Here is a 72,089-nt window from a genome sequence, read left to right as displayed (position 1 = left end):
CTCCTAACAGATGTGGCTATTAAGATTGCTAGGTGCGTCACTGTGGCTGCAGTGGATCCCATGGAAGATCTTGGCAGCCCACAGGCAACCTGTTCGTAGATGTGTAGGGTGTGCGGCGAAGCCATATTGGGACGGAGCATAGCACTGCGGCAGATGCTGTTGCGTGGGATCCAACATGGGACCTGGAACCGGTTCTACGACCATGAGTACCATGCCAAGCTCATTGCTAGGCTTTCTAACATCGGCAACCCAGAGGCCTGCTTCTACGCTGGGATGCATGCCGTCTTCGTGGAAGACCACAGCACGCTCATGCCGCGGCTTGACATGCTTGAGCACTCCACCATGGCAGGCCATGATGTTGCTACATTTGTTCTCTCCCTTGTACTCCACAGGTCCAATAGCGGTGCCGGCAATGACAACATTGCCCTGCGGTGGTTGAGGAAGTTCGAAGGTGATGAAGCGGGCCCGAAGGCGAATGTGACATGAAAGAATGAGAAATGTACATGGTGCCTCCAATAGGTCATGTTCATGTTATAGGACTTGGCTAGGACGAACATTTGTGCTCTGCCTCCTCTGGCCATGCTGGTGTGTCGCCAGGATGGACATCAGTGCGGAGGTGGAGGCTACGACAACCACGCAGGATGGGAAGGTTGGGAGAAGTGGGCTATGTTCTGCAGCGAGGAGTGTAGGATCCGCAATGAGTGTGATAGGTTCTTCACAAGTATGTGGTGGATTCTAGGTAGATCAATGTTGTTGTGTATATATCTGGATGACGGGGATTTGTATGATAAACTCTTCATTCTCCTCAATACAATGATAGGCAAGTACGATTCCTTTCTAAACTTGTTACAGTTACCTTCTCGTATGATGCAGTTCAAATTCCCTTGCACATGTTTCTAATTTCGTAATACAAGTTATTTAAGTCATCTCCACTAATAAACACGAGCGGAGAAGGCAACAGTCAAGGTCCATGACATCCACAGCTACCCACACGAGTCGCGGGCGGTGGAGCAGGAAAGACAATGCGGACCATTTGATTCCCTGCACTTTATGATCTAACACTAACGCTAAATCAACGTATGAAACAGCGACGAGAGCTGCAATAGTGACAATTTACAAACATAACAAACCAATTTGCAAATAAACCAAGGCAAATACTTCCACCCCAACACCATCTCAACGAGGTGCTTTATCTCACGTCTGTGTAGCCAAGGCAAATACTACGACACTTCAAAAAACATAGCCATTCAGTTATTAATTGTTTTTAAGGCAAAAACTATATATAAACAACACAGTAACAATCATCACAACAATATTATTGATAACTTCAGTTACATTCCATAGTTGTACAATAACAAAGACCTATCGAAGACTACTGGGTGTACAATAACAAAGACCTATCAAGTACAGGTACATTCTATAGTCGAGTCTGGAGACAGGCAGTGCAAGCTAAGGATGAGGCAGCACCTCGCAAAACTTCCACCAGCATCTCAATGAAGGAAACCATTTTTTGTCCACCTTTCATGTGTAGTAACTTCCTTGTCGATTAGGATATGGTGGTGCTCACGTTTTGATTCCTCAGACTGAACAGCAGGCTTGGAAATGGGAACACAGAGCTATTCAAGAAAGTGAAAGAAAAGGTGAGGTGAAACTTTCACTAGCATCTGGACCTCTCATGATCGAGAGAGGGAGAGAGCAAGAAGAAACTTGCGAGAGGGATAATATATGGGTGGGTTGAGAGAATGATGCAAAGATACTTACAGCTGGTCTCTAAGTGAACCCCCTTAATTGCAAAACTTCCACTAGCACCTAGATCGAGGAGCCCCCGCTGCGCTAGATGCCGGTAGTACCCAATCTTGAATGCTTTCTTCCAACGCAGCTGCTGCCGCCGGAAGAGTTGGAGAAGGAGCGCCATGGCGATGAGGAAAATATAGATGGTTGGCTCAAGAGCTTTTTCTGTATCTATCTATATCTAAGGAGGAAGGAGTGTGTGCATTGCCAAGAAGCGCATCCAGCCCCAGCTTAAATAGGCTAACCTTGAAGAAGAAGCGGAGAGAAGCAGTTAATGGTGATGCAACTGTATTGTGGGTAGTTGGAAAATGGAGAAATAACTCACGCTGAATTTACTACCGCCGGTGCACCAAATGGTCGTGTAGGGCCGGCGGCCATAACGCCTATCCCAGTTGGCTCGGCTTTTCAAGCGACAGAGAAAATACCACTGATGCATCTATTGTTAACCCATCGGTGGTAGAAGTTTGAACTATTGGTTTCCTTCGTAGGAGGTCTAGCTATCGGTCCAACCGGCGGTGGAAGTATAACACCGTCGCTTCTATCGCTACGGCAGTGAAAGTGGTGACAGTGATAAGTCAATCTGTAGTAGTGAGTGCCCTAATTGATCATGAAACCTGTGGCGCGTCACACAACTTGCATCACAGCCAGGACCATCGATCTGCACAATGTTCTAGGTTTATTATGTTTTCCTTAATTGTATCTCGCAATGAGATAAGACCGATGCACTCAAGTGACTGGGTGTCATCACTATGTAATTAAGCAATGGGTGGCATCACGATGTAATTAACCAACTGACAAGGAATTTATTATGTTTCGTTACATTGGTTTTGTTACATTAGCTATGGCTGTGCAATCATTTTCTTCACAATATTATCAGACGGCTATCAGAGACAATCTCGGCCTGACCTATCCAACTACCGTGAGTCGATGCTTAGAGTATCCCCAATGGTTCCCAGATAGCTAGTCTAAGAAGAATTCTATTAGTTATCAAGGAGAGAGGCGAAATAGCTAGCGACTATCAAATAGCTAATATAGCACGATCTCCTAGAAACCCTCCACTACAATGTTCATTTTTTATTATTTTCAAGCCTCATCTATCTAGCTGTTTGCAAATTGCCATTAAGGGTGTCCTAGTTCAAGCCTTCAAGGATTGTTTTGCTACTAATACGGCTTGCATTGTACTAATTAATTAACCTTGGGAGTCGTCTTTCTTATCGAGATTGCCAGGCACACATTTATAGGAGTAGTTCTTAAGCGCCCATGCCTGATTTTGTCAAAGTCGTTGCGAAAACCTCGAGGTCACCTCTGCGATGTCAACCACACACTGCGAGAACAGAATCGTTTGGGTGATCAGGGAATGACTGTGTTGATCTTCAAACATGCATGCGTGCAGTCCATTAAGACTTCATGCATGTAAGTCGTCGTTTACTAATACTGTTAGTATAATGCTAGAGCCTGATACAAAAGATATATAAACCCTGGGTTACATTACTATGGGTGATCTCGTTATCTTTCGGCTGTCGTGTCACCAGCTGTGCATGTTTCACAGTGCTGGAGAGAATGGTCAAATGCATAGTCATAAGGATCATGCATATTTGAGTTTATTGTAGTATGAATGTTTTTTGCAGGTTTTTTTTGGACCGTAACGATTCATCCCAAGCAAAAGCCAAGAAAAAGCAAAAAAAAAAAAAAAATCCTTGTCATTGTTAAAAAAAAATCACTCGGTCTTTTGTTTGTTCTCAGGTAGGGTGAAATGGAGTGTACTCCCTCCGTTCCATTTTAGCTGTCATTGTCGCTTTTCGACAAATCACATATACTCAACCTTAACCAAATATATATGAGAAAAGAGCTTTGCTATGGTACACCCATTACATTATAAGAGATAAGATCTTGAATGAATCTGAGCCCTTGATTTTGAAAATGCATACAACATTTAAATAAATAATAATTAACTAAAATATTTAGAAAAAAGAAAAAGAAAAGGCAGGAAATCTCAGCCCGTCCTTCAGCATTATTGGCCTCCTTCCTTATCCCTGTGTTGACTAGTGAGGAAACAAGAAAATCTATATACATGCTGCTAGTAGTCGATATCACATACGACGCAACTAGCGCGGCGCAAGCACGCGTCCGGACGCCCCTCGGGACCATCCGATTGAGATAATAGGAGTCGCCCAAATCTCATCGAATAAAACAACGACGGAAATAAAACGGACATATCCGATGCAATAGAACGAGCGCGCCCCCGCGTGCGGCCTGTACCCCGCTGCGCCGCCGTGCCTCGTCGCGTCGCCATCCCCCGCTGTGCCACCATCCCCTGCGCGCCTGTTGCCCCCCACGCCCCATCCCCACCATGCTCCATCACCCGAATGTCCGATGAGAAATTTTCCATCGGAATATTTGTTGCAACACGGAGCAATGCGAGATGCAACATCAGAAGTATTACTTGTTTGCAACATCAGAAAAAGTCTCTTGCAACATCAGAACTAGGCTACTGCAACAATAGAACAAAGCTACGGCAATGCGAGATGCAAGATCAGAAAAAAGAGACTAATGCAACAAAGAAATATTACTTGTTGCAATATCACAACAAGGCTACTGCAATAACAGAACAAAGCTACTACAATGCGAGATGCAAGATCAGAAAAAAGAGACTAATGCAACAAAGAAATATTCCTTGTTGCAACAATACAATAAGGCTACTAAAACAACAGAACAAAGCGCAATGCGAGAAGCAACATCAGGAAAAAATAGATGCAACAAAGAAATATTACTTGTTGCAATATCAGAACAAGGCTACTGCAACAACAGAACAAAGCGCAATGCGAGAAGCAACATCAGAAAAAAGAGACTAATGCAACAAAATAAAATTGCTTGTTGCAACATCAGAACAAACTCCACCTATGGTGGGGCGCCTTTGGCGTCTCAGCATAGCAGGTCCCAAGCCCTGGTAAAGGAGGAGGGTTGTGTTAGGCGTGGCGAGCCAATGTAAAAACTTAGCCACTTTAATGGAGACGAAACCCGAAAGAAAATCGTTGGGGCGTAACCCTCTTAGCGACGCGCCATATCGGAACCCGGGTATGGTGTTAAATGGGCAAGGGCCGGGTCGTCACCCCCGTGATGCGCTGTGTCGTGATCTGGGCATGGTGTCAAGTGACCAAAGATCGGGTTGTCGCTTCCTTAGTGGCGCGCTACATCGGCGCCCGGGTGTAGTGAAAAATGAGCAAGGGTCTTCGCATCTGAGTCGACGGGTGCGAAGGGTAAGGAAGCTAGTCGAACCAACTAGGATCCGTTTAGGTAGTTGGAATGTAGGGTCACTTACAGGTAAGTTAAGAGAATTAGTTGATACCGTGACTAGGAGGCGTGTAAATATATTATGCGTTCAAGAGACTAAATAGAAGGGTCAGAAGGCGAAGGAGGTGGACAATACAGGTTTCAAGCTTTGGTACACAGGGACAGTCGCGAATAGAAATGGAGTAGGAGTTTTGATTGATAAAAGCCTCAAGAATGGTGTGGTGGGAGTGAGAAGGCAAGGAGATAGGATTATCTTAGTCAAGCTTGTCGTTGGTGATATGGTCTTGAACGTAATTAGTGCGTATGCCCCCCAAGTAGGCCTCGACGAGAGTGCTAAGAGACAGTTCTGGGAAGACTTAGATGGCCTGGTTAGAGTTATACCTAGTAGTGAGAAGCTTTTTATAGGAGGAGATCTTAATGGGCATGTAGGTACTACAAGCGCAGGTTTCGAGGCAGTTCATGGAGGTTTTGGGTATGGTAGTAGGAATCAGGAGGGGGAGGAAGTTCTGGACTTCGCGGTAGCTTTTGACCTGATGATAGCCAACACTTTCTTTAGAAAGAGAGAATCTCATCTAGTGACCTTCAGTAGCGGACAACACTGTAGCCAAATTGACTTTGTCCTCGCAAGAAGAAAGGACAAACGAGCATGCTTGGATTGCAAGGTGATACCAGGAGAGTGTGTTGTTTCTCAACATAAGCTTTTGGTGGCAGATTTTCGTTCTCAGGTGCGTGCCCGTAGGGATAAACAAGCTAAGATTGAAAGAACAAAGTGGTGGAAACTAAAAGGGGAGACGTCAGAGGTATTTAGGGAAATGGTTATCAAAGAGGGCTCTTGGAAGGAAGAAGACGACATAAACAACATGTGGGACAAGATGGCAACCAACATTCGGAAGGTAGCCTCAGAGGTATGTGGAGTAACCAAAGGAAGAGGACACGAGGCTAAAGATACTTGGTGGTGGAACGAGGAAGTCCAAAGGGCTATTAAGAAGAAGAAAGAATGCTATAGACGCTTGTACCATGACAGGAGTGTGGACAACATAGAGAAGTACAAGGTGGCAAAGAAGACTGCAAAGCAAGCTGTAAGTGTGGCAAAGGGTAGAGCGTACGAGGATCTTTACCAACATTTGAGTACGAAGGAAGGAGAGAAGGACATTTATAGGATGGCTAGGGTTCGTGAGAGAAAGACACGGGACTTCAACCAAGTTAAGTGCATTAAGGATGAAAGGGAGCATCTCTTGGTGAAGGAGGATGAGATCCGACATCGATGGCAAGAGTATTTTGACAAATTGTTCAATGGTGAGAATATGGACACAACCTTTCAGTTGGATGACTCTTTTGATGACACCAATAGGCGCTTTGTGTGGAGAATCCAAGAATCTGAGGTCAGAGAGGCGTTGAAAAGGATGAAAGGAGGTAAGGTGATGGGACCGGATGGTATCCCAATCGAGGTGTGGAGATGCCTCGGGGACATAGCTATAGTATGGCTAACCAAGCTGTTCAACCATATTTTTCGATAGAACAAGATGCCTGATGAGTGGAGGAGAAGTATATTGGTATCGATCTACAAGAATAAAGGGGATATTCAAAGTTGTACGAATTACCGGGGAATTAAGTTGATGAGCCATACTATGAAGCTATGGGAGAGAGTTATCGAGCATCGCTTGAGAGCAATAACGCGGGTCTCTATGAACCAATTTGGTTTTATGCCCGGAAGGTCAACCATGGAAGCCATTTTCTTAGTAAGACAAGTTATGGAGCGATATAGGGAGAAGAAGAAGGACCTACATATGGTTTTTATTGACTTGGAGAAGGCTTATGATAAAATACCAAGGAATGTTATGTGGTGGGCTTTGGACAAACATAAAGTCCCAACGAAGTACGTCGGGCTCATTAAGGACATGTACAACAATGTTGTGACTAGAGTTCGAACAAGTAATGGAGACACGGATGACTTCCCGATTAGGATAGGACTACATCAAGGGTCAGCTTTGAGTCCTTATTTGTTTGCTTTAGTGATGGATGAGGTCACAAGGGACATACAAGGGGACATCCCTTGGTGTATGCTTTTCGCGGACGATGTAGTGCTAGTTGATGAAAGCCGGACAGGAGTGAACCAGAAACTGGAGTTATGGCGGGAGACTTTGGAGTCCAAAGGTTTTAGACTCAGTAGAACTAAAACTGAGTATATGAGATGTGACTTCGGCACTACTACTCGGGAGGAGGAAGATGTTAGTTTGGAAGGTCAAGTAGTGCCTAGGAAGGAGACCTTTCGATATTTAGGATCAATGCTACAGAGGGACGGGGATATTGATGAAGATGTTAGCCATAGAATCAAAGCAGGGTGGATGAAGTGGCGGCAAGCGTCTGGTGTCCTATGTGACAAAAGGGTACCACAGAAGCTAAAAGGCAAGTTTTATAGGACGGCGATTAGACCTGCTATGTTGTATGGTGCAGAATGTTGGCCTACGAAAAGACGACATGTTCAACAGCTAAGTGTCGCGGAAATGCGTATGTTGCGTTGGATTTGCGGTCATACAAGAAGGGATCGAGTTCGGAACGATGATATACGTGAGAGATTAGGGGTAGCGCCAATTGAAGAAAAGCTTGTCCAACACCGGTTGAGATGGTTTGGACATGTGCAACGGAGACCTCCAGATGCACCGGTGCGTAGCAGAATCCTAAGTCAGGATAGTAACGTGAAGAGAGGCAGAGGAAGACCGAAGTTGACTTGGGTAGAGGCAATAAAAGGAGACTTGAAAGGATGGAATATACCCAAAGACTTAGCCTTAGATAGGAGTGCTTGGAAGACAGCTATTCATGTGCCTGAACCTTGATTGCTTCTGATGGGTTTCAACTCTAGCCTACCCCAACTTGTTTGGGACTTAAAGGCTTTGTTGTTGTTGTTGTTGTTGCAACATCAGAACAAGGCTATGCGAGATGCAACATCAGAAACAAAAAAAAAGAGACTAATGCAACAAAGAAATATTACTTGTTGCAACGGCAAAACAAGGCTAGTGCAACAAAGCTTGCCGGAACCCTAGGCATCGCCGTGCCCCTCAGATTCAGAGCAGGAAGAGGAGGAGGAGGAGGAGGGCTTAGATCCAGAGAAGGAGGAGGAGTGCTCAGATCCAGAGGAGGAGGTGGAGGGGGGCCTAGATCCAGAGATGGACCGACCTACCTCGTCGGAGTTGCCGCTGTCTTCCTCGTCTCCGGTTGTGGGAGGGAGGGAGGGAGCGAGGAAGAGAGGGAGGGAGCATGGGTGGCGGGATGGCAGCGAGCTGTGGGGTGCGGCGTCTGTCCCGAGGGCACAAGCTGGCCCGGAGAGCGGCACGGGGGAGAGGACTGGGTCACAGGATGCCGGAGAAGCAACAAGTGGGCGCGCGCAGCGGGGGGTGCGGGGTGGGTCACGGGATGGGATAACGATGCCGATGGGATAAGGAGTGGGGGTCATGGGGCCACGTCCGGACGGAAGTTGGGGGCGGATGCCCGGTTCGTATCACTTTCGTATCACATATATTGCATTCTACCAACGAATTAAAATCTTCAAGCGTACTCTTTAAGAGTTTAAGTACAAAGTACTAATAATGAGATACTATAATGTGATACTCTTTAAGAGTTTAAGTACAAAGTACTGTTAGTCCCAAAAGATATGTAAACCCTGGGTTACATTACTATGGGTGATCTCGGTATCTTTTGATTGTCGTGTCACCAGCTGTGCATGCATCACAGCGCTGGAGAGAATGGTCAAATACATAGTCATGAGGATCATGCATATTTGAGTTTACTGTAGTACGCATGTTTTTTGCAAGTTTTTGGACCGTAACTATTCATCCCAAGCAAAAGCCAAGAAAAGGTAAAATAAATCCTTGCGAAAGTAAAAAAAAAAATCACTCTTCCTTTTGTTCTCAGGCAGGGTCAAATGGAGTGTACTCCCTCCGCCCCTTTTTTAACTGTTGTATCGCTTCCTTATATAAAACACAATTAGTAATAAAACTACTAATGTGTGAAAGGTTTTAGTGCCTGGACAGTTTTGTCTCGTATATATATAGCTGAAAGCTGTGTTTAGTACCAGTGCAAGTCCGAAAATCGGCAAAGAGCTAGTTTAGTTTCAATGGGCCTTCCAAACACCGAAGATGAATGCTAAAACTTAATTTGCGCCATCCACAATCTATGGATGGAGATGAGACGTAGCTGGTCTGCCTGGTCATCTAAAGAGAGCGTAACAAGTACTACTTTGCAACTTGCATATACTTAATGTTCAAGTCAAGAAGCTCCATTAATTCCAGTGGATTTTAAAAGCTTCCACTTGGTCTCCTATTGAAACACTACTACCATTAACGTGTGCAAGCTATGAAAGTAAAGAACCACTGCGTGGTCTCCAGCACGTACTATAAATACCCATGAAGCATTCACTGGGAACTCATGTCAACTCAAACACTCTATAGTGGTGGCTCACAATGGCAGGCACAAAGCTAATATCACTAGGGCTCATTGTCCTCATGAGCATGGGATTTGCCAATGCTGTAAGGGTGGCTAGATACTCTAGTGCTGATGGGACCGGCATAGGAGGGGGAGGGGGCGGCGGATATGCGAATGGCGGGGGATCAGGGTCTGGGTCCGGCACCGGATCGGGTGATAGTGGTCCTTATGGTGCCCATGCAAGTGCTGGAGGGGGTGGTGCAGGTGGTGGAACTAGCCAAGACGGTGGGTCCGGATATGGTTCAGGGTTAGGGTCAGGTTCAGGATCTAGTACATATAGTCAAGGAGTGTCTTCTGAATTTGGTCCTTTTGGAGGAGAATCTTCTAATGCTGGTGGTGCCGGTGGTGGTGGGGGTGGAGGACAAGCTGGAGGTGCTTGGAATTCCAATGCTCAAGGATCCGGTAGTGGCACCGGTTCTGGCTCTAGTTATGCTAACAGGCATTGGTATGGAAGTGATGCGGGTGCAAGTGCTAACGGCAATGGAGGTGGCACAGGAAATAGTGAAAATGGTGGCGGAGCCGGTGGTTCTGGTGCCGGAACTGGATATGGCAATGCCTACCCGTAAATTCTATATAAGCCAATCTAAAGTTGGAGCCCAGCGTCGTCCTTCCTTGTTTGAAGTGGTAGAGTTATTTATTTTCTTTGTCCCTTTGTTACACTTTTGTTAGTATTAAATTAATAAAGGGTCCAACTGTTCTAGCAACAGTAGCAGTCTTGTAATGTCCTTATATGAAGATGTTGTAACCATGTCGGTTTGTGAAAGGAAAAATTAACTTGTCCATCGGATCTGGCCACTATATCTAAAAAAAATCTTACGTTCTCATTGGAGTGATTAAGTTGAGACGCCTACACCGTGCATGTTCACATGGTTATCAAAATAGAATATACCGATGAACTTCCTAGAGTAGTTTATATCACTTACGACGATAACTCCATCTGGGTCAATCCAGCCTAGAACATAATTAGCAAGAACTGCTGCCACAAGCCCATTTATGTCAGTGATAACTTTTTTTAAAAAAAACAGTGATCCTGTGCATAGGGCTTCACAATTTCATCCTCTATCCTGGAACAAAACTTCTACAGCTCTACTTAATCAAACTGTCTTAAGTTTGCGAAAGGGTTGTAGCCTAGTGGTTATAAAATTAAAGCATCAGTAGCACCTTAGATCATGAGTTCCACTCCCCGTGGGAACGAATATTTCGTGATTTAGCGGCGTTGTGCTTTCAGTGGTAGGCGACGTTCCCACTGACAGCGAGGCGCATGCGATGACTTTATCAATCTCGAGGATTTGCCAGACCAATCTTCGAAGATACTCATAAGCATAGGGTTTGCATGTGTGCGTTCATAGGGGTGAGTGTGTGTGCATTGTGAGTTTTTTAGTTGTATTGCGTAATCGGAAAAATCTTTCTTGTGTTTGACTAACTTTATATATAAAAAGAATAATATCATCTCTATGATACCAAACAAGGATATTATGAAAATATATTTCATGGTACGTATTTATAGTAATAATACTAATTTCTGTTACAAATATTAGTGCTCTTTTTAATACATACTATCAATTTCACAATAGTTTTACTTAGAACAATACTAGAAATTGATTTCTTTTAGAGTAGAAATAGTACGCAACATATTCCACTACAGTTAGCTTCTTCCTCTTGTCGACCGTTATGCACTACTCCGATACGCCCTCCCTCCCCAGTGACTGGCCGCCCCCTGTCCAGTTGCATCCATCTCCAATAGCTCACCTGCCTACCACTCTCCTACCACTCCACCCTCCATGTAAAATCCATAACACGGCAAAGCCAGCCTTAAATATCATATCCGTCAACTAAACTATATTGTACATTGAACCTTGAATCAAATAGTAATTTAAAAATTAAGATTTTCTGAATTTTGTAGGAGTCGACGGACCCCAACAAAATTCACGAACCACATGCTAATATAAATACCCTAAGTATATATTACGTAGCAGGCTTTATGTTAATTAAGCATCTGTGTAGCCAAAAAGGCTCAAACAACGTATGTTTTCTGCATTCGTTCATCGTGCTTCTTGGCTCTCGCAAATGGCTAATCAAGGAGACGGATACTTGATGTCCAGTTCTAATCAATTATTCGTCTTCCATCAGTGATCAGTCCATATCATCGTACTTTTTAAACAATACATTATAGTTCCCATTACTACTATTGGTTTATTCATGCATAATTTAGATCTCATTTAGAGTATTGCTCGAGACCTCTATATTCATCAGGACCCATAGCAGATTTCGATCGGGGAGGGCAACGGAATGGACGAGGTGGCTCGATTGCGCCCCATGCGTGGCTGCTCACCGGCTCGACATTCTTGTCCTTCGATTGCATGCCTTGTAGGAGGATCACAGAGAAGGGAGTGAAAGAGGCCATATCTGATATGTTTAGGTCATTGTACTCATCTTGTTATTCACAAATGGATCACGGATGGATGTACTGTTTGGAGCCAATGTCTGCTTGATTCGTAGAAGGCACCGAATCTTTTGGTGGCCACCAAGGCATGCAACACAAATAATGTATGGAATGATGGATACATATACTGCACATGTGTCGGTTGCAAAAGTCAGAAGTAGTTTCAAAACATGGAGCCAATCTGTTGTCATCTACTGCTTAAGGGATTCATGGAAACCATGGTTTGGAATATGGAGAAGATGGTGACAACTTACTTCAAGAAGCCTCTCTCGGGTGTTGGTTTGAGCCAGTAGTGATGCTAAGTTTCTGGATCCTAGGCTTAAACACAACTGGCAGTGATTGTGCATTCTGGCGTAGTGAGACAATGGTTGATATACAATATTGCCCTTAGAACAAATATGGTTGTTGCATGCATCACCCTTAGATGATGGCTTATTTTGAGATTACACGGTACAATGTAGACACTCACAACGCACGCAAACTAACCCCTATGAACTCATAAATGCAAACTATTGGGGCTATGATACCAGGGTATCTCAAGACACCGATTAGTTAGCCACTCGGGCGGCCCACGATACGCTATCTAGTATAAGCCCAAACGATCGAGGCCCAGCTAAGCTACGTGGACTTGGGCCAAACACAAGGGCAAGGGTAGGCCACGACCTCTTCCCTCCGCCTTCACTGCACGCCGCACAACTCCTCATGACCTTTCCCCGTCCCAACCTCTGGGAGGGGCGGGGAGAGATCGAGCCCCGCCAAGCGTACCTGCTCTGACAAGAGCACGCTCGCCGCACCGACCCCGCAAGGAACGAGGGGACATCAGTCCCCTCAGCCCGGTCAGACGCCATCCCTGCGCCACGCAGTGCAGACAAGAGAACACCGCCGAGCGATGACGGCTAGTACGGTGGCTGACCATCCAAATATGGCCTGACAAGGCAGATGTATGACCCCACCCACTATGCGACGGGGGCCACGATGGTGGCCTTCACTTTTGAGGCCAACTAAGACAACGAGGGCAATGACCCCGGAGCACGGGATCGTGGCCTCCAGCATAACGAGTAGCAAGACGATCAATGGCCTGGGGGTGGCCACCAAGTCCTATACGATGTCTTTGGGAGATCAGGAGGCGATGACGAAGGCCACGACAAAACCATGTCGCGCAGGACGGCTAGTGAAACACCACAATGCCACCATGACCGATGCTATAGCACCACGCCACACCATGTCGTGACATGGGCACATGACCATGACGACAACCACGCCCGGACATGCACCACAAGACGGCATTACTTGCAAGCTAAGTTAGCTAGGTTCCCTCCCTTAGGCTCATGACCCCTCGGTCGCGACAACCTCCTTCTTTGTATGTGACCTGGCCCCGGACTCTATATAAGGGAAGCCAGGGCACCTTTCCTATCATCTTTGGACTCTCGAGGCTTTCATTAGAGCAGTCCATCTCCTAGCTCCAGCATTCCTACCTCTTCCACCATTCTTGCACCCCCCCCCATTGTAAGAATTTCAGAGCATTCAAGCGAGGAACACGCACTCGATCACCTCTGAGAAAAGACATAGGGCTCTGGCCTAAACTAGTATAACTCCTCGTGTCTTTTGGATGCTACCATCGTCTTCCTGCAGCAGTGCGACATTCATATAAATTCACTAGTCGGTTTACAAAACACCGAGAGTTGGAGTGCCAGGTAGGGGATAGTCACGCACTCATTGTTGAGAAGGAAGCGATGGCTCCTCGCACCATTGATGGACTCACCCATGGAATGGCCCATGGCGGCCGCATCTATCATGGGAATTCTGAGTTCATTGGCGTCGAAGTGCCAACGCTCATGTCTATCTTTAGCCATAGTCAGGTCCTCCACCCTAGAGACCTAGACCTCATGGCCCACGGTGGACACACTCTCAGAACGGCCCTCAATGGCTGCATCCCAGAGTTCACCTACATAGGGGGGCAGTACCCTCTCTCATCACTCGCCATGGCCAGGTTTCCCACCTAGATAACTAGAGGCCTATGGGTCATGGCGAGCTCACCCACGGAATGGCCCTCGGTAGCCGCATCCTTTGGGAAAACAATGAGATCATCTGCACCAATGGGCTAACACCCGTCATGGGCCTCTACCCCATCTAGGACCATTGTGCAACAAGCCTGGATCTTGTGGTTGAGTCATGTCCTGACCAATGTCACCTCCAGTGGAACATGGCTAATTAGGGCACACATGAGTGAAGAAGCCATCCACCGCCATGCGGCGTCGTCACTAGTGATCAGGTGGCTATCCGACACCAGCCTTGCAAGGCTAAGCCCAGAACCAGGGTCAAATCCCTCATGACGGACTAACAGTCTATCACGCCATTGCGAACTGTCAGCTTTTACATGGAGGCACGTGCATTCAAGGAAGCGGGCCCTCTAAGAGCATGACGTGCCACGCCAGGTGAACCGAGCCACGTCACCCTCAGAACCCACTTTTGGTCGTGCTTGCACCTCATCGAGAGCGGCAACCACACCTAGAAGCGAAGATGCGATGACTGCGATGTCATCGTGCCACGAGGACTCATGCATCAGAACACACAAGCCCTCTTGGCCACGGACTTCAACGAGCCGGACATGAAAATCCATCCCCAGGGGCTCATGAGCCTGCCAAGGACACCGAGCCAGCAAGGATTGACCCAAGGCCACCCGAGAGGTTGACCCACACCAGCTACGACCATTCCAAGTGATAGGGAAGCATCCTCACCAGCTTGAGGTCAAGAAACCATAATGACTCGGCCATGAACATGCACTTGGGGGATCGACGCGCCCCGAGCAACGACGGCCAGATACACGATAGCTTCCGGTACAGTGCTCAATCACGTCAACTCTATCCCTAGCATCTCTACCTAAGCACATTCATATAAACATGCAGGCTCGCTCACAGTTCCAAAAAAACTTAGAGCCATCGACCCCTGGTCAGGGAACGTGATTCAAAGATCCCAACGCCATTCGACAACATCGCCAAAATCATACGATAATCAAAGGACTAGGACTCCAAAAACATAACTCAAATATGTATGAACCCGACCTAGGAGATCGGGCACCTAAGGTGGTTCAAAGAAAAAGCACGACATTTACAAACAATTTTTTCTTTGACAACAAGCGAACAAGTGTGACCAGTGCCACACTAAGAGCCTAACGTAGAAGCGGCCCAAGCTCCAGAAGCTATGATGCTAGAAGGAGGCTTGCGGGACGCTCCCCTCCGCCATTGCAAACAAACGCAATGGAGAGGAGCACCTCGCAAACCTCCTAGCACCATGGCTCCTAGAGCATAAGACGTAGGGGAGAATGGCTATAGCACCGTCGTCTCACAAGAATAGGGATCGCATGAAGGAACCATCCACAACAAGGGCCACCTCACACATCTAAGCTGAAGGGCCCCGAAGAACGAGAAGGTCGCAAAGCTATGGTACCGGTAACCATGCCACCTAATCCTACCCTACTCACAAGTCTCCTTCTAGTACCAGTTGTTGTAAGGGGCACCAGCCACCGACCACCCCAAGCGACCCCCAATAGGAAGCACGTTTAGGATGCTCAATATCCACTTTAAAACACTTCTCTCTCCCTCCCTCCTAACCTCTTAGAAGGTCTAGGAGAAATTATGTAGAAGTAGCTGCAAGTGGTTTAAACAAAAGGAGGGCCCTCATTTATAGGCCTAGGGGTAGACTTAGTAGCATGAGACCCCCACGCCACGTGAACCACGAGATGTCATAGCCAATGTCAGATGCCCGTGTGATGTCGGGAAAATCGAAATCCTCTCAAAGGCAGAGCCAGTACAACGTTGACGAGACCTCACGGCCCCACCTAGATCACGTACCCCGATGCACAGCACACTGACACGGTCGGGTTCAGCAGTCGCATCAAATTTCCAAGCAGCCCGTCGTCTAGTGTGGGCGAATTGCCTTCCCACCACTCCTTCGACAATGGGATGTCTGATTATAGTCCTCCGTGGAGCTCTGAGAAGGAGAACCTAGAGGAGGACGAGGACGATGCCAACACCAACATCAAAGACAATGACGATGACTCCGACTCTGACTCCGACTTTGCCTTGCCTCCTCCCAAGCAAGCGAGGCGAGCAAGATCATATTTAGATTAAGTAGTTTTTAGTTAGTATAAGTAGTTTTAATAGTTTAGGTTAGTTATTATGTTTTCAGACGAGTATAATCATACACTCATCCAAATTGTATTTATCTGTATATGCAATGAATCAATAAAAAAAGTTCTTTGAAATATTATGTTTCCTACTGTTGTTCTTGCTACCTATCTTTGATTTTTGCTATATATATGAATGAAAATAAGAAACTATCATGTACAGTTCCGATTCTAGGAGAATCTAATAGCAGTTCAACTACTGACAATCGCCGTATTATAACGTTGGATTAGGGTGGCAATGGTCGGCTGAATACAGATACTATTTACCTTATCCCATGCCGTTCGTTCTCGCTGCCAATCAATTTGGACCGTTCGTTTGGAAAAGAAACCTAGAACTGCCCGGTCCATTCCCCAACTCCCCTCGGCCCTGTCGGGGCATTGGTGGCTGTTGGAACCACTAAACAACTTTTATGTTAATGAAGTTTATGTGTACTGATGAAACCTTTGGATTAGTATGCATGAGTACTACATAATTGTTGAACTATTACTTTGGTTGAACTGTTAATTGAGTCAGTTGGTCTTGATTGTGGTCCACATGTACACCACTATGTAAGCATAGAGGATCCAAAATAGGCCTTCTTCTACAGGCCAATAGTACCATAAACCGGCGGTGACACAATATTTCATCTTAGCCGGAGTCCGAGGGTTCTAAAGGACATTTTGGTGCCTTGGCGGGAGGAAAAGGCATAGACAAAAGACGTAGGCTGACCTCTTCACTCAGAGTGTGTGCAACACTTTGAACCCTGACTGCTCCATGGTTGCATCTAGCTCCAACTCCTCCTAGTGGTCAGCACCATCCTAGGGCGTCATTGCGAGAAGAAGACCGGCTTCCAGCGAAGGATTCTACAATAGGAGGGGGTCACCCATCCTATGACATGTCGAGAACCACCCCTACGCATACCAGCCACCACTTTTGTGTCACTATGGCTTGAAGATGCCTCAATGGATTTCATGGAGTGATAGAAACCCAGGACAACGGTACCACAGATGCTGCAGGACAAATAATGTCACTCGATTTCTTTCTTGTTCATTCTATTTTCGCAATGCAAATGCTGAAATCTAGCTGTACTTATGGTAATTTGGTTTTTTCGTAGCCTGACTTAGATTGTGGGATCCTTAAGTGGCACGATCCCCAATATAGAAAATTTATGAGGACTTTGAATTTGGATTTACGTAACAAGATTTGGCAGCTAAAGGTGGAGGCCAATGTTACAACAAATGAAGAACATCTACAGGAGGAGGAAGAGATTATGCCACAGATTGAAGAAATGGCTAGGGTTCCAACAAAGATGATGGAAGATTTCGTACCTTTGAGAAAGAAATGTGCTTCATGCATGTTCTTCTTTCACCTATTTTGTACTTACCATAGTTCTTAGCATATTTATTGGCAAGTTGCTTAGTTCACCGCAATAGATTCAACTATCAATTTATGATGTATTGGACTGAAATCTATCACTTTTGTACAACTATTGTTAAACTAAATGCTAGGTGATTATCTAGGTGTTCAATTCGTTGAAATGTAAATGCTAATACATCCAAGTATCAATTGAAGTGTCAGACTGAAATCTATCACTATTGTACAACTATTGTTGAACTAAATACAAGGTGATTAACCAAGTGTTCAATTTATTGAACTGTAAATGATAGTAGATCCAAGTATCAATTGATGTGTTGGAGGCATCCTACTTCCCTAGACACTGGGCACTAGTGTAGGGGCAACCAATTTATTGAACTATATATATTCTCCTATGGTCCTACCACAACTTTCTCCCATCCATTACCCACTCTACTCGGGATGACATGGAGATTGACAACGATCCCATGGAGTTCGACAATGATTTGCAAGATATTATGGAGATTCACAATGATCCTCTGCAGGTCGACTATGATCTGCATGGAGAATGATTAATTATGTAACCAATGATGTACATATAAAGGCCTTTTAACTTTTGCATAGTGTCAGCCTAATTAGTATCTGCATTTTACCTTGGTAGTATTGACCTACTTATTCGGTATGAATGTATGGAACTCAAGTTGGATTCCTTTCAATTCGAGAATACTAGCATTGTGCTTTCCTTATGTTTTCTAAGTGCGCAGTTTGGCTTTCTTTCAATGTAAATCTGTGTGTCTTATTATTCACCATCGAACTCAAGTTGGCTTCCTTTCAATCTAAGTACTCGAATTGTGCTTTTCTTAGTTTTCTAAGTGCGTAGTTTCACTTTGTTTCAACGCCAAACGTTAAGATTGTGTGCCTTAGTGTTCATCATCATATCATATGGTGGTAATAGGACCCAGCCACCGGTGATGGTACTGTGGATTCACCGCCACTTAGCTGCAAAATTTCCAATCCCGCATTTCAAGCCTCCCACGCGAAACAGATGAAAGTTCGATTCCTACATGGCATAAAAGTTATGCAGAGAGCAAGCAACCCCTACCCCAACATCCCCCCTAACCCTTCCCCCCCCCACCGCCGCCCCCTCCCTCCCCCCCACACACACATAGCTTTTCTTGTCCTCATTGCTGCTATTCATCATCGCCGCTCCTGCTCATCACCACTACTTAGCTCTTGCTCCGCGCCGGTGCACATCACCGGCTTGCCCACATAGATCCACCGGTGCATGAACTGCTGCTGTCACCAGCGTTGCCACTCGTGCTCACCACCACCAGATCCAAAGGTAAGTGTAATAAGGCTGTACTTGCATCACCGTCCCTTCTCCTCGAAACTTATCTCCTTACTAATGTTTATTGATGCAATTCCATGGCAGGGTGGCCTCATCTCTTCGGCTACTGGTGTCCTTCTAGATGAAGGAGGCCCGCAACATGAGGAATGCAGTGGATAGCCTCTTAGATGATGTGCTTGCTAACATCTTCAGCTACCTCCCTATCCGGTACCTATGCTATTGTAAGTGTGTCTATCGCTCCTAGAGGCGTGTCATCTCCAACTCCTATCAATGTAAGAAGCTTTCACAGACTGTCGTTGGCTTCTTCTATGGCAGCTGGTGGAAGGGCAATCGCCACTTCACCAGCATCACTGATGAATAGCCCTCCTTGTCCATCTTGCCCTTCCCCTTTAAAAAGTCCTAATCTCATATTGTTACAGTGGCCTCGTCCTTTGCTAGTTGCTAGGCCTGATGGATTACGTCGCTATGTTGTCTATAATCTAGTGACCCACAAATGGCATGTACTGCCACGTAGCATTTGTTCTGTTGGTCAGGCTTACCTAGGTTTTGACCCAACGTCCTCGCACTTCCATGTGATTGAATTTGTTGAGGTGGAGGCTGCATACGTAGGTGTGGAGATCTACTCATCTAAAACTATAGCATGGATATTGAAGGAATCTGAATGGGGCGAGGGTAGTATTGTTCTACATTCATAATTGAGAACTATTTTTCTTAATGGTTTTATGCACATGGTTGAGTACTCTCAATAGTTGTTGTGGATTTGGAGGGAGAGACAAGGAGGATAATTCATAAACTAGGTGGTGCTGAAATGTCCATCCATCAAGCTTAGGGTCACCTGTATGTGTGGTGTGCTGATTTTCGCAATAGGTCTTGGCTTTTAGTGTGGAAACTTTAATACTATGGTGCTAATAACTGGATTTTGAAGCATGTTGTGGACACGGAGGAACTGTTTGGATGCATGAATATTAAAGTTGGTTCTGAGCTTTGTGATGAGGAGTACAGAGTGATTACAGTTCACCCAAAATGGAATTTCATTTTCCTTGTTGGGAAGGATAGAACATTGATTGCATATGACATGGACCGCAGAAACGTTCATGTCATCCATGCCCATGTCATCCGCTTTTGTAGATCAAGAGGGCGTTGCCATATGAATAGGCCTTACTACCATCCTTATGTTCCCTTGTTCATGGAGTCTTTAGTAGAGCAGTAAAGGTGCATTTCCTGCATTTCGTTGTCACGACAGTCTTTGTTCAGGTAGGGAGTTGCTTTCATTCTATCTATGTATAGGCCAATTTTGGCTTGTTAACTAAAGAAATGGTATGTTCAATATTATTAATTCTGCTACTTTGTTCAGGTTGTGGATCAGAGATGAATAAGAGGGGTTCCATGGTGCATTGGCTACAAATCCGAAGGATGCACTAATTATATTCATTTTGCCTTGCAAGCAGGAGTGCCATATAGAAGGAGCACAACTACATCATTTCATTATGTAAGTCTATATAGATCAAAACCTTTAGTATGCTCTATGTACCGCTTGTGTTAGGTCATCAATTGAGAAAGATGTTATGGTAGCATCCATTGTTACTGTAAAAAGTACTCTTGTTTGTGAACATGATTTATGGATGTAATGATTGTATATCTATATTCTTTGTGTTCATGTATTAAGGGCCCAGCTGAATTAGTAACTATTGTGAAACTGGATGAAATTCTATCACCGTTGCTATACATATGATGCAACGGGGATCAAAAGTATATCACTGTCGAATCCTTTAGTAACCAGACACCGACTAAACGATTATCAAAGGTGGATCATGGGGCAAGGTGATGGTGACCATGACCTTTGTACTGGTGGATCACACGCTGAAGCGATGGAGGTGTTAACCTCTACATAGGCGTCTTGACAGTCGAACCGATAGTGAACCCGCACCGCTGACAGTCGGGTCAAAATACAAGGCGACAGTGCTGGTGACCACTACATATGCAGTTGATGTGCCCACATGATGGTTTTGATAGCCTCAACACTGGCGGATCATTTGCCAATGCTGCAGTGTTAGTGTACATCCACTGCCGGGTCATGCTCCAATGCGACTGAAGTAAGGACCTAATCACGGATGGATCATAAGCCAATCAGCGGTGTTAGTGTATGTTGGCATTTCTTAGTGCAATCACTAGGATTGGAATTTCCTAGCAATGGCACCAGAAATGCCATGACGATATTTCTAAACACATGCAGAAATATTCTGCAAGCACATGGATATATCGCTGTAGCATTTCAGCAAGAAGTATTCGGGTATCGTTCATTTATATTTTCCCAAATGAAGGCATGGTGTAAAAGTCCCTAGTAGGGACCTAGTCAAGATAACATGACTGTATAATAGACCAAAGTTCATAGCAGGGGTAAACCATGATAAATGTTGGATAGTGTGACACACACACTCAAGCCAATCTCAAGGATAAAGATAAAAGAAAGAATAAAGAATAAAAGAATAAACCTAAACTGGAGCAGGTTTATCTTGTATAGCTGTGCTAATATTAGCGGATCATACAAATACATGAATTTCTAATGGTAGAGATCCTAAGTTAAGATAGCTTAGGTCAATATAAACTTACTTCGGGCACCGGTGGACACTGGTCTACCAAGCGTTGCCACCTATAGCTCTATGTTGTATCCGAACATGGGGGAGTGCGAGGGACGGATAGGGCTATCACCACTTGCTGCCTACCCGTTAACTGTGGGTTACGAGGCAAACGAAGGTAACTTCTAACATAGACACCACGTCTACGTTATTGGTTACTACTCCAGCGGTGGCCAAGAACATCCATCTTTATCAAGAGTCCTCTTACTAGAGCATCCGCCTCGGGGACGGATGACGAACCCACAAGAATATAATGACCAAAACTAATCATAAAGTAGAACCTACTACCTCAATTTAGGTCTTGGTCTAAACATGTATGTATGAAAGATTAAGAATAAAGTTCTATATGCTAAATGAATAACATAAGAACTTAGCTCTAGTTTCATAACATAGCTATAATGATAATATGAGAGCAAGAATATAAGAGAAATCTTCATATTATTCATACCAAGATTACTCCAAAGTACAACCTCTCCAATGAAGCTTCTTGCTTTGCTCCAACTACTAAAACTAGTAAAAAGAATACAAGTGGAGGGAGAGAGGCTCTTGAGTTGTGGTGTCTTGAATTGGGGCCTCCACACCTCTACTTATACATGCTTGAGGTCAGTTTAGTGAGGGATAAATTAGGAAACCATGCTGAACCGCCTCTGCATGGCATTAATGAACCGCCACAGCGAGGTGGGACCGAGCGAAGCTAGGGTTGGTGCGGTCGCACCCCTGGTGTGGGCGCAACCTACTTGGCCCGTCTCGCCACCACCATCGCCTGGTGGGTCTCTTGGTGGGCCTAGAGCGCAGCCATGGTGGGGTTTGGCCCAAATTTGTCGGTTGAATGGGTCGTCTTCTTATTCCTTGGCATAGGATCTGCTTTACGCTTTGCTTGATTGCGCCTTTTGATTATTTTCCACTTGTATTCAATTGTATGTTCTGCAAAACATGTTTTCTCCAATACAAGTGGAACTATGTTAATAATAAAGGCATATGTGTCAAAAGATTGTTTATTTCTCTTGTTTTGGACTATAATTGGTGGTCGGATTTAGTCGTTAGTGACCGCTAATAGTGTACACCGCAGTCGGTCCCAGATGGCGACAGTGAAGGCTATGACCATCACTATCGACAGCTTACTGTCGAGGCCAAAATTGGACTACGACATGGGTTATGACGCGGCTGTGAAAGATGTGAGTGTAGTAGTGATCCATAAAGCTCAGGGTCACCTGTGTGTGTGCTACGCTGATTTTTGTAATTGGTCTTGGCTTTTAGTGTGGATACTTAAAGACTATGGTATTGATAACTGGATTTTGAAGCATGTTGTGGACACGGTGGAACAGTTTGGACGCATGAATATTAAAGTTGGTTCTAAGCTTTGTGATGAGGAGTACAAAGTGATTACAATTCACCTAGAATGGAATTTTATTTTCCTTGTTGGGAAGGATAGAACATTGATTGCATATGACATGGATCGTAGAAAGGTTCATGTCATCCATGCCCATGTCATCTGCTTTTGTAGATCAAGAGGGCGTTTCGATATGAACAAGTTTTACTATCTTCCTTATGTTCCCTTGTTTATGGAGTCATTAGCAAAGCAATAAAGGTGTATTTCTACATTTTGTTGCCACGACAGTCTTTGTTTAGGTACGTAGTTGTTTTCTTTCTATGTATGTATAGGCCAATTTTGGTTTGTTAACTAAATGAATGGTATGTTCAATATTATTAATTATGCTGCTTTGTTCAGGTTGTGGATCAAAGATGAATAAGAGGGGTTCCATGGTGCATTGGCTACCAATCCGAAGGCTACACTAATTATATTCATTTTGCCTTGCAAGCAGGAGCGCCACATATAAGGAGCACAGCTATGTCGTTTTGTTATGTAAGTCTGTATAGATCAGTACCTTTAGTATGCCCTATGTACCGCTTGTGTTAGGACATCAGTTGAGAAAGATGTTATGGTAGCATCCATTGTTATTGTAAAAAGTACTCTTGTTTGTGAACATGATTTATGGATGTAATGATTATATATCTGTATGCTTTGTGTTCATCAAGCTGTTAAGGGCCCAGCTGAATTAGTAACTATTGTGAAGCAGATCGTGGTCCAAGGCGACGGTAACCATGTCCTTTGTACTAGCGGATGATATGCTAAAGTGATGGCGGTGCTAACCTCTACACAGGTGCCTTGGCCATTGAACTGACAGTGAAACCGCACCGCTGAAAGTCGGGTCGAAGTACAAGGCAACAGTGCTAGTGGCCACTACATAGGCGGTTGATGTGCCCACACGACGGTTTTGATAGCCTCGACACAGTCGGATCATTTGCCAATGCGACGGTCTTAGTTTACATCAATAGCCCGGTCGTGCTCTAATGCATCCAAAGTAAGGACCCAATCACAGACGGATCATAAGCCAATCAGTGGTGTTAGTGTACACCGCAGTTAGTCCTAGATGGCGACGGTGAAGTCTATGACCATCACTGTCGACAGCTTACTACCGAGGCCAAAATTGGACTGCGATGTGGGTTACGATGCGGCTATGAAAGGTGCGAGTGTAGTAGTGGATGTAAGACCCCACCCACTGTAGGATGGGGGCCACGACGGTGGCCTTGACTTTTGATACCAACTAAGCCAACAAGGGCCACGACCCCGGAGCACGGGATCATGGCCGCCGGCACAACGAGCAGCAAGACGATCAACGGCCTAGGAGCAGCCACCAACTCCTGTATGATGCCACCGGGAGATCAAGAGGCGATGACGAAGGCCACAACGAGACCATGTCGTGCAGGACGGCTGATGAAACACCACCGTGCCCACAATGCCACAATGACCGACACTATAGCACCATGCCACACCATGCCGCGATGTGGGCACAAGACCATGATGACAGCCACGCCCAGACATGCACCACAAGACGGCATTACTTGCAAGCCATGTTAGCTAGGTTCCCTCCTTCAGGCTCATGACCCCTCAGTCGGGAGAACCTCCTTCTTTGTATGCGACCTATCCCCGGAGTCTATATAAGTGCAGCTAGGGCACCCTTCCTACCATCTTTGGACTATTGAAGCTTTCATTCGAGCAGTCAATCTCCTAGCTCTAACTCTCCTACCTCTTCCACCATTCTTGCACGCCCATTATAAGAACTTTAGAGCATTCAAGCGAGGAACACGCACTCGATCATCTCTGAGACTGGACGTAGGGCTCCAGCCTAAAGTTGTATAACTCCTTGTGTGTTTTGGATGGTACCATCGTCTTCCTGGAGCAGCGCGACATTCATATAAATTCACTAGTCGGTCTACAAAACATTGACACAAATGCTACCCATATGAGCACCTTCAAAGACTGGCCGACAAATCCTCGAGACGATACCCGAAGTCACCACAGGCGTCTCGTTGTCGATGGGAATGTCGCCTACCACTGAAAGGTCTAAGGAGGTTGCATTAGGGCCTGCGAATGAAATACAAACAAAAACAATCACATTTGGATAAATTGGGACTAGAAGGAAAAACCCATTTAAAAATACCCTAGTCTGTGTGGCCCTGTACAAATCGGCCTTCCTATGTGGCCCTGTACAAACCGACCCAGGCGGGTTTTGTCTGTCCGAATTCAATTGATCTTAGACTCGATCCAAACTCCCCCAATGTCATCGAAACTAGTACATCACAACTTGGGAAGTTTTCCTACTAGGATAAGACCATCCCCTCTTTATATATTAGAGGATCAAAGCCAATTAATGTTTACCATACACAATCAATAAAAAATCAATCTACAACTTATTTTCTCTCCAACTTTAGCTCATTGAACCCCTGCTTTCCAGAGTCTCTCTTGACAATTCTTGGAGGCCTTACTGATCCTAGAGCAACCTCATTGTGCTCCTTCCTGACGAGGTCATCTTGGGAGGTGTCCATGAGCTTTTTCGACGACGAACCGACGTCTACATCACACGGTAGACACACTGGTTGGCCTTGCTGTTTGAACCCCTGTCTGTTGCGTGCTAGGCCATGTGCCACCTCGGACGACCTAGCACGTGCCAGTGTGGACCTGAATCAACATCAATGACGATATCTTGCATATCGCACTCCTAATGAGGCTCCTCTAGCGATGTGGCTTGCATATCGTGCTCATCATTGGGGGGCATCAGGGAAAGTGTTCATGTGCAATCATGCTGTTCAGCAACAGTCCAAAAAGTTGGCTAGGCTGATTTTAGCCTGCCTCTACTAAGCATTCTAGCTCTTTGCTGGTGTGTGCCCTAATAAGCGTCAACACACCAATGCACTCAAGTCATTAGGTGTCATCACAGTGTGATTAAGCAACTGACAAGGCATTTGTGAAAAAAATATATAGTCGATCCTTGCATTCGAAGGAACAGACAGCTTTAAAATGCTTCCTTCTGTACTAATGCATTAGTATTGTTACATTAGCTAGTATGGCTGCGCAAGCATTTTTTCACAATATTATCCAACGGCTATCAGAGACAATCTGGGCCTGACCTATCCAACTACTGCAAGTGGACGCTTTCGGTTCAGGCCTTCAAGGATTATCCAGTTTCAAATACAGCTTCCATTGTACTAATTAATTAACCTTGTGAGTCGTCTTTCTTATCGAGATCTCCAGGTGCACATAGGAGTAGTTTTTAAGCCCATGCCCGAATTTGTCAAAGTCGTTGTGAAAACCTCGAAGTCACCTCTGCAGTGTCAACCACTGCAAGAGGAAGAGAATCGTTCGGGTGATCAGGGATGCCTGTGTTGATCTTCATACATGCATGCAGTCCGTTAAGACTTCATGCATGCGGGTCGTCGTTTACTAGTTTTACTATTAGTATATAATGCTAGGGCCTGGTCACAAAAGATATATGTAAACCCTGGATTACAATACTATGGGTGATCTCGTTATCTTTTGATCATCGTGTCACCGGTTGTACATGTTTCACATGTTGTTCAGTGACGGCTGACCTAAAAGTTGGCTATGCAGATATTGGCCTGCCTCAATTGAGCATTCTAGCTCTTTGCTGCTATGTATGACCTAATTAGTGTCAACACACCGATGCACTCAAACTCATTGGGTGTCATTACGGTGTAGTTTGTTTTTTTTACGATTACATAGTACAGTTTAGACACTCACAACGCATGAACGCACACATGCAAACCCAATCCCTATGAGCATCTTCGAAGATTGTGCTGACAAATCCTCGAGATTGACAAAGTCACTACAAGCGCCTCGCAGTCGACAGGAACGTCACCTACACTTAAAGCACAAACACCGTTAAATTCTCGAATATTCGCTATCACAGGGAGTCGAACCAAGGAGCTAAGGTGCTACCAAGGCTCTTGTTACCACTAGGCTATGGGCCCTTTCGCTTCACAGTGTAGTTAAGCAACTGACAAGGCATTTGTGGAAAAAAATATCAGATCGATCCTTATATATTACGTTCAAAGGAAGAGATGGTTTTAATGTTTCCTTACAATTTCTTTTTGCGAGTATGTTTCCTTAAGTCAATATTGTTACATAGCAGAATATCTAGTATGGCTGTGCAAGAATTTTGTTCACAATGTTATCTGGCCACTGTCAGACAATATCAGCCCGACTTTCGTCCACTCTTATCAAACTACTGCAAGGGAATGACGCTTAGGGTTCAAGACTTCAAGGATTGGTTCGCTACTTACACAGCTCGCATTGTACTGTGATTAACCTTGTGAGCTGTCTTTCTTATCGAGATTTGCAGGTAGACATAGGAGTAGTTCTTAAGTTAGTCCATGACTGAATTTGTCAAAGTCGTTGCGAAAACCTCGAAGTCACCTCTGCAACGTCAACCACTTGTCTCGTGATCTTTTGATTTTCGTGTCACCAGCTAGCTGTGCATGTTTCACAGTGCTGGAGAGAATGGTCAAATGCAGAGTCATGAGCATGCATGAGAGTATATAGTAGACAGTAGACTTGTAGTATGCATGCATGTTCTTTGCAAGTCTTTCAACGGAAACAATTTCTCCCAAGCAAAGGCCAAGAAAAAGTTTATATGTTCAAGTAAGGGCCCATAATTCTTTTGAAACTATGACCACTCTACCTTTTGTTCTCAGGTGGAGTGAAATGGAGTATATGTATTAGAGCTTGGAAGTTGCTAGCTAGTACTATTCTTTTCTGTATGGGGTCTAATTATAATTTGTCCAACAACGCAATATATATCGAGACAAAACATACAAATAATTTTATGGAGCTAGACCTAGCTTTCAGCTATATATGAGACAAAGCAGTACAGTCACTAAAATATTTCACATATTTAGAATCAGTGCAGGTCCGAAAATTGGCAATGACTCAATGGATAACTTCACTGTATATCGAGACGAAGAATACAAACAAGTGAACTACTTAAACTGGAGCAACAAGCAGCTTTAGTTTCAATGGGCCTTCCAAACACCGATGAATGCTAAAACTTTGTGCCATCCATTATCTTATCTATGGAGATGAGACTTAGCTGACCATCTAGAGAGAGCGTAACAAGTGCATGTACTTTACGGTCAAGTCAAGAAGCTCCATTAATTCCAGTGGATTTTAAAAGCCTCCACTTGGTCTCCTGTCGAAACACCACTACTATACGTGCATGCTATGAAGGTAAAGAACCATTACATGGCCTCAAGCACTATAAATGCCCATACAGCATCCACTGGGAACCCATCTCAATGTAACACCCTAAAATTTGCCTCTTTTGAAAATAGGATTAAAACGAATTATTTGTGAATTTTTGTGCACATAAAATGTAGGAAAATATTTTTTTCATTTAATTAAAATTCATCATAAGGTTTAGCAATATGTTTGTGCATACATGCCGGTGCATTTGTTTATTTGAATTGTGTGGATTCGATTCAAATTGAAAATATGCTAAAATGTTTTTGAAGTTGGCTTTGAAGTAAAACAAAAGAAAATTAGGAAATCAAAGTATTTCAAAAGTTGTAAAAAATTATTTTTGAAAACTAACCAAAATTTCTCATTTTTATTTGAATTGAAAAGCATATTCAAAATTTTATTTGAATTTGATGAAGGATCATATTTGCATTTGGATTGAAAAAAAATGCAAAAGAGTTTCTTTACTCCTCTCTCCTTCTGTCTCTTTTCAGCCCAGGCTCCAAGCCAGCCGGCCTTTCCTCTGTTCCCAAGCCCAGCACCCCGGCCCTCTCCCTGTCTCCCTCTTCCTCTCACCCACGTGGGCCGAGGTTGGCACACAGGCCCAGCTCTTCTCCATCCCTCTCTCCGCGCCGTCCCAGCCACCCCGTCCCGTTGTTTCTCCGCGCCCACGGCCCAGCTCTCCTTCTGTCCTTCCGCAGCGGCCCAGTTTTGCCGATGGCCCAGTCGCCCCCGCTCCTCTTTCCTTCCCTTTCTCGCTGACAGCCCGTCCCCGCCCGACAGTCATCTTCTCCAGCTCGTCTAAGCCTAGGACTCCACCACCGTCCGACGCCATCCGTGTCCGTCCCCGCCACGGGTCCTAGCGGTGGCGTGCCTCCCAAGTACCAGCGATTCTTAAATACCAGATGCCCTGAGCCGCCGCCTCCATCTAGCCGCTTTGGAGCCACCTCCGTGCCCTAGCCGCTACCCGAGAGTACCACAAATCCTAGGTAGCCGCTGCCGCCGTTCGGTTCACCGTCGAGTTGCTTCGTCGACTTGCCTAGCCATCTGCCTTGCTTTGCGTGAAGGTAAGTAAGCCGCCTAAGCCACGCGCTTGTTCTCTCTAGCTCTCTGTCACTCTCGCGTCGTCGCCGGATTTGTCGAGCCGCGCTGCCGTGTAGCCCGTCGCCGCCATGCCACGTCGGGCCACCCCGATGACCTCATCGGGTTCGCCATCTCCTCCGCTTGCTCCCTGTGTTTTGGTCGTGGTGAACCGAGGCCTCTAGGGCCGATTCCAATGTCGCCGCCGAGGTGCTCGCCGCCGCCAATGGCGCCCCACCATGCCGCCCTTCATGTTCCGGTGGCCAGCTCTCTCTCTCTCCCCACCGATCCAATCTGAGCCGCTCCTCTCTAATCTAACGGTCCAGATCTCCTCATACCCCTTCGCTGCTAGATTTGCAAAAGAGCCCTTATAAATATTTGAGACTAAACCCACAGTCCAAAACGTCTTTCCCAATTCTGTTTTCTTTTTTGGAAAGTGTAGTTTCGTCAGTTTAGATCCAAAATACGTTTTCAACTAATTACAGTTTTGCCACTATTTTCTTTAGGCCATAACTTCTCCGTTTTAACTCAGATTTGACCCATTCAATTTGCGTTAGGTTCGTAATTTTGTAATCTATATGTTCATACTACTGTTAAGTATATTTTCAACTTTTAAAATCCAAGGTTTTTATTTAATCTATTATTTTATTCAAGGAAATCTTATTTAATTCATATCTTCTACGTTTTAACTCTATTTTTAGCCCATTCAAATTGTGTTAGATTCATAACAACATAAACTACGCATTCGTAATGATGTCTATCATGTCACTATTTCTAGAATTTTATAGTTTAAACTCTAATTTGTTTAATAATTATACAATTAGATTTATAAATAAAATATGATTAATTTTATTTTTGTCTTCTAAATTCAAATGTGAATTTTGACTAAATACAACTTAGGTATTTCTCTGAAATATTTTATACACCCTTCTTTATAGATAAATTTAATAAAGCCCTTGGTTCAGTTTTATAAAATAGATCTGTTGGTAGTTGTATCTTTTCAACCATAGCTCCGATTAGCGTGTCTCTCACGACTATGTGTTCGTAGCGATGCGTAGAATTGTGTTTCAAACTCTTTTACTTATTTTTCTATGATTGGTGTACTGTTCTAATTTAGATCTACTGTTTGCTTCATGTATGATTGCATCGATGTTTGTGTGGTGCTTTATGATCGTATCCAGTCGGTGAGTTTTACGTGGTGAAACAAGAAGCAGATCTTTGAAGTTTTGGACTTGAAGAGGGATCAAAATATAAGGCAAGTATAGCATGGGATCTTCCTTGTTGTCCTATATACCTTTAATCATTTAATGCATACCGCATGTGTCTACCTTGACTGCCACTAAGGATTTTCTAGTATTTTGTTACCTTGTACCTTGATACCTTTGGGTTATTGCATCAGGTAGTATGATGCTAGTGCTCAACTACAACCATGATCTTGTAACTTCACTAATGTAATATGCAATAAACATTAAAAGATGCTTTTTAGCAACATGGAACAAGGGGGCTAGAGCATTGGGCTGTTTTTATGGTGCTCTAGATTCCTCTCCCTAAAGACTTATCTATAAGTGATCATCCGGGACTTACAGTACAACTGTGGGGGCTATATGGCTCTGGCTTTAGCTCAGTATGAGGACCTTTACTAGCTTGTTAGTGGTTACCTTTATTGGCGTAAGAATGGCTTGTCGAATTGAGTATAGGACAGCCTCTACTCTTATGTGTATAGCCGTGATGGAATTGTGCTATTCAACAGGGGGATTCCTATATCTGTTTGTCGAGTGAATCTAGTGGCCCTAACTTGTTAGACGAAGCTTTGAAAGGCTTCATACTGAACCCTACCGACCTTCCTTGGAAGTGGGTCAACAGATTATGTACCTCGAGCGAAAGGGTAAATCACAACTCACAGTGAAAGTATACAACCTCTATAGAGTGTAAAACTGGTATATCAGCCGTGCTCATGGTCACGAGCGGCCTTGGAACATTTACGGAATAGATAATGAACACAGATGATACTGATGATAAAGATGCTCACTAATGATTATTATTTATGCTATTCATTATTCATGTTTACCTGATCATGTGTTTATGGGCTAGTGATAAACTTGTTGCTACTCCTATGCTAAAATTGTGACAATTAAAAGCTAATCGTAGTTAAACCAGTGTCAGCCTTTTGAGCCTCATGAACCCCATGTTATATTTGTTGAGTACGACATGTACTTACGCTTGCTTTATTTTTCAATTATTTGGATAAAAATCCCGGATGGGTACCAGATTGCTAGAGTTTGGAGGAATTAGTCTTGTGATCAACCAGTTAGTTGTCCCTGTGGAATTGGAGTCTTCGCCCGAAGAGCGGAGTTGTCTTTCCACTGTTTGTTATCTAAGGTTATATTCTTTATACTAAGTACGTTATATATTGAGCATTGTCTTTCGATATTACCCTTATTTGTAGCTATATGTGAGATTTGACTTTCTGGGCTCACATATGGTGTGTATCTGGTTTTGTCCTTCAAGCCGGGTGCTACAAAGTGGTACCAGAGCAATACTGACTGTAGGACACAAGCCTTGTTAGAAATTGGCCGTCTTAAGGTTTTGAAATTGCTATAATATCCTTGCTCTATGAACCTTGATATTTTCTTCCCTACTATATCTCTACCCTTGCTATTCATCTCTACCTTAGTGCTTATTTTGAAGTCTTTATTCTCATCTTTACTCCTTAGTTTGATACGCTTTTAGAACTGTTCCTCACCACCTTCTTGTGTAATCTAAAGATAAGTCTTAGGATTGTTACCCCTAGCATAATGAGGACGATAGTATCGCAAGTTGAGTCAATGATTGAAATGTGCATCTTTATTGCTTGTTGAATTGTCAATATGCTTATGATTGTTTTCAATCTTTGTAATAATTGCAATGATCTTGTTGGGTGTTCCCACAATTTCATTTAGTTTATGGGCCTAAGGTATAAGGATTAGTGCAATAAATAGTTGGGTTATGGTTTTCTTCTGTTTTCTCTGTCCTGTCTTTTCGGAGCAGCCTGCACTCTTTGGATTATATCTCTGATTTTAGACAATCATGAATCATGAAAAAATTCTAGACAATAGTAGACTTCCATATCGTTCTCTGAGCACAACAATCAGCTTGATACCTATTTTGGTTATGGAGATACGAAAATCACTAGGCGATGCATCTGTGCTGTTTGGAACTTGGAACAGTTTCTGTTATGTACCATTTTTGACCAAATTAACTGCGGAATTTGGAAACGTGTTCTATAAGGATGTTGTGGAGAATCTTATAAGCTTTCTAACGGTATAAGCTACAATATTATTGGATTAACAGAATGAGAGTTACTGCCATTTTACGATGCTGCTGTTTATCAGCTCACGAGGAATTCTAGATTTCTTGTCCTTGCCCATATACAAGAGTACCATCGGGATGTCAGAACATCTTGATACTAGTTAGCTCATCTAAAAGAATGTGCAAGCTATGCTTGGTGTCCCCTAGTTTATCTTTTCTTAAGGGGGGTAGCCAAGTTGAAGAATTTGCAAGATGAAGTGTCCTACGTTCTAGTTTGCGCAGTAGAAGCATGGTGGTACTCAAAGATGTGAGAGAAACTCAGAGTATTAAATAATGAGGTTTGGTTAAAGGTTCAACGAAGGTTTAACCAAGATCATCAAGATTTTGGTAGAGCAACCAGATAAGTTTTTAAGTTAGTTTGGATCAAGAGACCTCAGCTAAGTGTTGAAGGAGTCCAAGAAAAGGTTGAAGTAAAACCTATGTATTAGCTTTATTAGATCTGGACAAGAGCTTTATATCTACCTATGACGCACCTTGTCAAGATGTGGGATGTGTCCTTAAACCAGAAGAAAAGTAGTGGCTTATTCATTAAGTCAACTAAGGAAGCATGAGTTGAACTAACTAACATGTTATTTGGAGCTATCCATTATGGAGCATGGAAGTAATATCTTCTTGGAAGTAAAAGCGACATCTAGGAGGATCACAAGAATCTACAGGACATCTTCACTAAGTTGGTCTTGAGCTTGTGCTATCCTCGTTGGAATGAAATTGGTTATGACTTTGAAAAGTGCTATTACTTCAAGGAGCAAAGTCATGGCCGATGCCCTTAGCAATGGAGAATTGTGCTAAGAAGGTTCGGGTGACACCAAGGACTATGAATTGTATCCAAGTTCGAGCAACTTAACCGGAATCATTAATGTTCTAAAGATTGGTGGAAGAATTTCCTTCTGACCAATAGAGTAAGGAATTTTCAATGGAAGGTGGATATTTTAAGAAAAAGAATTGATATTATGGACTAAAAAAAGAAAGGTGGCCTAGTGATTGGAGTTACTTGAGTATTGTTTGGAGTATCTGTCAAAATCTTGGAATCATTTTGGTAAGTTATTTGGAGTAAGGATAACCGGTATGCAAAGTAAAGTGGGATCCTTGTTAAGACGATGAAATTACACGAGGAAGTAGAGAAGAATTCAAAGACAAAGTATCCCTATCTCTTAGTCAACGTCTTCCGAATCTTAGGGACGAGATTTATCTTAAGGGGGTAGAATTGTAACACCCTAAAATTTGCTCTTTTGAAAATAGGATTAAAATGAATTATTTGTGAATTTTTGTGCACATAAAATGTAGGAAAATAAAATATTTCATTTAATTAAAATTCATCATAAGGTTTAGCAATATGTTTGTGCATATATGCCAGTGCATTTGTTTCTTTCAATTGTGTGGATTCGATTCAAATTGAAAATATGCTAAAATGTTTTTGAAGTTGGCTTTGAAGTAAAACAAAAGAAAATCAATGTATTTCAAAAGTTGTAAAAAATTATTTTTGAAAACTAACCAAAATTTCTCATTTTTATTTGAATTGAAAAGCATATTCAAAATTTTATTTGAATATGATCAAGGATCATATTTGCATTTGGATTGAAAAAGATGCAAAAGAGTTTCTTTACTCCTCTCTCCTTCTGTCTCTTTTTAGCCCAGGCTCCAAGCCAGCCGGCCTTTCCTCTATTGCCGAGCCTAGCACCCCGGCTCTCTCCCAGTCTCCCTCTTCCTCTCACCTGCATGGGCCGCGGTTGGCGCGCAGGCCCAGCTCTTCCCCATCCCTCTCTCCACGCTGGCCCAGCCACCCCGTCCCATTGTTTCTCCGTGCCCACAGCCCAGCTCTCCTTTTGTTCTTCCGCAGTGGCCTAGTTTTGCCGACGGCCCAGTCGCCCATGCTCCTCTTTCCTTCCCTTTCTCGCTAACAGCCCGTCCACACCCGCCAGTCATCTTCTCTAGCTCGTCTATGCCTAGGACTCTGCCGCCGTCCAACACCATCCGTGTACGTCCCCGCCATGGGTCTGCACTATGGCATGCCTCCCAAGTACTAAATATCGGATGCCCCGAGCCGCCACCTCCATCTAGCCGCTTTCGAGCCACCTTCGTGCCCTAGCCGCTACCCGAGAGCACCACAAATCCTAGCTAGCCGCTGCCGCCATTCGATTCACCATCGAGTTGCTTCGTCGACTTGCCCAGCCACCTGCCTTGCTTCGCGTGAAGGTAAGTAACCCGCCTAAGCCACGCGCTCATGCTCTCTCGCTCTCTGTCACTCTCGCGTCATTGTTGGATTTGACGAACCGCTCCGCCACGTAGCCCATCCCCGTCGTGCCACGTCGGGCCACCCCGATGCCCTCATCGGGTTCGCCATCTCCTCCGATTGCTCCCTATGTTTTTCTCATGGTGAACCGAGGCCTCAAGAGTCGTTTCCATGTTCGCCGACAACATGCTCGCCGCCACCAATGGTGCCCCACCATGCCACCCTTCCTGTTCCGGTGGCCAGCTCTCTCTCTCTCCCCCGCCGATCCAATTTGAGCCGCTCCTCTCTAATCCAACGGTCTAGATCTCCTCATACCCCTTCGCTGCTAGATTTGCAAAAGAGCCCTTGTAAATATTTGAGACTAAACCCACAGTCCAAAACATCTTTCCCGATCCGTTTTCTTCTTTGGAAAGCGTAGTTTCGTCGGTTTAGATCCAAAATACGTTTTCAGTTAATTACAGTTTTGCCACTATTTTCTTTAGGCCATAACTTCTCCGTTTTAACTCCGATTTGACTCATTCAAATTGTGTTAGGTTCGTAATTTCATAATCTACATGGTCATACTACTGATAAGTATGTTTTCAACTTTTAAAATTTAAGGTTAGATTTAATCTATTATTTTATTAAGGAAATCTTGTTTAATTCATATCTTCTACGTTTTAACTCTATTTTAGCCCATTCAAATTGCGTTAGATTCATAACAACATAAACTACGCATTAGTAACGATGTTTATCATGTCACTATTTCTGGAATTTTTTGGTTTAATCTCTAATTTGATTAATGATTATACAATTAGATTTATAAATAAAATATGATTAATTCTATTTTTATCTTCTAAATTCAAAAGTGAATTTTGTCTTGATACAACTTAGGTATTTCTCTAAAATATTTTATACACCCTTCTTTATAGATAAAATTAATAAAGCCCTTGGTTCACTTTTATAAAGTAGATCTATCGTTAGTTGTATCTTTTTAACCATAGCTCCGATTAGCGTGCCTCTCGCGACTATGTGTTCGTAGCGATGCGTAGAATCGTGTTTCAAACTCTTTTACTTATTTTTCTATGATTGGTGTACTATTGTAATTTAGATCTACTATTTGCTTCGTGTATGATTGCATGGATGTTTGTGTGGTGCTTTATGATCGTGTCCAGTTGGTGCGTTCTACGTGGTGAAACAAGAAGCAGATCTTTGAAGTTTTAGACTTGAATAGGGATCAAAATATAAGGCAAGTATAGCATGGGATCTTCCTTGTTGTCTTTTACACCTTTAATCATTTAATTCATACTGTATGTGTCTACCTTGACTGCCACTAAGGATTTCCTAGTATTTTGTTACCTTGTACCATGATACCTTTGGGTTATTGCATCAAGTAGTATGATGCTAGTGCTCAACTACAACCATGATCTTGTAACTTGACTAATGTAATATGCAATAAACATTAAAAGATGCTTTTTAGCAACATGGAACAAGGGGCTAAAGCATTGGGCTATTTTTATGGTGCTCTAGATTCCTCTCCCTAAGGATTTATCTGTAAGTGATCATCTAGGACTTACAGTACAACTGTGAGGGCTATATGGCTCTGGCTTTAGCTCAGTATGAGGACCTTTTCTAGCTTATTAGTGCTTACCTTTGTTGGCGTAAGAATGGCTTGCCGAATCAGGTATAGGACAACCTCTACTCTTATGTGTATAACCGTGATGTAATTGTGCCATTCGACAGGGGTTTTCCTATATCTGTTTGTCGAGTGAATCTAATAGCCCTAACTTGTTAGACGAACCTTTGAAAGGCTTCATAGTGAACCCTGCTGACCTTCCTTGGAAGTGGGTCAAGAGATTAGCTACCTCGGGCGAAAGGGTAAATCGTGACTCATAGTGAAAGTGTACAACCTCTGCACAGTGTAAAACTGGTATATCAACTGCGCTCACAGTCATGAGCAGCCTTGGAACATTTACGGAATAGATGATGAACACAGATGATACTGATGATAAAGATGCTCACTAATGAGTATTGTTTATGCTACTCATTATTTATGTTTACCTGATTATGTGTTTATGGGCTTGTGATAAACTTGTTGCTACTCCTCTGCTAAAATTGTGACAATTAAAAGCTAATCGTAGTTAAACCATTGTTAGCCTTTTGAGCCTCATGAACCCCATGTTATATTTGTTGAGTACGACATGTACTTACGCTTGCTTTATTTTTCAATTATTTGGATAAAAATCCTGGATGGGTAGCAGATTGCTAGAGTTTGGAGGAATTAGGCTTGTGATCAACCAGTCAATTGTCCCTGTGGAATTGGAGTCTTCGTCCGAAGATCAGAGTTGTCTTTTCGCTGTTTGCTATCTAAGGTTATATTCTTTATACTAAGTACATTATATATTGAGCATTGTCTTTCGATATTACTCTTATTTGTAGCAATATGTGAGATTTGACTTCCTGTGCTCACATATGGTGTGTATCTGGTTTTGTCCTTGAAACCAGGTGCTACACTCAACTCAAGCACTCTATAGTAGTAGTTCACAATGGCAGGCACAAAGCTAATATCACTGGTTCTCATTGTCCTCATGAGCATGGGATTAGCCAATGCTGTAAGGGTGGCTAGATACTCTAGTGCTGATGGGACCGGCACAGAAGGGGGAGATGGTGGTGGATATGTGAATGGCGGGGGATCTGGGTCTGGGTCTGGAATAGGATCGGGTGATAGTGGTCCTTATGGCGCCCATGCAAGTGGTGGAGGGGGTGGAGCTAGCCAATACGGTGGGTCCGGATATGGTTCAGGGTCAGGGTTAGGTTGAGGATCTAGTACATATAGTCAAGGAGTGTATTCTGAATTTGGTCATTATGGAGGAGAATCTTCTAATGCTGGTGGTGCCGGTGGTGGTGGGGGTGGAGGACATGCTAGAGGTGCTTGGAATTCCAATGCTCAAGGATCTGGTAGCGACATTGGTTTTGGCTCTAGTTATGCTAACAGGTATTGGGATGGTTCAAGTGATGAGGGTGCAAGTGCTAACAGCAATGGTGGTGGCACAGGAAATAGTGAAAATGGTGGCGGTGGTGGTGGTTCTGGTGCCGAAACTGGATATGGCAATGCCTACCGATAAATTCCATATATGCTAATCTAAAGTTGGATCCCATCGTCATCCTTCCTTGTTTGAAAGTCGTAGAGTTATTTGTTTTCTTTGTCCCTTTGTTACACTTTTGTTAGTATTAAATTAATAAAGGGTCCAACTGCTCTAGCAACAGTAGCAGTCTTGTAATGTCCTTATATGAAGATGTTGTAACCTTGTCTATTTGTGAAAGGAAAAAATAATTGGTCCATCGCATGTATCTAAAAAAATCTTATGTTCTCTTTGGAGTGATTAAGTTGAGACGCCTACACCGTGCATACTCACATATGGCCCTGTTCACTTGTCTTATGAGCCGTACTTTTTTAGCGAACGAACAGTATTTTTCTCTCACAACAAATCAATGAACAGTACTTTTAGCCATGGCTTTTTAGCCAAGCAGACAGGGCCATTATGAAAATACTATATACGGATGAACTTCCTAGAGTAGTTTATATCACTTACGACGATAACCCCATCTGGGTCAATCCAGCCTAGAACGTAATTAGCAAGAACTGCCACTACGCCAGATTTGCACATCACTGCCGGTATCATTACTGCCGGATTTGTGAGAACCGGTAGTGATGTACCTTCACTGCCGCTTATGAGCTTGAAAATAAAAAAAATGATTGGGGCTAGGATAAACCGGCAGTGAAGGACCACATCACTGTCGGTTTGTGGCTTGAACCGGCAGTGTTTTGGCGGCCACTCATCACTGCTGGTTTAAGCCAAGAACCGATAGTGATTGTGCTCTATCACTATTGGTTCTAGCCAAGAACCGACGGTGATAAGACTACAACACAAAAAAGCTAAAGTCGTCCTCTCCTTCCTCCTCTCTTCCATCCCGAGAACAGAGGCGCATGTTTAGACCCTTCCCTCTATTTCTGCGGCTGCTCTTCACCATGAAGCTAGTGCTTGGATTTTCAAGAATGGCTTGATTTTTTTGCTTTAAGGTTAGTAACAAACATCCACTCCTTTGAATTTGTTGCTTAATTGGCTTCATTTTGATGGCTACATTGCTTGATTCTCATTCTAGTTCTTTCTCTATTCTAGAGAGCACTTTTCCAATTGGACATTTGTGCAAGGCTCAAATTGTGATGAATCCATCATCCAAAAGGTTGGTGTCTATGAATACATTTAAATTCCTAGCTAATTATTCCATGGTAGTCAAGATCATCATTGTTAGTATGTGATGCAATAATTAGTTCTTAGAAGTAGAGTAGAATAGTTGTTCTTCAATATTGTGCAATAATTGTTTTTACTACGATTTTCAATTTATAGGGCCAGGGCTACCAATTTTAATTTTTCAATAATTAGTGTACAATAATGTTTTCCAAAAATGGTACTTTCGAGCTACAATTGTTATTCATGAAGCTCGATTTCTTATTAATTCTTTATAATTACTGTCTCAGTATTTTTTTGTGCAGAGATGGATCGAGAGTGGATGCATCTGTCCCGAACGGATAAGCGGTACATGCATGGCATCAGCCAGTTTATCACCGATGCCAAAGCCCACGCTGGGAACGGGAACCCTGTCTTCTGCCCATGCAAAGATTGCAAGAATCATAGGAACTTTCGTCAAATTGAGTCTATACGATCGCACTTGATTACCACGGGGTTCATGCCAAACTATACGATATGGACTATGCATGGTGAGGTTGGTGTGAATGTTCTACAGGAAAATGATGATGATGTGGACATGCCTGATGTAGCCATCCACGATGCTAACGAGGAACCCGGTGTCAACACGGAACCTATGGCCACAGTTAATAATGTGTTTAGGAACACGCTACCTAACGACACTGAGGATAACAATGGCATTTCTCAGCTACTACGTAATGTAGAGACTGGATGTCGTAGTGAAAGACAGCTAAGAAAGCTAGAGAAAATGAGACAAGATGGCAAAACACCATTTATAGGAATTGTCCACTGAGCAAACTGGAAGCCAACATCATGTTGTTAGAGTTCAAATCGACAAATGGATTAAGCGATAAAGGCTTCGATCAGTTGTTAGGTATAATAAGGAAAATGCTCCTAGAAAAAAATGAGTTGCCAGGAAAGACATACTTGGCCAAGCTAATGGTCTGCCCCCTCGGCCACGAGGTTGAAAAAATCCACGCGTGTTCCAATGATTGCATATTGTACCATGGAGATAAATACAAATACTTGGACAAGTGCCCCAAGTGTGAAGCTCCTTGGTACAAGGAAGGGCCGTCAGATGAGGGTACCAAGACCAGAGGAGGTCCTGTAAAATTCGTTTGGTATTTCCCTATAGCTCCCCGAGTGCGTAGGCTGTTGCATGTGCAAAGTCAGCCAAGCTATTGCGCTGGCATGGCAAAGAGCGTAAGAAAGATACAATGATGAGGCACCCCACCGATGGGCATGACTAGAGGACTGTCAATACTATGTTCGATAAGGACATCGATGGAGAGGTAAGGCACCTTTGGTTTGCTTTGAGCACAGATGGGATGAATCCTTTCGACCTGGTTAGAAGCAATCATAGCACCTGGCTAGTGATGCTCTATATATATAACCTTCCACCTTGGGTCTATATGAAGCGGTCATATATCTAGGTGCCACTACTGATCCAAGGGCCAAGACAGCCTAGGAATGACATCGATGTGTTTTTGGAACCAGTGATCGATGAACTAGTGGAGATGTTTGAAAAGGGTGTGCCAGATGTTTGGGATGAGTACAAAAAGGAACATGTCACGATCAAGGGAGTACTTATCGCTACAATCACTGACCTGCCAGGTCGAGGTTCGTTGTCCAGAGAGAAGACAAAAGTCTATACTAGATGTGTCGAGTGCTTGGACAACACCGATGCGGTAAATCTGCCAAATAACTCAAAGATAGTTTATATGGGACACTGTAGGTTCCTACCTAAGGATCACCCTTACCGTAGGAACAGAAAAGATTTCAATGGTGCTATTGAGAAACGCTTAGCTCCAAAATATCGAGACAGGCCTGCGATACTTCGAGAACTCAACAAACTAGAGGTTATCCTTGGGAAGGGGGACAATGCAGTAGCAGCGCCTAATGGGAGCGTTTGGAAGAAAAAATCAGTTTTCTAGAAACTAACTTACTGGCCATTTCTGAGTGTACGCCACTGTCTTGATCCCATGCACATCACTAAAAACATGTGCACTAACACTCTTAACACCTTGATGGACAATGGGGGGACATTGAAGGATTCACTAGCCACATGCCTGGACATGCAACATTTGGGAATCAGGAAGGAGCTACATCCCGTGGAGCTAGAGAATGGCTAGTTCAAACTTCCAGTTGCATCATGGACATTGAAGAAGGAAGAAAAGCGTGCACTTATTTCTTTCTTCAATGAACTCAAAGTCCTGACGGGATACTGTGCAAACCCGAAGAGGCTAGTGAACATGAGAGAACTCAAGTTCAACTATGGCCCTATGAAGGCCCATGACTGCATGTCATTATGACTCAGCTGCTCCCTATTGCCCTGCATGGTATCCTCCCCCCAAACGTCCATGCCCCAATCATAAAGCTTTGCTCGTTCTTTAACGCGATCTCAAAAAAGGTCATTGATGTGTCCACACTAGAGCAGCTGCATCGGGACATAGCCGAAACTCTCGTTAGGCTTGAGATGCATTTCCCGCTGACTTACTTTGATATCTCATTGCATCTGCTCATTCATCTTGTTGACCAAATTTGAGCCCTTGGCCCAATGTACCTGCATCAGATGTTTCCTTTCGAAAGACTGATGAAAGTTTTCAGGAGGTATGTTAGGAACAGATTCAGGCCAGAAGGGGGCATGGTTGAAGGATGGTCAACGGAGGAGGCCATTGAGTTCTGCACATATTATCTTGACATCAAAAGGATTGGAGTTCTAGAATCACATCATGAGGGAAGACTACGTGGCAAAGGAACGATCGGGGAGAAATCTGTTATAGTAGACGACCCTGTTTCTTTTAGACATGCACAGTTCGCTGTTCTCTAGCAAGCCGAGGGTGTGATGCCATACATTGACAAGCATAGGCAATCGCTGCAAACTCTGTATCCGAGCAGGTCACAGGCTTGGCTGGATAAAAAACATAAGGAGGAATTTGTCAGCTGGTTGCGACGTCGCTTGCTTGCAATAAAGTTGGGTAATCATCTGGATGCCTTAGCCAAGGGGCCTTTGAGTACATATCTTAAGTACCAAGGGTATGAGATCAATGGATTCACATTTTACACAAAAAAGCAAGATGGAAAGAGCACATACCAAAATTGTGGTATTCGTTTTGATGCTCACGACGAGAACGGCAACGTGCAGGCGACATACTATGGTTTCATAGAGGAGATATGGGAGCTAGCCTATAGTCCATTGAAAGCAACTCTTTTTCACTGCCAGTGGGTCTGGCTCGAGGAAATCAACACTGATAGCGAAGGGTTTACTACCGTTGATCTCACTAAGACCGCATATAGAGACGACCCCTTTGTCCTTGCAAGAGATGTTATGCAAGTCTTCTATGCAAGGGACAACAAGACAAAAGAAAGGCTAAAAGTAGCCCTAGAAGGGAAAAGGAAGATTGTCGGTGTTTATGGAGTGACGGACGAAGAAGACTACAGGGGCTATCAGGAAATACATCCATTCGGGGCGAATGTACCCCTACCTATCCTTCAAGATGGTGACGAACCTGCTTACGTACGAATTGATCACAATGAGGCCCTCATTGTTGATGCACCTAAAGATAGTTAGATTATTGTTAACTATGTAGTCATTATGCAGACGTTGTATCAGTAATTCGCACTGAATATTTAATTTATATTTTGTGCGCATCTCTATAATTTAATTATTGACTATGTAATCAAATATTAAGATCATGTTCACAAACACTATTATTTGATAATTATAGACCATTAATTAATTATCATAGAATTAAATAATCAAGACATAAATTTTTGTGTTATTTTAGAATATAAACTAACTGCGTTATTTCTATTAATAAAGAAAGAAAGAAAAGCAAACTAACCGAACTCTCTATCCTAGCTCAGCGGTTAAGGCCGCGCACTCTGTACTCTGAGACCCTCGCTCAAATCCCAGGCAAACCAAACTTTTTTTGATTTTGCATTTATTATTTAGTAGTGCATTATGATGGGATAAAAGAAAAAAATAAAACCATTCTAACCGAACTCCCTATCCTAACTCAACGGTTAAGGCCGCGCACTCTCGACCCCGTGACCCACGCTTGAATCTCAGGCGGGCCAAACTTTTTATATTTTTTACAAAAAGGCTGCGATGGCAGGCTCCAAACTGACAATGTTTTTTTATATTTTTTTACTAAAAGATGGAAGCAGGGCCCTTCACTGCTAGTTTTGGTTTTAAAACCGGCAGTGATAGCTTCTATCACATTCGGTTTTAAAACCGGCAGTGATAGCTTCTATCACTATGGGTTTTTAAACTAAAACCGATATTGATGTGTAGATGCTCCTCATATGCCAACAGTGCTACCATGACCACAACATTTGGAACACTGCCTCCACCTACCCCGACAACTTTAGTTCAGAAATAAAAATGTACCATGATCAAGTGGTATGAACAACGGACCTCCCCCACCACAAGAACCAGGTTTCCACCCTGGCGATGAGCCATTCGCTCCTAATGTGGTCATTCCACGGTTTCCTGTTCCAGCTATTGTATGAAATATTTTTCAACATCTTTTGTTTTTTATGCTAACAAATAAGTGTAATTAGTTTAATATCATTGTTGCATGCATATATGTCGCAGACTATATCCCCAATAGATTGGCTGTGAACAGCACTTAGCTGGTTCTTTATCTCGGACATCATCGAGAACATAGCATCTAATGCAAGTGGTCGGCAATGGACGTGTGAACTCTGTTTTTTCATCCCTGTGAGGGGTTCAAATCATCGGAACCATATCCATGGGACGGTAATATAGAGCCCGGACGTGATAAGCGCCCAATTAAGTGCCGTGCGCATCTATTTAGAGGCACTTTGACGTATTTGCTATGATGTGCCTGATTTCTCACACTTCAAGGCACTTGCTTTGAATGCTGGTGATATCCACGTCCTGCAAGCAAGCGAATGGTTTGCAAGCTACAACCATACGGATGTGGTAAAATGGTCACTTATACCTAAGTCGTGGTTATTTGTTATTTATTATTGTAATAACATTCTCTAATTTTTTCTCCGCATGTAGATTGCGCTACAGGACCTTACCTATGCTGCATGTGGCTTGTGGGCCATTCTAGACCAAGCTATGGAACAACTCGGGTATGATTGGGACTTCTGTAATGGAAACCTTGGCCAGCTCACTATAGAAGGATGCCAATACTGCATAAGGATTACTAATAGGGGCAGTGGTCGTTTAGTAGGTTACATCTATGGACGACCATTCTTTCGGTATTGTGAGGCACGAGAGAGTGCACTCATACGGGCATTGGACTTCATCGATACAAGCGGATACATAATCCATGACATCAATTACCATATATGGCTATAGAGGCATGTTAGTGTGCGTGGCCCGATCGATCCCGGTAGTGATTCTGATAGTAATTAATGTTTATTTAGCTAGGTTTTCAAGGTCGTAGTTTAATTGGGTTCTAATTTTAATATGTACGCCTTTGTGTGTTTAATTATTGTCATGTATGTAATTCATGTAACATTTATTGGGCAATTAGAAATATACATTTCAGTGTCGTATTGGTCTCAAAATTATTCTCAGGCTTGCACGTCCCACGTGTGAAGGCAATTAGAAATATACATTTCGGAGATGGTTTGCTACTTTCTGAGGTTTAATTGAATTTTCGCGCGACGAGACCATTTAATTATAGGTTGAACTGAGTCTACCCACGAAAACATTTGGAATGGTGCCAAACTTTTACATAGGCTCTAATGTGCCCTAGGGATAAGAATTTTGTGGAGGTGGATGAAAAAATCTATTGGGTCCAAGATAAAATTCACTCTCTTTTATCTCATTCGGCATAGAGAAAAATATAATAAATAAATAAACTACTTAGAAAAACCTAAGATCATATGTGTAGTCTTAATTTGGGTGTACAAGCTTGTGAAAAAAATTTTAAGTCATTTTGACATAGGCGGAGTATACATGCTTCACAGAGGTACATGTGCTCTTTCATCGAACCATGACTGTACACATAGGTTATCAACGTTTCTGTGGTTCATATGCATTCCGGTGTTGTATTGGTCTCAAACTTTTTCTTAGGCTTGCACGTGCCACGTGTGAAGGAAACACCAAGTTTTGGATTTTTCGGAGATGGTTTCCTACTTTCTGAGGTTTAATTGAATTTCCGTGCGATGAGACCGTTTAATTATAGGTTGAACTGAGTCTACCCACGAAAAAATCTAGAATGGTGCCAAACTTTTACATAGGATCTAATGTTCCCTAGGGATAAGAATTTTGTAGAGGTGGGTGAAAAAATCTTTTGGGTCCAAGATGAAATTCAGCCTCTTTTGTTTCATTCAGCACACAGAAAAATATAATTAATAAAAAATGATTAGAAAAACCTAAGATCCTGTGTGGAATCTTAATTTGGGTGTACAAGCTTACCAAAAAAATTTTAAGTCATTTCGACATAGGCGGAGTATACATGCTTCACAGTGGTACATATGCCCTTTCATCGAACCATAACTATACACATATGTTATCAAGGTTTCTATGGTTCATATGCATTCTAGTGTTGTATTGGTCTCAAACTTTTTCTTAGGCTTGCACGTGCCACGTGTGAAGGAAACACCAAGTTTTGGATTTTTCGGAGATGGTTTGCTATTTTCTAAGGTTTAATTGAATTTCCGCGCAATAAGACCGTTTAATTATAGGTTGAACTGAGTCTACCCACGAAAAGATCCGAAATGGTGCCAAACTTTTACACATGATCTAATGTGCCCTAGGGATAAGAATTTTGTGGAGGTGGACAAAAAAATCTATTGGGTCCAAGATGAAATTCACCCTCTTTTGTCTCATTCAGCACACAGAAAAATATAATTAATAAAAAAATGACTAGAAAAACCTAAGATCCTGTGTGGGATCTTAATTTGGGTGTACAAGCTTGCCAAAAAAATTTCAAGCCATTTGACATAGGCAGAGTATACATGCTTCACAGAGGTACATGTGTCCTTTCATCGAACCTTGACTATACACATAGGTTATCAAGGTTTGTGTGGTTCATATGCATTCCGGTGTTTTATTGGTCTCAAATTTTCTTCGGCTTGCACGTGCCACGTGTAAAGGAAACACCAAGTTTTGGATTTTTCGGAGATGGTTTGCTACTTTCTAAGGTTTAATTGAATTTCCGTGTGATGAGACCGTTTAATTATAGGTTGAACTGAGTCCACCCACGAAAAGATTTGGAATGGTGCCAAACTTTTACACAGGATCTAATGTGCTCTAGGGATAAATATTTTGTGGAGGTGGATGAAAAAATCTATTGGGTCCAAAATGAAATTCACCCTCTTTTATCTCATTCAGCACATAGAAAAATATAATTAATAAAAAATGATTAGAAAAACCTAAGATCCTGTGTGGGATCTTAATTTGGGTGTACAAGCTTGCCAAAAAAAATTTCAAGCCATTTTGACATAGGAATACATATGCTTCTATTTATTCAGTATATAAAAAAATAATATATATAAACATCACTGTCGGTTTCAAAAAAACCGGTAGTGATGAGAAAAACCCGACAGTGATGCTTGTTATCACTATCGGTTTATTTTGAAAACTGGCAGTGATATATAAAAATTAAAAAATAATTGTGCCAGCCCTCGGGAACCGCGCGACCAGTGTGGCTGGGGAGTTGAAGTGCCTACGTGCAAAGCAGGGACAGATAATCACTCAAAGAAATAAATTCCTTCAAACTTTCCGAAATCAGGTGATAGCTCAATGGTTTTTTCCGCTCCTCTAGAACTTGTAGGCTTTGGTTTAATTCAGGGATGCAACACATTTATTATATCTTTTTGACATTTAGACCGCTTAACAAATTATAAAATTAAACCAAAAAAATTAGACCGCCCGGGATTCGAACATGGGTATCAGGGGCTAAGTTGCGGGGTCTTAACCATTGAGGCAGTAGGAGGTATTCGAAAGAAGTGGAAAAGATAAGTTACTTATACTGTAACTGCTACACGAAAATCACTGCCGGCTTAAAGAATGGCCCGGCAGTGATGTACCACCATCACTGTCGGTTCCTACTTACAACCGGCAGTGATGTACCACCATCACTATAGGTTTCTAATTAGAACCGGCAGTGATGAGGTCTAGTATAAAAGGCCGCCGCGGGTTGCAATTATCCATATTTCAACCCCGCACCAACTGTTCCCCGCGCTCCTCTTCTTCAACACCGACGCCCGTGCACTTCCCCACGCCGGAGCACACGCCCACCGCCTACCATGCCGCCATTCCTAGCCCCGCGCTCCTCTTCTTTGATGCCAAGGCCCATGCACCGCCCCACGCCAGAGCAACCATCCACCGCCCCCCATGCTTCCCAACCCCGCACTCCTCTTCTTTGATGCCGACGCCCGTGCACCGCCCCACGCTGGAGCACTCCCCATGCCGTCCACCGCCTGATGCCGGAGCACCGCTGAGGCCTTCAGGAGCGTGCGCGGACCGCTGCTTTCCCACCCCCACGGTGAGTGCGTGGCTCACTGCTCGCTAAGTGTTAGATGAAATGCCCCACGGTTGTTGTCTTCCCAATAGTAGCCGATTCCTATTCGATTGAGTTACATGCTATTACTCCTTGGTTTAGCTATCCTTATATGTACATGCTGTTACATAAATCAGTTAGTTTTTCCCTGAAGAGATTATGCTACCTACTGATTTGTTGAGGACCTAGTAATCATGGCCCTAAACTGTTTTAGAACCATTGGTGTTATTTGCATGTTGTTGCAACAAGTTATTCCCTCGAGTCATAGCTAAGTGACCTTTTGCACTGTGTGCAGTCTAAGTATTTAAACATTGATCATCAACACCTCTTGACATAGTTAGATTGAATATGTGACAATGATATGAGCATATCTGTCTCGAATGGTAGTTGCATAATGTTATGATATATCTATACTTTGTAATTATTGCAAGCAATGGAAACTAGCAGTCAAAGGTACACGTTAATGACTGTGGACGTCTTATTTGTGACGGTAGGGACTGTTCTGTTTGTGTAAGAGTTAGATAAGAATTTCTGCTCTTGCTTAAATAGATTTAGTTTGGAATGTCAAGGATAAAGAACATTAAATAGATTTAGTTTGGCCATATAACTTGAATAATAACTCTTGTTCAGTGAGTTACCATTACCACTTACCACATGCCTAATTTACTTAAATGTATAGGCAACCATGGCATGGTATATAGTGCATGTTGGTCACATGCCTGGGATTTATAAAACCTGGGAAGATTGCTATGCTCAAGTCAATCGCTACCCTGGTAATTTGCACAAAAATACAACATAGAAGCTGAAGCTTTGAGGGCCTACTATAGTCATCCAGCCTACCTTGCAAACCATGGGCAACCGGCCTACTATGGTCCAATGAATGCAAACCATGGCCATCCACTGGCACTGGAGATCGAAGAGAAGCCACCCACCGGAGATGTGAAGATTAGGAGAATTGCTCCTTGGTCTTGGAAAGATGACATGCTTTTATTTATGACTATGGTCATCGCTTTTCTTATTTGGAAGTTGATGTAGGCTTAGTTTCGTAGAACTGTAGGTGGACTTTGTTGTATGTGGTTAATCAAATAATGAATTTATTCTAGGTGAACATATGCTATTATTTGACTTTGCTGTATGTGGACTTATTATTAGACTTTGCATTAAACATATTATATATATGAACATATGCTATTAGTAGTTGTCCACAGCCAAAACTAACCACGATCGTGTCACAGCCATGACTCATCGTCGCCTGTTACCCCATCACCGAGGAACTGATCGGCAATAAGAAGCGGCTGATATTGCTAGGATGGGAGAGCTGCATGATCCGACAAATGGTGACGGTGTCAATCAGGTCGGTGAGAATGAGCAGCCATGGAACCCGTCTAGCTTGCTCGATCTAGGTCAAAATGACCAAGATGGCCAGGTAACTATGGTATCATGTCACTATGTAGCCACACACACTAATCAATTGAGAGGGTCATAGCTTACTTGGTGTCTCTAGCAGGAGCCTCCGCCGGCCAGAGGGTTTGGGTAGCAGGAAGGCCAGATCCAAGCGAGGCGTGTCAAAGATTCCTGTTGGTAGGAATGCACACTAGCACATTACTGAGTTCGATGAATTCGGGGATCCACTCTCACCGCCTATAGCTTTGACCAAATACAAGACTATCCTCGAGTTACTTGTTAGGGACTTCATCCCGATTAAGTACAGGAAGTGGATTGGGAAAGATGATGATCGATGGAGGGTTCCCGAAAGCGAGAAGGATTACATATGGGATGTCAAGATCCTAGAGTATTTCACTTTCCCAGCCGAGTATGACAGGGAGTTAGTCAAGAAAAAAGCAAAAGAAATCATGGGGACATGCTTCAAGAATTTCAAGAGGACATTGTACAAAAATTTTGTCCTCCAAAATAAAGAGCCAGATTTCGATGGACAGTTTAGCAAGCAGAAGGACTTTTGGCAGAATTTCAAGGAATACAGGTTATCCGAGGAGTACTTAGAACTGAGCAGGAAGAATAAGGAGAATTCGCAGAAAGCGACGAATCCTCATCATCTCGGCTCTCGTGGCTACGCCAAAAAGTTGTCAGAATTTGAAGCAGAACTTCAAAAGATGGATCGCCTTGCTGAGGAAGGCATTTAGGTTGAGACCGTCGATTGGGAGCCTAGATCGGTATTATACTGTATGGGGAGAAATGTATGGCACCGAGGATGGGAGCTTTAGCTCCTCAAATCAACCCATGAGCGAACTCATCCAGAGGATCTCCCAAGTAACTGAGGAGGTGAGGCACGGGACTCGCACTTCTAATAGGGAGAAAGACGTGCTCACCCAAGCACTCAGAACCAAGGAGCACCCTGGTCACACTAGAGGAACCGGTGTTGTTCCTTGGAAACTAGAATTCCCCCAAAAATCTAACACTTACCGGAGCCGCTCGAGGGGTAGAGTAGAACATGAGGCAGAGTATTTGAGGAGACTAAAAGAGATGGAAGACAGAATGGAAGCATGGATTGAGGCGACCGTTGAAGCGCGAGTCGAGCAAATTTTGTTGTCCAAGGGGTTAGTAGTACCATAAAACCCTACTCCTAGTGCCTTTAGCCCATAGTTTAGGGGTCATAGCAGCTGCGGATCGACCCCGCTCGACGAAGAAGAGGCGAATGTGCTTCATCCGGTGGATGACATCACTGAACCCATCAATGTCAGGTTGTACATCTATTAGGAATGGACAAAGGACAAGGTGGCGCTCGGCCAGGCCTGGCCTGTGGGAGACGGGACAATTAATGGCCGCCCAATTCCGCTCACGTCACCATTGACAGAATACTTGAAAGAAGTATAACAAGATACCCATTGAGTACCCCATAGCGGAAGACATGCCAAAACTTGGTCAAAACAAGGGCTCTCAAGTCGCCTAGCACAAGCACTTCATTAAGCTTGACCATCAATTGTCCTCTGATGATGAGGACGACTGCGAGTCTTCGCCCACCCACGATGATCACTCACCATCTCCCAATAGAGATCACTTCCCTCCTCATCTAGAGCCATCACCTTTGAGAAGACAGAGGTCTCCTTTTATTCCTCCTCGTCCGACTCCATCTTCATCAGCCTCGAGAAAAGAGACTCCTCCTCCTCCTCCTCCATCTTCATCAGTGCTGGGAAAATAGAATTCTCGTCGTCATCCTCCTCCTCCACCTCAGCCCAAAACAAGATCAAGGACATCCTCATAGTCGTAGAAAAGGTCCTTGGATTCGGTCGCTAATGCTCCCAAAGTGGACCAACATAAAAGAAAAAGACCGTTCAGTGACAGCGTTACCACCTTGATGAAAGACAAATTTACAGCACACATCTCGAAGGAAGATTGTGTTAGTTTCTTCAATCCATGTGCCTCACTGCCTCTGTTTTTATTGAAGTTCAAATTCAAAAGGCAAACACAGAATAAATACGCTACAACAAGAGATGAAAAAATACACAATAAAGATTTAAGGAACATTATGAAGTTAGTCAAAGACAACCCTGATTTAACCATGGAAGAGGTCGCGAACATCTATTATGATGTACAAGGGATGGGAACACCGGTAATGAAGTATGAAAGGGGCAATCTTTTGGTTCCCTATCATGAGTATAAAAATCTGACAACATATATGTGTCAGTTACATGAATATTACATGGCTCAAGCAACAGAGACGGACGATTTTGGTTTTGTGGTTATTATCCGTTCGCCACATGTTTTCCAATATCCTAAAGAAGAGAAGTTCGATGTCGAGTGGGAGTGCTTGTTCTAGCTATACCAGAAATGCTCTCTAGATGTTCAAATGTTGACACTGTGGACTATGTAAGTACCCTACACGTATGATATTACAATTAACTACTCTCTCGAGACATAAATTGTTAACTTTTGAGCACTTCCCATGATTTTATATAGGTGTATAGCAAAATTTTGCATTCTAAAAAGCAAATGGGATTACATAGGCTTCATGGACCCCATGCGAGTCAATGAGAGGACATGTCTAGGCCTCTATGGATGTGACATGGAAGACCTGAAACAGAGAGTGATAGTTGTTTTCGACGAATTCACGATGAAGAAGAAAACCCACATACTTCTAGCCTACAACTGCGAGTATGTGTTCTCGGCTTTTAATTTTATGCTTCTTTTTTCGTTAAGATTATTCGATAATTAGGATTTTGTGATTGCAGCAACCATTTTGTCTTCATTTGTGTTAATCTTGCCAAAAATCTGCTCAAGGTGTGGGACTCGAAGAAAAAATCATTTCATCAGCTGGATGCACTGGTGGCAGTGCTGAATTAGTAAGCGATCCTAATAACTATTATTTTCTAATCACACATACCATTTTCTAATGTTTCTCCTTTTAATGTTGCTCAGTGTCCGAAGAAGACATATCGGTGGGACGCCGGTCCCATTCAAGGTTGTCGAAATAGAGGGGAAGTACCTATCACAGCTGGCGGGAAACAATGAATGCGGGTTTTATGTAATGTGGGCAATGCTTCGCTATATCGGTGGGAAATCAGAAGAAGCCAATAAGTTGGTGTGTATAATCTCCATTTTATTTATGTCTGTTAATAATTCAACAAAATGATTTACTGTTCCTCTTTGGATATCATCTTTTTTGAACGACAGCGCAAGAAATTTAAGCACGAAAGGCTCCTAGACATGGAGATCGTCGCACTACAATCGAAGCTAGCAAAATTCAATTTAGCCGAGGTATTGGAAAAAGATGGAGTATTTTCCATCGCACAATCCGTGAAGTAGAAGGACCAGTATGGCCTAGAGCGGCTCGCCAAATTATTGTAGGAAGTCCGAGAAGCATGTGTAAAGTCCAAGAACATTTTTTTTATTTTGAGGGATCGAGATGTGGATAAGAACATTTGAATTGTAATTGTAACATTTGTAATGTTTCATATTGATGGACCCGTCGTCTACGTAGCGTATATAAAGCGAAACCCGATTCCACGAAAAAAATAAATTAAAATAAATTATAAAACAATAAAATACGAATGGGCCATCACCGCCGGTTAGCAACAAACCGGCAGTGTTGTCGTAACCATCACTGCCGGTTAGAAGGAAACCGACAGTGTTGGCTTGCTCAACATTGCCGGCTTAAACCATGAACCGACACTGATAGTTATGAGAACACTGCCGGTTTGATCTTTGAACCGACACTAATATTTACTACAACACTGCCGGTTTGATCCATGAACCGACAGTGTAGGCTTGCTCAACACTGCTGGCTTCTAGCCAAGAACCGACACTCTTGAAGCAACCGTCACTATCGGTTGACACTATAAACCGGCAATGTTGTTCAACTGGACACTGCTTGGTGGAGACAGAAACCGACACTGTTTCTTGTAGATCAGTGTCGGTTTTTAAGGACCGGCAGTGATGTCAACCCCCTATCTCTGCCGGTATGCCACTGTCGGTTCAAAATCCGGTAGTGAAGTGGGTTTTTGAACCGGCAGTGATGTCCAGATCTAGGGTAGTGTGCTGCCACAAGCCCATTTATGTCAGTGATAACTTTTTTTTAAAAAAAGTGATCCTGTGCATAGGGCTTCACTATTTCATCCTCTATCCTCAAACAAAACTTCTACAGCTGTACTTGATCAAACTGTCTTAAGTTTGGGAAAGGGTTGTAGCAGCCTAGTGGTTATAAAATTAAAGCCTCAGTAGCATCTCAAATCCTAGGTTCCACACCTCGTGGGAGAGAATATTTTTGGATTTAGCGGTGTTGTGCTTTTAGTGGTAAGCGACGATTCTGTTGACAGCGAGGCGCATGTGCTGACTTTGTCAATCTCGAGGATTTGCCAGCCCAATCTTCGAAAATGCTCATAAGCGTAGGGTTTGCAAGTGTGCGTTCATAGAGGTGAGTGTATGTGCGTTGTGAGTGTTTGAGTTGTACTGCGAATCAGAAAAAAACTATCTTAAGTTTGACTAACTTTATATATAAAAAGAATAATATCATCTCTGTGATACCAAACAAGGATATTATGAAAATATATTTCATGGTACATACTTAGAGTAATAATACTAATTTCTGTTATAAATATTAGTGGTCTTTTTAATGCATACTGTAAATTTCAAAATAGTTTGACTTAGAACAATACTATAAATTGATTTCTTTTATAATAGAAATAGTACGCAACATATTCCACTACAGTTAGCTTCTTCCTCTTGTCCACCGTTATGCACTACTACCATACGCCCTCCCTCCCCAGCGACTGGCTGCCCCCTGTCGTGTTGCATCCATCTCCAATAGCTCACCTGCCTACCACTCTCCTACCACTCCACCCTCCATCTAAAATCCATAACACGGCAAAGCCAGCCTTAAATATCATATCGGTCAACTAAACTATATTGTACATTGAACCCTGAATCAAATAGCAATTTAAAAATTAAGATTTTCTGAATTTTGTAGGAGTCGACAGAACCCCAACAAAATTCACGAACCACACGCTAATATAAATACCTACGTAGTAGGCTTTATGTTAATTAAGCATCTGTGTAGCCAAAAAGGCTCAAACAAAGTAGCCTAGTTTGGTGGTCGATGTTTTCTGCATTCATTCATCGTGCTTCTTGGCTCTCGCAAATGGCTAATCAAGGAGACGGATACTTGATGTCCAGTTCTAATCAAGTATTCGTCTTCCATCAGTGATCAGTCCATATCATTGTACTTTTTAAACAATACATTATAGTTCGCATTACTACTATAGGTTTATTCTAATGCATAATTTAGATCTCATTTAGAGTGTTGCTCGAGACCTCTATATTCCTCAGGACCCCTAGCAGATTTCGATCGGGGAGGGCAACGGAGTGGGCGGGGCGGCTCGATTGTGACCCATGCGTGGCTGCTCACCGGCTCCACATTCTTGTCCCTCGATTGCATGCCTTGTAGGAGGATCACACAGAAGGGAGTGAAAGAGGCGCGCCATATCTGCTATCTTTAGGTCATTGTACACATCTTGTTATTCACATATGGATCACGGATGGATGTACTGTTTGGAGCCCATGTCTGCTTGATTCGTAGAAGGCACCGAGTCTTTTGTGGAGGCCACCAAGGCATGCAACACAAATAATGTACGAAATGATGGATACATATACTGCACATGTGTTGGTTGCAAAAGTAAGAAGTAGTTTCAAAACATCGAGCCAATCTGTTGTCATCTACTGCTTAAGGGGTTCCTGGAAACTATGGCTTGGAATAAGCATGGGGAAGATGGTGACAACTTACTTCAAGAAGCCTCTCTTGGGTGTTGGTTTGAGCCAGCAGTGATGCTAAGTTTCTGGATCCTAGGCTTGCGACCCGGCAATGTTAAGTAACCACTGCCGGCTCAAGCACAATTGGCAGTGATTGTGCATTCTGGCGTAGTGAGACAATGGTTGATATACAATATTGCCCTTAGAACAAATATGCTTGTTGCATGCAACACCCTTAGATGATGGCTTATTTTGAGATAACACGGTACAATGTACACACTCACAACGCACGCAAACTCGCCCCTATGAACTCGCGCACGCAAACGCTATCCATATGAGCACCTTCAAAGACTGGGCCGACAAATCCTCGAGAAGAGACTGACGAAGTCACCACAGGTGTCTCTCCGTCGACGGGAATGTCGCCTACCACTGAAAGCACAAAGCCGGTAAATCCTGACATATTCGCTCCCACAGGGAGTCGAACCCAGGACCTTAGGTGCTACTGAGGCTTTGAAACCACTAGGCTACAGGTCCTTTCGGAAATAGCGGATGGCTTGACTTCGTTGCTATTGCTATCATGTGTTTTTAAAACTCCTATGTTCCTCGCTTTAAAAGCAGGGGCATATGTTGACAGTAAAAAAGATCAAAGGAGCTTGCATTAGGGCTTGCGAATCAAATACAAACAAAAACGATCAAATTTGGACTAGATGGAGAAACTCATTTAAAAACACCCTAGTCTGTGTGGCCCTGTACAAACCAGCCTTCCTGTGTGGCCCTATACAAGCCGCCCCAGGCGGGTTTTGTTTGTCCGAATCCAATTGATCTTAAACTCGATCCAAACTCCCCCGATCTCATCGAAACTAGTACATCGCAACTTGGGAAGTTTTCCTACCAGGATAAGACCATCCCCTCTTTATATATTAGAGGATCACAGCCGATTAATGTTTACCATACACAATCGATAAAAAATCAATCTACTACTCATTTTCTCTCCAAATTTAGTTCATTGAACCCTTGCTTTCCAGAGTCTCTCTCGACAAGATTCATTGGCATTCTTGGCGGCCTTTCCGATCCTAGAGCAACCTCATTGTGCTCCTTCCTGACGAGGTCATCTTGGGAGGTGTTCGCTAGATTTTTCGACAAAGAACGGACGTCTACATCACACTGTCGACTCGCTGGTCGGCCTCGCTATTTGAACCCCTCTCCATTGTGTGCTAGGCCGTGAGCCGCCTCGGACGTCCTAGCACGTTGCTAGTGTGGACCTGAATCAACACCAATGACGATATCTTGCATATCGCACTCTCCTCTAGCAATGTGCCTTACATATCGTGCTCATCATTGCGGGGCATAGGGAAAGTGTTCATCTGCAATCATGCTGTTCAGCAACAGTTCAAAAAGTTGGCTAGGCTGATTTCAGCCTGCCTCTCTACTAAGCATTCTAGCTCTTTGCTGGTGTGTGACCTAATAAGGGTCAACACACTAATGCACTCAACTCATTAGGTGTCGTCAAAGTGTAATTAAGCAACTGACAAGGCATTTGTGAAAAAGATATATAGTCGATCCTTCCGTTCAAAGGAACAGACGGCTTTAAAATGCTTCCTTCTGTACTAATGCATTAGTATTGTTACATTAGCTAGTATGGCTGCGCAAGCATTTTCTTCACAGTATTATCCGACGGCTGTCAGAGACAATCTCGGCCTGACCTATCCAACTTCTGCAACTGGACGCTTAGGGTTCAAGCCTTCAAGGATTATTTCGCTAGAAATACAGCTTCCATTGTACTAATTAATTAACCTTGTGAGTCGTCTTTCTTATGAGATCTTCAGGTACACATAGGAGTAGTTTTTAAGCCCATGCCCGAATTTGTCAAAGTCGCTGTGAAAACCTCGAGGTCACCTCTGCAGTGTCAACCACTGCAAGAGGAAGAGAATCGTTCGGGTGATCAGGGAAACTTTGTTGATCTTCAAACATGCATGCAGTCCGTTAAGACTTCATGCATGCAGGTCGTCGTTTATGCATGCAGTCCGTTAAGACTTCATGCATGCAGGTCGCCGTTTACTAGTTTTACTATTAGTATATAATACTAGGGCCTGATCACAAAAGATATGTAAAACCGGGGTTACAATACTATGGGTGATCTCGTTATCTCTTGATCGTCGTGTCACCAGCTGTACATGTTTCACATGTTGTTCAGTGACGGCCGAACCTAAAAGTTGGTGTTGAGACTTGCGGTCTCAGACAGTGTGGAGGAGGTGGAGGCCTCCGCCCGCCAGACGCTGCCCTCAGGCGGAGGCTCGGGAACTAGGCACGACAAGTGGGCGTGTAGGGAAATGGCACATAAAACTAGGGTTTCATTCATTCATTATCCAACCAACCTCCCGCACTGTTACAAGTGTTCCCTATTTATAGGACTCAACTACCTCTTGACAGAATTTATTACAATGCCCCTCAACCGCTACAGTACATTCCTGGAATATTCCGCCACCAGTTTCTCGTTTGTGGGGCAATCTTGCCACACCGTCTTCAAGTAATGGGCCTCCATAAGCGGCCGGCCCACCGTGCCTCGGTCTTCGGCCCAGAGGCCTGGGTTCCCGACGCTGGCCTCCGGCTTCAGGGGCGCGCAGCTACCTACGCGAGTCTCCGCCGGTCCGGTCGGAGACCTCATCCGTAAGTCTCCGCCTAGCCGTGCGGGGGCCATGCTGGCACGCTGGCGCGGACCACGGGTGCCTGCGCTTAGGTACCTGCACACACTTAGGCAATGTTGTTTGTTTGATTAGTTCGGGGGTAGGGCGGCCTCCGCCCCAATCGCCGGAGACGCCCATCAGCCCGAAGCGGGGCGGCGTCCGCCTGAGCGGCCGGAGATGCCCGTGCCCGGCCCGGGCGGAATCAGCGACAAGCTCGCTGAGCCTCGTGCAGCGCCCTCGCCATCGGAGGTGGCATGCTCGCGCGGACCACGGGCGCCTGCGCTTAGGTACCTGCACACACTTAGGCAAGGTTGTTTGTTTGATTAGTTCGGGGGTAGGGCGGCCTCCGCCTTTAGCGCCGGAGACGCCCGTCAGCCGAAGCGGGGCGGCGTCCGCCTGAGCGGCCGGAGATGCCTGAGCCCGGCTCGGGCGGAATCCGCAACAAGCTCGCTGAGCCTCGTGCAGCGCCCTACAAACATAGCCAGGAAAGTTCTTTTAGTCAGCGCCAGATCTCCGCCCTAAGACGGGCGAAGACGCCTTGGTGACACCTCGCCGTCGGAGGCCTTCGCCACCCGCCGAGGCCGTGTTACAACAGTTCCCCCCTTTTGAGACCACGGTTGGCCTGAGCGTGCCGTGAGCTCAAAACGCCTTGACCAAAGGCGTCCGCGGGGGCGGAGGCCACACGCATTGGCATCTCCGAGCGAGGCCCTGCTACTTCCCCTCTGGCCCACTCTGGCGCGGCCGCTGGTCTCGTTGAGGGTAGCCGTTGGGCAGCAAATCTAGCCGTTGTCCTACGCTGTGGCCGTTTACGCCGTATCGCTTACCGTTGTATACCTTGTGACTTCTTCAGAGATGACCATTGTGCGGCCGACGAATTCTCCGGAGATGACCGTTGTATGGCAGGAGCCGGACCGCCCGCCTGCGGCCTATATAAGGGCGGGGTTGGTGGCGCCCCCCCGCATTGCTCATTCGCTTTTTCTTGCCTCTGAGAAATCGCTCTCTGCTCTCTTCGCTTTCTCCTTTGCTGCTTTCGCGTGTTCCGACTTTCCGCCTGCGTCTTGCGCCTAGGCTGCCGCCGCGGTGGCTTTCTTTTCCGCCTCCGCCCATACTCGCCGGCCCGCCTTCTTCAGACCCTATCGCCACCTTCTCGGTGTTAGGGCCACCGGCTAGGGTGCGCGTTTTGAGGAGTGCATGCTTGCCTTCGCCTCCGCGTTGGAATTTGAAAAGCTAGTGGAGGAGGATTTTGGGAGTGTCTCCGCGTCCATCGGAGACCTGATTGCTGTGGATTCCAGAGACATGATGATAAAGTCATGGGATTTCAGCCCTTCCTCCATTACTGAAGAGGTGGTCGCAGAGATGTTGAAGGAATCGTGTTTTCCTTCTTCGAGGGTAAAAATCCCTGTGCCTGGCCAGACTGTTCTGGAACCGGAGGAGGGATATGCGGTGGTGTTTCGGGACTTCTTCACCTGCGGCCACCGCCTTCCTTACATCCCCTTCCTCCACCGGGTGTTGGAGACCTTCAATGTCTAGCTCCACCATCTGACTGCTACTGCCTTCCTCACGCTCAGCAAATTCTGCTGGGTGTGTGTTTCTTATGGTGCCGAGCCGGATGTGGACACCTTCTGCGCGTACTACGAGCTGCAGAAGCAGCCGAAGAAGAAGAAGGAGGTGCGGGAGGGCAAGGAGGTGGAGGTGATCTACCAGTATGGTAGTTGCACATTTATGTCGAAGAGGAACCAAGGCGTAGACCGCCTGGAGATTTCTTTTTGCCAGAAGGGCAAGTGGGACCACGGCTGGCTTGAGCAATGGTTCTACGTGAAGACCTACGGGGTCTGCGGCACTACTGAGGATGGTGTGGAGCTCGCGGAGTATCCATTGACTTCAAGAATGGAGGAGATGGCGCCGCATACGCGCGTGGATCCGCCGGAGGAGATGTCTCCGGCGAGGGAGGCTTGCGACCGGGCTTTTGCGGCGGCGTGCCGCTACTCCGGGGCCGCGACCTGGTGGAGGAGATTATGGCCTCCAACTACTGGCCCCTGGGCAAAGACAACCCAGCCTTTCGGCTAGAACAGGTGAAGGTTCCCATTTTTGGGCCGGAGGCCGGGATTCTGTTCCCCCGCTTCGGGCAGTCTTTGGGGGAGGGGGTGACGGAGGACAGTTTCGTCTCCGAGGTTGAGGAAGCCGCCGTCCGGTTGGTTGGCAAAATTTCCGAGCGTGAGTACACGTCTCGGAGAGCCATGGCGGGCACCATGCCGCGGCTCAATCGAGTTTTTGAGGAGGTCGGGATCGTCTACCCGGAGCGCGAGGTTCCCGCCGAGCTCCTGGCTTCGATTGAGAAGAAGAAGAAGAAGGCCTTCGCGAAGAATGTTACGGCAGAGGCCGAGTCCAAGAAGAGGAAGGGCGCCGCTGTTGCTCGGGCGCCTGCGAAAAAGAAGAAGAAGAGCGGTGCTCTGGTGATCGCGCCGGCCGCGTCTTCGGCCGGTAGTGCGGGCGTTGCCTCCGCCGGCAGTGAAGATGTTCAGAGCTCCTCTGTCCCGTCGGTGGACGTGCGGGTCATGAGCGGAGAGGATCGCGGCTCTCCTGGAGCTCCGGTGTGCCCTATGAGCGGTGCTGTGAGCGGTGCTGGGCGTCCGGAGGCCAGCACTGCTCCGGCGCGCACCTTGCACGGTGCTGCGAGTGTCGGCGAACAGCCGGAGGCTAGCGCCGCCGAACCTATGCCCGACATTTTTGGCGGGCTGTATTCAAGTTCTGAAGAGGGTGCGGAGGCCGTCTTGCGGCACGCTCCTACGTCTCCCGCCGTTGTTGCGCCTTCGCCCGCGCCAGCGGCCGACGTCGGGCAGCCGGCGGCTGTGCTTGCTGAGCAGTCCCCGGCGTCTCAGTCTTCTTCGAGCCCTCCGCCCGCCAGGCCACTGGCTGAGGGGAGCTGGCCCTTTGGGCCTTCGCCGCATGACATGGCGGAGACTTCTACCCAGGGGGCTCGGCATGCGGCCCAACCTGGGCTTTTTATGAGTAAGTTTGTTTGGTGCACATTTTTGTGTTTACTGTCTTCGCCCAGTTTATTTGTTTATGTATTGTACCAAGTGCTAATACCGTGTACTTGTTGCTTTGTAGGTGATGTCATGGCTGGACTCCTCACCCCGGAGGAGCGAGCGGCCGCTTCCAGCGTCAGGTTTGGTCCGGGGCAGCCGGGGCTGATGGCGCCGGGTCCGAGTGAGTATAGAGTGTTTTTATCTTACTCGTCTTTTGGCCTGTTGTTATTGCCTATTTCTGATCGGCCCTCTGACCTAAGTTATTGTTGTAGTTTTTTTTACGCAGGCTCCTCCGACACTTCTATTTCAGGTTGGGAAGAGTGCTATCTCAGGGTTCTTGGAGACGTCGGAGGTGGTCTCTGGCAGTTGGTATATTTATTGTGAGATTTTGCTTTTCTCACCTTATTGTTTTGTGTTTGTTTGTTCTTCTTTGAACAGATCGCTTCAAACAGCATCTGAGGGACATGGATTTCTTCCAACTTCTCCGTGTTCATCTAGAACACCAGAGCTTGGTGCGTCTTCGGCGGCTTGCATTTTTTGGTGTATGTTCGCCTTTAGACTTGTTTTTGTTTCTATTGCTGATCACCTAGGTCTTCTTCTTTCTGATCGCAGGGGTATCACACAGCCGTTGTTATGGAAGAGCGCTGCACTCGCGAGGTCTCCGACCGAGATACTACGATTGAAGCGCTCAAGGCGGAGAACGAGCGCCTGGAAGGTGAAAAAGGGGGTTTGTCCAACTCCCTTGCAGCTCTCCGCCTTTCTCTGGCGGAAGAAGGAACAAGAAAAGGATGTTTTGAGGGCCGATCTCGCCAAGGCCCGGGATGCAGAAGTTTTGTCCGCCGAGCAGGCCCGCAGGGCGAACAAGTTGGCCGAGGGTCTCTGGCGAGAGCTGGCCTCTGAGAAGGAATCCGCGGCTGCGGTGGGGGAGCAGCTGTCTTTGACGACGAGGCATTTGGACTCGGTCAAGGGGGTCCTTGCGGCAACCGTTGGCCATTATCGGGCCATCGTCGCCGAGTTCGAAGGCGAAACCTCCGCTCCTCCAGAGGAAGACAGCGTCTACGCCCTCGCCTCCTGGCCAAAGCGTCACCTTGCGAAGCTCCCTAGTCTGATCAATGGCTGCACGGACTACGGGGCGCTTGCGAGAGTAGCTAATTACGCTAAGCTTTTGGTGCGCGGCGGGTGCACGCATACCGAAAGTATTTTGGAGGGAGCGCTGTCGGGTCCGGAGGAGCTTGGTGAGACTTCTCTTGGTTTGCGAAAAACCTTGAGAATTTTCATTGGGTACTTTTGGGCTCCGTTTGGGAGACCTGCTGCCCAGAAACTGGCGGAGGAAAAGAGGGCGAAGGTATTTTTAGTCTTTGTAGCCGCTATTTTTGTCTCATTGCTTTTTACGAAGCTGCGAAGGCTTTCATTTCCTGTGCCCCTGATACTTTAGCCTGTGCTACAGGATGCGCAGAAGAGTCTTGCAGGTAGGCCTCCGTCAGTTCCGCACTCGGCGACCGCGGGCGGTGCCTCCGCCACCGCTGGCGCTCCGTTGGGCGCTACGATCGGCGGTGGTGATGGCCGGAGGCCGCAGGTGCCGTGCCCACCCACAGTTGATGCGGGCTCTGTTCCAGGGACTTCTGCTGCGGCCGATGCGCCGGAGGTCTAGGCTCTTTGTAGCACTTAGTTATTTTGGCTTGTATATTGTAGTGCAGTTGGACTCTTGTAAATAAAGTTTATTTTGTTCTGAATAGTTTTGTGGGAAAGTTTAACCTTGCGCAGGTTCCGAATCGGGAGCCTGCGCAAGATGTTGCGCCTTTGACTCTCTACAACGACGGTATTTATGTGAGCGGAGAGCTTTGGGAGTATTGGCGTTCGGCCTTCCCCCACAGCGTTGCGCGCGACGTGTTTGAGTCAGTTAAGTTTGACATAGACGGCGAGCGTGCTGGGTTTACTCGTGCGCTTGCTTGGCGCGGACCTCCGCCACAATAGTTAGGATTTTATTGTAAGTTTGTGTCCTGTAAGAATGCTACTTGATGTTTTATGGAATACAAAACAGGTTCACTTTCTTGATTGTTTGTGCGGGGGCTTTAGTCTATTGTGCTAGTTTACATATCTCGTCTAGTCCCGAGCTTGCACACCGTTGTCCTTTGCTTGGGCGAACGTGCGCGATACAGAGGTGGTGGCCAGGACCTTCGCCCCATGTTCTCTCCTTCTCTGTGCTTGCTTGATGGCGGGGGTAGAAGTGTTGGCAGTTTTTTGGCTGGCGGAGGCGTACTTGAAGTCCGCCTGGCGAGGCTTGCGGAATCGGTGTGTGATCCGATAGGAGGTTTGACGCAACTTGTGCAGATGGCGGAGACTTTTGGTATTTCTTTAGCTAGGTGTTTTAGCTGTCTGGTGGTATGGGCCTCCGACGCTGCACACCCGTGGGACATGTTTGATTTGTGGAGATGGCAGGTTAGGTCTCCGGCGTCAGGGGTATGTTACGTGATTTCGTGCGATATCCCCCTTCTTCCGTAGGCCTACGCTGTTCATCACTGTGCCATAGTTCCTATCTCTTTTCCCACTGTCTCCGACCGTCTACTGTTGCCTCTGATTTTACGAGTTTTCGTACAATATCTACGCCCGACTTAGATATCTAAGGAGACCCCTGCCTCCATGGCTATTGCTGTGGCTTGTGCTTGTGCTCTGCCTTCTTCCCCCCTTGCGCCCTATGCTGACTGAGGTTTTAAGGGCATGGGGGGAGCCCGTTTTATAGTGGGGTGGTGGCTTTTGGGTGTTAACATTTTGGTACGTTGTTAGTTGGAACGTATCTTGGCTTTAATGGCCTGTATCTTGCTTGAATTATTCGTTCCTTTTGAGATCTTTTGAAGTAAATAGGCCTAGCGCCAAAGTGGTGGCAGTGTTTTGTCAGACATTTTCCTCTTTTTGTTGTTTTCGATGGCGGAGACCTTCTTCCTGGTTCTAGCGCCATAATTGTGTTGCCCCTGATGCTAGGGGTGGTTTTTGTTAAGGTCGGAGGCCTGTTTGGCCGAGGTTGTTTTTGCCTTGATGCCTGAATTTGTTCAGGTCTTCGTCAAGTGTCGGAGGCCTGTTTGGCCAAGGTTTTTTCTGCCTTGATGCCTGAATTTGGACAGGTCTTTGTCAAGGTCGAAGGCCTGTTTGGCCAAGGTTTTTTCTGCCTTGATGCCTGAATTTGGACAGGTCTTTGTCAAGGTCGAAGGCCTGTTTGGCCATAGAGGTCGTTTCAAATTGCCAATGCCAGTGGCCGGCGCTTTGAAAGGACCTTTGCTTATTTTTGTTCACCGAATATTGCGGCGCCAGAGCTGGCCGCTTTCGGTTTTGGATTTTTCAAGCGTTCTTTTGGGGAATTACCTCTTTATACTTGTAGAGGATTTTTACATTGAGCCTGCCTCGTTAAAAACCTCACCTCCGCTTGGAGTTCCCCTGTGAGGAAAAGAGTACAGGCTCTTTTACATTTTTTGGGTTGAAGAGAAGAGGGCTGAAAGGTAAATGAACGGAGGGGCCTCCGCTTATTATTTGCGGAGGTTGCCCTTTTAGTACATTGCCTAGATGTAGTATCTGCGGAGGCTGTCAATATTCCATGTGTGGGTTGTCGTGACACCTTAGCTGTCGGTCAAGTGGAAAGAGCCCGGGCGGCCTGCTGCCGTTGCTGTGTATGGGCCTTCCCATTTCGGCTGCAGTTTTCCAACAAGTTGTGCGTTGGGTTTTCTTCTGAGTACGAGGTCTCCGTGTTTTATGTCTTTCCTTACCACCTGAGAGTCTCTCCACTTTTTGGTTTGGGACTGATATTTTGCAATGTTTTCGACTGCTTCCAGTCTTATGGCTTCTATTGTTTCTTTTGCATATTCTTCATCTTGCAACATTAGCTGTCTCGTTGTGCATAGGCTTTCGTGCTTGATTTCTTCTGGCATCATGGCCTCTTCTCCATAAAGCAGTTTGAATGGTGTGAATCCTGTTGTTCTTGAGATAGATGTATTGTGTGACCAAATCACTCTGGGTAATTCATCTACCCATTTTCCTTTGCGTAGGCCCATCAGTGTTTTTGATATTGCTGAAAACACTATTATGTTTGCTCTTTCCATAGCACCATTGGACTCTGGGTGGTATACTGAGGCGAAGGCTAGTTTTGTCCTGATGCTTTTGCAGAATTCTTTGAAGTTCTCTGAATTGAATTGTTTTCCATTGTCTACTGTCAGAATCCTCGGTACACCGAATCTACAAATGATGTTTTGCCAAAAGAATTTTCTGACGGTTTCTGAGGTTATCTTCGCCAGCGGCTTTGCTTCTATCCATCTTGTAAAATATTCTACTGCCACTACTGTGAATCTGTTTCCTCCTTGGGATGGTGGTAATGGGCCGACCAGGTCCATACCCCATCTTTGTAGCGTCCATGTCGGAGGTATAAGCTGGGTCTCCGACGATGGTTTTGACTGCCTGGGAGAGAATGTTTGGCATGCTTTGCATGTTCTGACTGTCTGCTCTGCGTCTTGTATGTGTGTTGGCCAATAAAAGCCTTGCCTTATTGCCTTTGCTGATAATGCTCTAGAGCCAATGTGCGACCCGCAAATTCCTGAGTGTATTTCTTGAAGCAACTCTATGCCTTCGCTCTGCGATATGCATTTGAGGAGAGGCTGGACTACTCCTTTCTTGTACAGTACACCATCTTTGATTGTGTAATTTCTTGCCCTGGCCTGTATTCTTGCTGCTTTTGCTTCATCTTCTTCGGTGGTTTTGCCTTCTAAGAATTCTGTTATCGCCTTTCTCCAATCTTCATTTTGCAGGTGTAGTATGGGCTTAGGTGCCTTAGATGTCTCCGTAGTTGCCGGAGACTTCAGGATCTGGTAAAAAGTGTTTGGTGGCAGTGGCAGGTTGTTTGCCGCAGCTTTTGCTAGTTCATCTGCCTCTGCATTTTTTGATCTTGGGATGTGCTTCAGGGTGAAGCCCTCGAATCTCCGCTCCAAATTTCTGACAACGGATAGATATTTGATGAGTTCTGGCTCTCTTGCTGTGTATTCTTTCTCTACTTGGCCAGTAACCACTTGAGAATCTGTTTTGACTATCAATGTTTTTGCCCCTAGGGCCTTTGCTTTACTGAGCGCTAGGATCAGGCCTTCATATTCTGCTATGTTGTTTGTTGATTTGAACTCTAAGCCTTGCTGCGTATTTCAGTCTGACGCCGGAGGGTCCCGTTAGGACGGCGGAGGCTCCTGCTCCGGCTTGGCCCCAGGCTCCATCCGTGAATGCTATCCAACCTTGAGTGGTTGGTTGTACCTTGGGCTCTGTCGGAGGTGTCCAATCTGCTACAAAATCGGCTAGTGCTTGTGATTTGATTGCTGTTCTGGGGACATACGAGATACCAAACTGTGATAGCTCTGTAGCCCATTTGCCTATTCTGCCGGAGGCTTCTTTGTTTCTGAGCAAGTCTTGCAGTGGCAGTGATGTTGGGACTGAGATTTCGTGGGCTTGGAAATAATGCTTTAGTTTTCTTGATGCCATCAGCACTGCGTAGGCCACTTTTTTTACCTCAGTGTAGTTCAGCTTGGCTCCGGACAGTGCTTCTGAGATAAAATAAACTGGCTTTTGAGTTTTGCCTGATTCTTTTTCTAGCTCGTGAACTAAGACTGCGCTGACTGCATGGTCGGAGGCCGCCACATATAGCAATAGGTGGCTGTCCGATTCTGGGACGGAGACCACCAGTGAGTTTGCAGATACTCTTTCAAGTTATGAAATGCCTCCGACTGCTTGGACCCCCACTCGAAGTTGTCTCCGCCCCTCAGGGCTAGGAAGAAAGGTAGGCTGCGTTCTGCTGATTTTGAGATGAATATGTTGAGCGCTGCTATTCTTCCTGTCAGCTTTTGCACTTCTTTCTTATTTTTGGGTTCTTCCATTGTTATTATTGCTCTGGTTTTGTCTGGGTTCGCTTTGATGCCTTCGCTGCTTATGATGTATCCGAGCATCTTCCCTTTTGTGACTCCAAATATACATTTTTCTGGGTTGAGGCGGAGGCCAGCTGTCCTGAGGTTGGCGAAGGTCTCCTGTAAGTCGGAGACATGATCTTCCTTGTTCTTGCTCATGACCACTATGTCGTCGACGTAGGCTATGATGTTTCTATCTAGTTGTGAGGCCAGAACTTCCTTTGTCATTCTGGCAAAGGTTGCTCCGGCATTTTTGAGGCCCTCCGGCATTTTGGTGTAGCAATATGTCCCGAATGGAGTGGTGAAACTTGTCTTGTCTTCGTCTTCTTTTTTCATCCAGATTTGGTGATACCCAGAGAAACAATCGAGGAGAGAAAACCTCTGGCATCTGGCTGCCTTGTCGATGGAGGCATCTATTCTTGGCAATGGGAAAGGGTCTTTTTTGCAAGCTTTGTTCAGATCTGTGAAATCTATGCACATTCTCATTTTGCCATTCTTCTTTGGTACCAGTACTATGTTTGCAAGCCATTCTGAATACTTGACTTCCCTGATAATTTTTGCATCTAGCAATCTTTGCACCTCCGCCTTTGCTGCCAGGATTTTGTCCTCCGACATTTTTCTCTGTTTCTGCTTTCTCGGCCTCATGTTTTCATTGATATCCAGTTCATGTTGTATGATGTCCCTGCTGACTCCCTAGAGGTCGGAGGCTGACTAGACGAAGATGTCTTTGTTTTTTACTAGAGTTTCCATGAGCTCTTCCTCCTCTGCTTTGCTCAATTCTGAGCTGATTGTTACTTTTCTGTCTGGTAACTCCTTTTCTAGAGGGGTCACCTTTGTCTCTTCTTGACCTGCCATATCTATTTTTCCTCTGGGCATATATGTAGGCTCTAGTTCTTTGTCTGCCGACTCGACTGCATTGATGTTTCTTTAGGCTCTGTAGATTGCTTTTTCTATGTTTCTTGCTTCTTTCTGGCTGCCTCGGACTGTGATAATACCATGGAGTGCTGGTATTTTCATGCACAGGTAGGCCATATGCAGGGCTGCGTTGAATTTGGTTGTGAATCCTCTGCCCAAGATGGCATTGTATGGGTAATACAGATCGACGACGTCGAAGGTTATGTACTCGGTTCTAGCATTTGCTTGGGTTCCAAACGACACTGGGAGTGAGATTTTTCCTAATGCTTGTATCTGCTTGCCTCCGAATCCTATCAAAGGGGATTCGGAGGGCTGTAGTTGATTTCTGCTGAGCTTCATTTGGTCGAAGGTATTTATGAAGATGATATCTGCTGAACTGCCAGTGTCAATCAGTATTCTGCTTATCTCCCATGCTGCTATGTTGGTCTTGATTACCATTGCGTCTGCGTGAGGGTAGCTCTCTAGCTGGAGATCTTCTTCTGTGAAGGTGATTGGGACTCTGGTCCAATCCGTGTATTTCGCTGGGCCTTGGACTGCTACGTTGTTTACCAGGCAGGAGGTGATCCTTTTTCTGTTTTTTTGTTTGAAACTCCATTGATGATCCTCCGGCGATTGGTAGTATCATGCCTATTGTTGGTAGCGGTCCATGGGGGTTGACTTGGTTTTCTGAGTTTGGCTCATTTTTTGGTGCTGGTGGTTGGTTGTGAGGTGGCGGTGGAGGCAGTTGCTGCATGTGGTGCTATTGCGGTGGAGGCTCGAACCTGCTTTGGTTCTGTGCCGGTGGGTTTGTTTCGAGGTAGGTTATATGGGGAGATTTTGGGTTTATGTTGGTCAGGCTTGCCTCCGACCTGTAGTTACCTGTCGGAGGCTGCTGCGAAGGCGCTGACCGCCATGCTGGTAGGAAGTTTGGGTAATAGGCAGAGGCCAGTGTGGAGGGATGTATTTGGGTTGCGTTTAGCGCTAGGTACATTGGGCAGTACTGCTGGTGGCCAGTTGTGTAGGTGGTGTTGACCTCTCTTGCGCTCTGCTGTGTCGAAGGTTGGGCAGTCTGCTTGTTCTTCATCCTTTCCTGTGTCTCCTTTGTCTTCGGATAATCTTTGGTGCTGTGCTCTGCGTTTTCGCCGTGAAAAACGCAATATGGCCTGCGTTGTTTCTGGCTGTGGTTTTTGTTCCAGTTTTTGCCTTGGTAACCTTGCCGACCTTGGTTCCTGGTCTGGGTCTCCGACCGTGCTGGCGCTTCCGGTTGCCCTTGCTCGGGGTGAGGTTGACCCTCGATGCTGAGCACTTGCCCCTGGCCTGGTTTCTGATTTGATGCATTCTGGTTATTATAGGTTTTCTGGGAGTTTTTGCTGCTATTTTGCCGTCTATTTTGACCCTGCTCCTCCAGCCTTTTCCGGAGGTCATTGTCTGATCTGCAGTATTTCTCGAACTCGTCATACAACTGTTGTATGGAAGTTGGTTTCTTTCTTGCTAGGTGTGCTGCGAATGGCCCGATTCGGAGGCCTTTGATCGCTGCTTCGATGGCGATCTCGTCTGGGACGTCTGGTGCTTTCGCCTTTAGTTGCACGAATTTCTGGAAGTAGTCGTGTAGTGTCTCTCCCTGCATTTGCTTGCACTGAAACAAATCTGTGGAAGTCAGCGACTGTGCTGTTAGCCCCTTGAAATTTGCCAATATCTTGTCCCGGAGGTTTTCCCAAGAATAGACTGTGCTTGGTTTGAGCATAGAATACTAAGCCAACGCGTCGCCTTGGGCTGCAATGACAAATGACTTTGCCAATACGGCTGTCGTCTCCGCCGACGGAGGCTACTGCTGCCTCGTAACTCATAATAAACTAATGGGGGTCTGTCTTGCCGTTGAACTTTGGTAGTGTGATTGGCTTGTACGCCGTTGGCCATGGCGACTATTGTATGCCTTCAGAGAGTGGGGACTTGGGATCGATAGGCCTCCGCATCACCTGAGATGGCATCATGGTCGGGCTGATCACTGGCGAAGGTGTTACTGCGGAGGCTGGGATTGCAGGAGGTTGACGCTGGTACTGCATGCTGCATACTTAGCATCTCAGCATGTAGGACTGCCAACTGCTGCCTTATTTCTGCTGCTTGTGCTGACGCTTGAGTAGCTTGCTGATTAGCTGCGAATGTTGCTGCCATTTTGTCCCTCTCTTGTTGCGCTCTTTGCAACTGTGCTTGCAGCTGTTGCAGTTCTTGCTCGAGTGTTGTACCTGAGTTTGGTTGGGCCTCCGGATCTTGAATCTCTAGGATGTTGGGGTTCTGGTGGTTGACCCTGGTCATCTGCTCTGGTGTCATCCTCCGCTGGCGAGGTTGCGTAGGTGCTACGAGTGGTGCGCCTAGGCCTTCCTCTCTGACCCGTGGTCGTTGCTGCTCTGGTGGTGGTTTTTCTTTTCCCTGCCATCGTTGGTTTGTCTTGGCCAAACCACGGTGGGCGCCAATGTTGAGACTTGCGGTCTCAGACAGTGTGGAGGAGGTGGAGGCCTCCGCCCACCAGGCGCTGCCCTTAGGCGGAGGCTCGGGAACTAGGCACGACAAGTGGGCGTGTAGGGAAATGGCACATAAAACTAGGGTTTCATTCATTCATTATCCAACCAACCTCCCGCACTGTTACAAGTGTTCCCTATTTATAGGACTCAACTACCTCTTGACAGAATTTATTACAATGCCCCTCAACTGCTACAGTACATTCCTGGAATATTCCGCCACCAGTTTCTCGTTTGCGGGGCAATCTTGCCACACCGTCTTCAAGTAATGGGCCTCCATAAGCGGCCGGCCCACCGTGCCTCGGTCTTCGGCCTAGAGGCCTGGGTTCCCGACACTGGCCTCCGGCTTCAGGGGCGCGCAGTTGCCTACGCGAGTCTCCGCCGGTCCGGTCGGAGACCTCATCCGTAAGTCTCCGCCCGGCCGCGCGGGGGCCATGCTGGCACGCTGGCGCGGACCACGGGCGCCTGCGCTTAGGTACCTGCACACACTTAGGCAAGGTTGTTTGTTTGATTAGTTCGGGGGTAGGGCGGCCTCCGCCCCAATCGCTGGAGACGCCCGTCAGCCCGAAGCGGGGCGGCGTCCGCCTGAGCGGCCGGAGATGCCCGTGCCCGGCCCAGGCGGTATCCGCGACAAGCTCGCTGAGCCTCGTGCAGCGCCCTCGCCGTCGGAGGTGGCACGCTCGCGCGGACCACGGGCGCCTGCGCTTAGGTACCTGCACACACTTAGGCAAGGTTGTTTGTTTGATTAGTTCGGGGGTAGGGAGGCCTCCGCCTTTAGCGCCGGAGACGCCCGTCAGGCGAAGCGGGGCGGCAGTTCGCCTGAGCGGCCGGAGATGCCCGAGCCCGGCTCGGGCGGAATCCGCGACAAGCTCGCTGAGCCTCGTGCAGCGCCCTACAAACATAGCCAGGAAAGTTCTTTTAGTCAGCGCCAGATCTCCGCCCTAAGACGGGCGAAGACGCCTTGGTGACACCTCGCCGTCGGAGGCCTTCGCCACCCGCCGAGGCCGTGTTACAACAGTTGGCTACGCTGATATTGGCCTGCCTCTATTGAGCATTCTAGCTCTTTGCTGCTATGTATGACCTAATTAGTGTCAACACACCGATGCACTCAAAGTCATTGGGTGTCATTACGGTGTTTTTTTTTGCGATTACATAGTACAACTCAGACACTCGCAACGCATGTATACTCACCCCGATGAACACACGCACGCAAACCCTATCCCTATGAGCATCTTCGTAGATTGGGCCGGCAAATCCTCGAGATTGATTAAGTCACTACAGGCGCTTCGCAGTCGACGGGAACGTCACCTACACTTAAAGCACAAACGCCGTTAAATCCTGAGATATTCGCTACCACGGGGAGTCGAACCAAGGATCTAAGGTGCTACCGAGGCTCGGCTCTTGTAACCACTAGGCTATGGGCCCTTTAGCTTCACAGTGTAGTTAAGCAACTGACAAGGCATTTGTGGAAAGCAACTGACAAGGCAGATCGATCCTTACGTTCGAAGGAAGAGACGGTTTTAATGTTTCCTTACATTTTCTTTTTGCGAGTATGTTTCCTTAAGTCAGTATTGTTACATCGCAGAATAGCTAGTATGGCTGTGCAAAAATTTTGTTCACAATGTTATCTGGCCACTGTCAGACAATATCGCCCGACTTTCGTCCAATCTTATCAAACTACTGCAAGTGAAGGACGCTTAGGTTTCAAGACTTCAAGGATTCGTTCGCTACTTACACAGCTGTCTTTCTTATCGAGATTTTTTTTGAGCGGCTTTCTTATCGAGATTTGGACGTACACATAGGAGTAGTTCTTAAGTCCATGACTGAATTTGTCAAAGTCGTTGCGAAACCCTCGAGGTCACCTCTGCAACGTCAACCACTGCACATGAGGAATAGAATCGTTCGGGTGATCAGGCAGGGATGCCTGTGTTGACCTTCAAACGTGCCCGTTGAGACTTCATGCATGCATGTCGTCGTTTACTTGTATTAATGTAAGTATAACGCTAGAGCTTGATCACAAAAGATATATAAAACCCTGGGTTACATTATTATATGGGTGATCTCGTGATCATTTGATTTTCGTGTCACCAACTAGCTGTGCATATTTCACAGTGATGGGGAGAATGGTCAAATGCAGAGTCATGAGCATGCATGAGAGTATATATGTTGTAGTATGCATGCATGTTTTTTAAAATTCTTGCGACGGCAACAATTTATTTCAAGCAAAAGACAAGAAAAGGTTTATATGTTCATTTAGGAGATCATAGTCTTTTTGAAACTATAACCAATCTACCTTTAGTTCTCAGGTCGGGTGAAATGGAGTATATGTATTAGAACTTGGAA

At 45.3% G+C, this 72,089-nt stretch overlaps 1 protein-coding gene and 1 pseudogene across 1 annotated transcript; both read left to right on the top strand.

Annotated features, from left to right (window-relative positions):
• The first annotated feature begins 9,539 nt into the window (after window positions 1–9,539).
• LOC136489971 (glycine-rich cell wall structural protein 2-like) lies at window positions 9,540–10,297 on the top strand. Its single transcript, XM_066486477.1, has one exon. It carries the CDS (start codon window positions 9,540–9,542, stop codon window positions 10,125–10,127), a length of 588 nt encoding a protein of 195 aa, XP_066342574.1. The 3' UTR covers window positions 10,128–10,297.
• A 26,988-nt stretch (window positions 10,298–37,285) lies between these two features.
• Window positions 37,286–37,864, top strand: LOC136488363 (glycine-rich cell wall structural protein 2-like; annotated as a pseudogene).
• Window positions 37,865–72,089: the final 34,225 nt, after the last annotated feature.

The sequence above is a fragment of the Miscanthus floridulus genome, chromosome 10, assembly GCF_019320115.1.
Source record: "Miscanthus floridulus cultivar M001 chromosome 10, ASM1932011v1, whole genome shotgun sequence".
In the NCBI taxonomy this organism is placed as follows: domain Eukaryota; kingdom Viridiplantae; phylum Streptophyta; class Magnoliopsida; order Poales; family Poaceae; genus Miscanthus; species Miscanthus floridulus.
Note: the sequence above shows the minus strand (reverse complement) of the source record. Positions and strands in the feature narration are given on the sequence as shown.

What these genes read in the sequence shown, in the direction of transcription:
- LOC136489971 (XM_066486477.1), top strand. Translation starts at nt 9,540, where the DNA reads ATGGCAGGCACAAAGCTAATATCACTAGGGCTCATTGTCCTCATGAGC.